General features: G+C 38.9%; 2 protein-coding genes and 1 pseudogene across 4 annotated transcripts in view; all 3 read right to left on the reverse strand.

Annotated features, from left to right (window-relative positions):
- Positions 1–601: 601 nt before the first annotated feature.
- Positions 602–27,523, reverse strand: FMO2 (flavin containing dimethylaniline monoxygenase 2). Of its 3 annotated transcripts, XM_010336136.3 has the most exons (9): positions 27,414–27,520; positions 26,925–27,062; positions 19,108–19,296; positions 15,843–16,005; positions 13,228–13,370; positions 7,822–8,021; positions 6,253–6,608; positions 4,142–4,214; positions 809–3,144 (listed from the first exon to the last, which is right to left on the reverse strand). In XM_010336136.3, the coding sequence occupies exons 2-9, from the start codon at positions 27,054–27,056 to the stop codon at positions 2,793–2,795; spliced, it is 1,608 nt and encodes a 535-aa protein (XP_010334438.3). In that variant the 5' UTR covers positions 27,057–27,062; positions 27,414–27,520; the 3' UTR covers positions 809–2,792. The 3 variants fall into 3 exon arrangements, with proteins under 3 accessions (XP_074246346.1, XP_010334438.3, XP_010334439.3); XM_010336137.3 differs by lacking the exon at positions 19,108–19,296 and having other exon boundaries at positions 27,414–27,523; XM_074390245.1 differs by lacking the exons at positions 13,228–13,370; positions 19,108–19,296; positions 26,925–27,062; positions 27,414–27,520 and having other exon boundaries at positions 602–3,144; positions 15,843–15,930.
- A 2,256-nt stretch (positions 27,524–29,779) lies between these two features.
- LOC104650972 (alpha-internexin pseudogene) lies at positions 29,780–34,773 on the reverse strand (annotated as a pseudogene).
- Positions 34,774–57,755: 22,982 nt separating this feature from the next.
- The window catches only part of LOC101028797 (putative dimethylaniline monooxygenase [N-oxide-forming] 6), a 20,335-nt gene continuing 6,001 nt past the window's right edge, over positions 57,756–72,089 (reverse strand). Inside the window, 6 exon segments of the mRNA XM_074389994.1 lie at positions 57,756–58,098; positions 62,217–62,289; positions 64,326–64,681; positions 66,936–67,009; positions 68,803–68,945; positions 70,016–70,178. Of these exon segments, the coding sequence (XP_074246095.1) occupies positions 57,756–58,098; positions 62,217–62,289; positions 64,326–64,681; positions 66,936–67,009; positions 68,803–68,945; positions 70,016–70,178 (1,152 nt within the window).

The following is a 72,089-nucleotide window of genomic DNA, read 5'->3' on the forward strand; positions in this document are numbered from 1 at the left end:
TAATCTCCAGGTGTAAACAAGTCACAGGAAGCCTGAACAGCAGCCAGACTGCATCCATGACAGCCCAGCAGTGCCTCTACAGGCAGGCAGATGGTCCTCTCGGGGGAGGTTGACTAGGGATATTATCCACTAATGATGTTTGCTTTGGGCTTTGGAACCTGCCCTTTAATCTTTCTCTACAAATGTGTTGACTTAAAGCTCCTGTTATTAAATCTATACTGAATAAATGGGGAGAGGGTGAACTAGTGAGCGTCGTGTAGCTGTGATCTCTTTCTGTGAGTGGCTCACGACACCTCAGCCCACTTGTTCACTGTATTCTGTGTATAAGTGCATTTATTTATCTGTCAGGCAGCTGAAGTCTATGGGACAGACCCCAGCAGGTGGCGGTCGCAATGTGATGCCCAATGTGGGGTGACCCCACCAGCAGGGTTCTCTAGAAATAAACTATTTACATTTTTCAAAGATAGCAGAATATTTGAAAAGATTTCAAGGGATTTCTAAATGTTTTAGGGATATACATTTAATCATATTTTCCTAGTGGAGCTATATTTCTGCATCAATTTAGCATCAACCTAACAAATGCTTTTCAATCTCTTCCACTGTAGAAGTAGGATAACAGTCATAACTACTAAATGAGTAGTGATAATGATGAAATAAGGCAAGTTATGCCAAAAAGGACAATGCCTTGCACATTATAAAGCAGGAATTGCTGAAATTTTTCAGTAATGGGTGGGAATGTAAATAGTTTAGCTTTGGGGGACACACGGGTTCTGTTGTGACTACCCAGTTCTACAAATGTAGCTTGAAAGCAACCACAGAAAATAAATGAATGAGTGTGGCTCTGTGCCATTATAAAATTTTATTTACAAAAACAGGTGGTAAGCTGGATTTGACCCATAGCAGTAGTAATTCACTGACCCTTGCTATAAAGACATGATAAATTTTATTAGTTATTATTAATACAATGGCTTACAAATAATGTTTAATAATTACCAAAGCAATACTTTTTTTTTAAACTAAAAACTAAGTGTATACCTCATTTACATTTATTTTAAATTAAATTTGCTCATGGGAACAATGGAAAAAAAAAATCTTGCCTGTAAATCCTGGTGTAACTTAATTGGATTTTAAAGAAAAGTTTCAACTACAGAGACTGACATTCCATTGTTCTACATCCCTGAGGGATAGATTCAGGCCAAAATGAAGAACAATGTTTACAAAGGCTTGGTAGAAATAAGAAGAGAATTTGCTGAAATCTTCAACATCTCTGACCTTTGTTCTCTCTTTGAAGGGCTTGGTTTGGGCTCATAACAGAGCTTCTCTTCCAAAGCGCAGTTCATGGAAGGAGCAGCTGTAACAAATGTTGCCTAAGCAGATGTTTGTCTATTCTGTTGCCCAATGTCTATTGACATTGAATTGCTTGTTTTTGTTTTAGACTTCAATTCTTAAAAAATGTTCATCTCTCCTGACAGAGTAGTGTACTTCCTTTTACCAAATGTGAGAGGTTACATATGGCTTAGCTTTTTGCCTTGGTCATCTGTAAGACTGGAGTCATATACAAGTGTCTATCATTATACTGCTGTGCATCTGCTTCGGAGATAACATTTTTTTCCCTCAATTCTTATTTTTCCAAAACATCAAAGATTATCTTAAATGTTATTGCATATGTATCTTTCATTGTTGCTTTTTAGATCTAGCTGAAATATAAACCAAAAATTATAAATAAAAGTAATTTGGTCATATTTGGCAAAAGAATGTGGATTCCTATGTAAACGGCCTCCCAAAGTAACAGATACGTGAGTATAAATAAAATTAACTGTTAGTAAATTCTTTATAAATGATGAAGTGTTTTGTAAATGTTTTACAAGACAAGGTTATAATCTTTAGGTCTATAGTCCAACAAACCTGGGTTCCAATTCCAGCTGCCTTGAAAGATCAGCTGCTCAGAATCTTAGTTTCTTTATCTGTGAAATGACTATAATAGCTGTACCCACCTCACAGAATTGTTGTGAGAATTAAATGAAATATTACATATGATGTGTCCGCAGCACAATGTCTGGTCTATGATAAGCATTAAATATATACATATTTGTTAGGTAGCTATTATGGCATTTTAATTTTATTTTTTCCAGCAGTATTTCTGTCAAAATATAGGAAATAGCTCTCATAAGAGCTAAGCAAACAGCCCCATCTTAATATGAGGTCCTAAAAGTTCATCTGAGCATTACTGATGTTTCCTAAGTCTATCCTCTCACTTTTTTCTCTAGTAGTTTTGAGTGATCCCCACTAAGCAAATGAAACATGGTGGTCTTCTATCCCCTCTACCTGGTAACAACGTTCTCACATCTTCAGAACATTGTTACTAGGTAGAGGGGATAGACGATCATCAAAAACATTGTTCAGGAATTTTAAATATTTACCCATAATTTAAATTGTCCAATAATTTAAACCATAGGCTGCTTTTCATGCTGTGTAATTCTACTATTTTTCCATACAACTCCCCTATATCAGGGTTGGCAGCACTATTTACATGAGACGGTATTATTTTGTTTTACTTTTTGGTAACTTTGATGAACTGAGGGAAATGTGGAATGGCAAAGAAATTTCATGACATAATTTTGGTTTTATACATAGACCTAATTATGCTAATTATCTGCAATTCCCCCTCTCACTTGTTCTACCTAACTCTAAAATGTATAATTAGAAGATAAATTTAATATTTTTTTCTTTTAGTCTTTTTTTTTTAAGAGGTAGTGACTGACAAGATAATAAATCCCAAAGTGTTATGCTGACTAGGACCACTGAAGTTGGCAAAAAAAGGCCACCACAACAGCAAGAAGGCCCAGGATTTTCAAAAGAATGGAAACTGGGAAATTAGATGAATTCTTGAGGGACCGAGTCTTTAGCGGCTTCAGTATCCTTTGTTTCTGGGTGAAAATAGCACTCCTGGCTCCTTCCCATTGCCCAGGCCCAACCAGGCGATACTGATAGGAGTTGCAGGGTCCAAAATAGAGTCTCACAGCCAGTTTAGGATCTTTGAACAAGAGAGAGCAGAAATCTGGCTTCGCACCTATCTCTAAGGCGAGCTCGTCCAAGTAGTCAACGTAATTAGTCTGCAACGTCTGGCTCTGGCTTTTTCCAAACCTTAGTGAAGAAAGTAAAAAGGGAAAATTCACAAAATGTTCTAAGTTATCTAGAATATTAGGTATTCAAAAGTGCTAAAGGAATGAGTGAATACATGAATGAGTTTTGAATGTATCTCTGGTGGGAAGTATGAATTTATTGCACCAGGAGGTGCATATCTCAGATTGAGAATAGGCCCTCAAATAAAGAGCCATGGATTCTTGGATGCTCTAGAAATGTGACAAGATTGATAACCATTATTTGGCATTTTTTAAGCAGTGGCAAATCTCTAGGCAAGGACGTAGGAGTCAGGATGGCTGCAGGGATTCATGAGATAATGCATATGAAAGCATAGATTGGTGTCTTGCTCAGAGGAGAGGCTTAATATTTGCTTGATAAAATACTAAAGTACCTGGCAGTCTGGATGGCATATAGTAGATACTCAATAAATGTTAGATAAATTTGAATTTGAACATGAGATAATATCTTACCCTGATGTAAGCCCCAAATTAACTTTCCAAGGGTGCTCAATCACTGTTGAACTGCATTGCACCTCATCACAAAGTACAAATTCTTGAACCTTCACAGCAACCCCTTCCTAATTTATTTTGATGGGGATTCTCAGGCTAACTTTTCATAGATACTCAGGCTACTATCACCACCACCGTCTCATCCCATTCCCTCTCTAACCACAGAGTGTAGGTGGCTTGATAAGTTACGGAATCTGACATGGCCATCATATAAAACTGAAATGAAATTAAGCCAAGGAGAAATGCTCTTATTTGGTACAATTTTTATCTTTAAGTATTTGGTTCTTAACCTAGTATGTATAAGAATCGCCTAGGAATAAGCTAAAAATGCAAATTTTTAGCCTCCATGTAGAATTTCTGATTTAATCATCTGGGCTATAGCTCAGAAATGTGCATTTTATCAGGCAGCTAGGTGGTTCTTGTAAGTAGTTAGATCACTATACTTCGAGAAACACCGCTCCATGTAAAGAATTAAAAAAAATTCTTACAGATCAATTCTTTTTTCATTCCTTTTGATCATGTCCATCATCATAGTTCTCTCTGAGGGCAGGCTACACAAGCCTAAGGAATAAAAGGTTGGTTTGAATAGTAAGTTTGAGTCAATATCATTACTTTATCTGGTTGTTGATTCTTAAGATTAAACTCTGGCCATTGAACCCTGTCATGCCAGTCAGAGCTTCTGTGCTATTGACCTTCAGGGGGTGCCACTCCCATAGCACTCTATGTGACACTGTCTAGGGAGCACAGTCTACGGCAGGACTATGAGATGGAGAGGGCCAAGAGAAGAGGCTGGAAAAGGGAAGTATGTCTGGGAGCCTGGCAGCCATGTCTAGTGGTTTGGACTCTATCCTCAAGGTGACAGGAGGCTGTGGAGTTTTCTGCATGAGATGAGAAGACCAGACTTATGTTTTGGAATGATTTATCTGGCCGCTGAATTTAGGAAAATGGACTCCAGGGATGCAAGACCAAACTTGGGGAGACCAGTCAAGAGGCTGTTGACATAAACCCGCTGAGAGATGAGAGTAGGGCAGTAGAGATAAAGAAAGATTGATGCAAGAGTTATTATTGTGTGCTCATGACTGTTACCTGCCCACAAGTGTCCCCTGAGCTTTGGATGTGTTGAAATGTGGTCGAGTCCCCTTACTTAGAGAGTCATCAGACATCTCATATTTAAGTAGTCTAAACCTGAGCTCCTCACTGAAGCCCTCTTGTCCAGACTTGCATCATCTTCTGCACAGTCCCTCTTTATTCACAGCACCATTGTCCACCCAGTTTCCAGCGCCAGAGATCTGTAAGTCCTCCTTGCTTCCTCTTGATTTCTCTGACTTTCCCAGATTAAACCAATCATGATGTCCTGCTGATTTTTCCTTAATGGTTTCTTGTATTTATGGCTTCCTTTCTCTGCCCTGGCCCAATATGCATCATATTTTAGCATAGGTAAATGTAGCCTTCTCTTTCATCCTCGAGGCTATAGTCTTTCCTCACTTTCAGCTCTGTATTCCACACTACTGCTGAAACAATCTATCTAAAGTGTAAATCTGCTAATGCCTATTTCTTGCTTCATTGGTGCTCCTGGTTGAGGAGTTTTCTAAAATCAGATTCCAGGTTCTCCAGCCAGTTTTACTTAATCAGGGTCCCTAAGGATTTATCAGATGATTTTCATGTATAGCCATATTTGGGAAGAATTGATCTATATTTTATAACATAAGCTCCATAGCATGTCTTAAGAATTCCTGTGTCCCGTCGTCTTCTCCAAGAGTAATCTCTCATCAATCTCTGTCTCATAGGTCATGCTCTAGGAATGTAAAATAGCATGTGCCTTTCCATATGCATCATTGTGTCTATGCTTTTGTTCAGGCAATCCCCTTTTCTGCCCCTGAGAAAATGCCGTTATCCAGAAAGTTTTCCTTTATCATGTGCCCTCCCCTTGTTCTACTGTGATAAGTGCCCTTTCTCTCCTTCCCTGAACACTCCGTATATTAATCAAAGCATCTGTCATATTATGTTGAAACGATCTGTTTAAATTTCTCTCTGTCCCACCAGTTCCCAGTACAGGGCTAGGTATTGAGTAAACTTTTGCTGAACAGAATTGAACCCTGGAGGCAGGGAAACAACACCCTTCTGAGGAGTATGAAGTGCTACACAGACACTCAGAAAGAAACTTTTCAATAATTTTATAACTTGTAGGGATTTGTGAGGTTGAGCTTCTCAGGTATTAGGAGTTAAATTACTTTGCACATATGCTGAGGCATTTTTAAACACCACATAGGTAAAACCAGGAGACATAGATGTTTTTCTTAAACTTATCTCTCATGATTCAAAGAAAAGCTAATATGTACTTAGCTTTATGCTAGTTGAAATGCTCTTGACTGTCTTAATATTTTAAAGGGATAATTGCAGATATTTATTATTACTAAATTCCTGTATTTGTTATTCTTTGAATTCTCTACTAACTTTTTAGAATGTTAATCTTGTGGGAGCAGCAAGGTTGTCAAGTGTTTTCTTGGCAACCTTCTTATCCCAGGTAACCTTCTTATCATTATTGAGCAAACTTCACCAGATCTGAAACCCTTAGCCACTCACCTGCCCACACACTTACCTTTGAAAACTCGTGTCACCCAACGAGCTTGAAGCTCAGCAGTTGGGAAAATGGAACCTAGGGGCTGGATGAGACCAATGCATGCAAAGGTTGACTTCTCCAGGTGAGCGGGAAATATGTATTTATACAGTGAGACCATATTATTTTCTACTTTAACAAGTGAATCTTCAAGGAAGGGAAAAGAGAAAGTATATCCCGTTGCAAAAACAATGACATCAATGTTCTCCTCCACTGTTCCATCCTCAAAGATGGCAGAAGTTTCCGTGAGCTCTTTCACTGTAGATTTCACCTTGATGGCTCCATAGAGTACACGACTTGGGAGATCATCATTTAGTACAGGTTCCTTCATAACATATCTGAGGCATACAGAGGAAAAACATTCAGAAGGATCATTTGCTGAGAAATCTTGAACCCTCTTGACATTTTTGTGTTATGGCTCTGAACATAAAAGGGCTTTTAAAATATCTGTAAAACTCTAACTTAATTGGTTGTCTGTGCCAATTCTTATTTTCTGACTTAAATGTCACAAATATCTCCCTTCAACAAATAAGGGAAAACATGGAGGCAATGTGAGTGAAAGAGATTTTAAAGATGGAAGCATCCCCAAGGGCTGAGTCAAAATGCCTGTGCCAATGGTCAATCCCAGAGTATTATGGTGGTTATTATTACCATTTCTCTTTCTAACCTTTTTCATGCTATCTAGCCTTTATTATTTTGCTGTTTTATTTAACCCTTATTTGATCATAAGAAAAAAATTTGCTAAATTTCCACTAGTTCTGAAACCTTTAAAGGGATCAATGTGAAAATTAATGTACAAAATTAGGTTTGGTGATATTTGTCAATCCCAAATATCCATGGAGTCCCTGTTAGGAAGAGCATGGATGTTGATGCAAAGTCCACTTACATATATATATATATTTAGATTTGAGAACATTTTCTTTTTCTTTTTTTAATAGACAACACATGGCACTTATGTCAGATCTTAGAATAAGGTAGTTACATGGCAGGCATTTGTTAAAAGATTCTAAAGCTCTTGTTTTTTAAGGGAAGAAGCCTGTAACAACTAAAGCAAAAGAAGCATTCATAACATTTGCTTGTGCTTAAATCACTGACATATAATTTTGACGTCAACAGAGATTTGTCTTTTAGCAAAGAAAAAGGAATGTGTTTTCAAGGTTGTGCAAGGGAAGAACCTTCATGGTATAGGGTTAGCAAGACATAAATTATTAGATGGAGAATTACATGTTTCCCTCTGCACCCCTCTGAAAGGCAGGTCATAGTCTCTTGAAGCAGTTTTCTCCAATGTTAGATAACTCTGGGCATTAGAAAGTTTTTCCCTAGTTTTGCTTTCTGGAGCAGCTTATAACAGTTCTGCTTCATCTTCTTAAGTAATTTTTAAAGGTATACAGAACAAATTTGGAATCCAAACTCCGGGACCCATAAGGTACTCATACTGTTGGGTTGTAGTTTGAACTACTGTATTAGCAATTTGGATCTTTGTTAAGGGAGGCACTTTCAGACAACCTTGCTCACCAAGTATGCCATTAAAAAAAAGCAAAACAACTCTACTTGTTTTGAGGCTCAAGGCCATAATTTTCATGGTTGAACCACCGATTCATCTGTTGTTCTATCATCCATTTTACAACTGTTTGTGGCAGTACATTGCGGAGCATTGAACGAAACCGGGTGTGGAACACCGAGTCCCAAGGATAGCCATCTTCAGAGATACGGCTCATGACCCAGGTGCCATGTCTGGTGCTGATAAAAACCTGGAAAGCAAAAAGAAATGCAGTTTAAATTAGGGCATTGTCCCATTTAGGAGGAATCTACTATGAAGGTAATGTATCACATATGTAGCCCCAGAATTTACAGAGGTTCTCTTTTAAAGGTGATTGACCTCAAACGTAAAGAAGCTCCTGAATAGGGGTACCCAGTGGCATTTACACTGATAGAGGAAGACTGCAACAAAATCTTGAGAACTTCGTGGAGACATGAGAAGGTCTTTGGGCTCATTCTGACGATAAAATCCACAAGTCTTTCTCATGTTTACAGTTGTGATTTGCTCCTTAAGAGAATGTTCCTTTCTCCCTCCTCTCATGTTTTCCACCCACCTGTTTCTTCTATAATGCAGGTAGAATGATAATCCTTAGCAATGTATGATTATAGCCTAGCGACTACACAAGTATAAATGTTTGCATCTGAATATACCTGGATGGAAAATAACAAGGGAAACAATCCTCCTTCCATACTTAGAAGACCTTTATTTTGTGTGTGTGTGTGTGTGTGTGTGTGTGTGTGTGTGTGTGTCAGGGTCTTCCTCTGTCACTCATGCTGGACTGCAGTTGTGTAGTCATGGCTCATTGTGGTCTTGACCTCCAAGGTTCAAATGATCCTCCCACCTCAGCCTCAGACAGGTACCACCACGTCTGGCTAATTTATTTATGTATTTATTATTATTTTTTTTTTGAGACGGAGTTTCGCTCTTGTTACCCAGGCTGGAGTGCAATGGCACAATCTTGGCTCACCGCAACCTCCGCCTCCTGGGTTCAGGCAATTCTCCTGCCTCAGCCTCCTGAGTAGCTGGGATTATAGGCACGCACCACCATGCCCAGCTAATTTTTTTTTTTGTATTTTTTAGTAGAGACGGGATTTCACCATGTTGACCAGGGTGGTCTGGATCTCTTGACCTTGTGATCCACCTGCCTCGGCCTCCCAAAGTGCTGGGATTACAGGTTTGAGCCACCGCGCCCGGCGGGTCTGGCTAATTTAAACAATGTTTTTGTAGAGACAAGGGTCTCACAATGTTGCCCAGGTCAGTCTCGAATTTCTGGGCTTAAGCAATCCTCCCGCTTCAGCCTTCCAAAGTGCTGGGATTACAGGCATGAGCCACAGAGCCTGTTATGTATTTTAAAAGTTGAAAACTCTGAACTTATACTGTGATTCTCTTTCTCTTAAAGCACACATCTGAATCCCCTTTCAGAGATATTGTTTACCTTGTTTACTAAGATTTCCCTTGTTTCCAAAATGTACATTTAATCTCTTTTCAAATATGTATTTTGCTGTGCTTACTGTTACTCCCTCATTGTCCAAATGCATATTTGAACTGCTTCTTAAATTTTTACATACCATCCAGTGAGTTTTTGTTTAAGGCAGTACTTGATAAGCACATAAGATTCACCTGTAAGGAAGCCAATTCACTTAAGAGATTTGAATACAGACTGATTTTGTTTGAATACCAATCCCACTACTGTGGGGGGAATTATTTCAAGCTATGTTGCCATGGGTGAATTATTTCAATTGCTCTGTGCCTCAGTTTCTCTTTCCGTAATATGGGGGTATTAATAGTACCTATCTCATGGCATTCTTGTCTAGATTAAATGAGGTGGTACATATAAAGTACTTTATTGCCTGGCAAGTGATAAGTACTTCTAGCTGTTATTTTGTAAACTTAGGCTGGAAGAGAGGGGTTTCACACAGTGCCTCATATCTGGAGGGAACCAGAATTTGGAGACAAATTTTGTGGGGATGGCCTTAAATTTTTAGCTTGTGAAGTAGCACCTGCATCAAGCATTCCTGTATTGCTGGTCTGTGTGTGGTATATACCTATGTTTTGAATTTCTCTTGCTGTTGCTTTTAGGCTGACTTGGCAACATTTTGATTAAATATTAGATACTAAAATATTTCCATTAGTGTCTCTTTCCATTACTTACTGTCCCCGCCTCTTCCTCAGGATGAAACCATGTTTCAAATGAAATGCTCTGCCTGTTTAACTTTCTTTCTGTTGTGACCGTCCCTATTGCAGGGCTGTGTAACCTGCCTGTTCACATTAGGTACCAACGGTGAGAGAAACATGAGGATTTAGGTTCAGGCTGCTTTCTCTGAGACATATGCTTTAGGTCAAAGGCCAGAGATTTGTTTTTTGGTCAGAAGCATGTAAATGACTGATATGGTTTGGTTCTGTGTCCCCACCCACATCTCACCCTGAATTGTAATAATCCCCCCACGTGTCAAGAGCGGGACCAGGTGGAGACAATTCAATCACAGGTGAGTTTCCACCATGCTGTTCTCGTAATAGTGAGTAAGTTCTCACGAGATCTGATGGATTTATAAGGGATTTCCTCTTCGCTCTCATTCTCTCTCCTGCCACCCTCGTAAGGAGGTGTCTTCCTCTACGATTGTTAGTTTCCTGCGGCTTCCCCCAGCCATGACAAACTGTGAGTCAATTAAACCTCTTTTCTTTATAAATTACCCAGTCCTGGGTATTTCTTCATAGCAGCGTGATAATGGACTAATACAATACCCAGCACCATCCAATATGATCTCAAGTGGTGCTTCTGGACTGTGGTAGAGGGTGCTGTCTCCTTATGAAGGTGAATTTCTTTTGACAGTGCAGTGCACACTCCGAATTTTGGTGAGTTCAGGTTGTAATTTCAAGTTTTACAGATGCACCTAGTTCAATTTCTAGCATATATATCTTCTGTAAAGTCTTTGGTAAGTCTTTCCACAGAAGGCTTGATAGTACATTACTCTGTGTAAAATGTTTTTATCATAGTTACAGATTTATGTTGTTTAATAAATATTGAAAAGATTAGTGCAGGTGAATGATTATAATCCTTGAAAATGTATGATTATAACATTAAATTTAGGAGGAATCTACTATGTAGGTGATGTATCACATACATACCCCCAGAATTTACTAAGGCTCTGTTTTAGAGATGATTGACCTCAAAGTGAAGTACCTCCTCAAAACGGGGCACCTGGTGGCATTTACACTTGGTGCAAAAGATTGTTTAAGGAGCTATAAGGCATGCAAATAGAGCCAAGGTAGTTTCTTAATATTGAATCTGACACTGTAAGGCAGGCGTTCCCAAATTTTTTACAGAGGGGGCCAGTTCACTGTCCCTCAGACCGTTGGTGGGCCGCCACATACTGTGCTTCTCTCATTGACCACCAATGAAAGAGGCGCCCCTTCCTGAAGTGCGGCTGGGGGCCGGATAAATGGCCTCAGGGGGCCGCATGCGGCCTGCGGGCCGTAGTTTGGGGATGCCTGCCATAAGGCTTTCTGTAGGACAAGACCTATACAGGTAACTGGTTCTTGCAAATCTAAGATTTGATATCTTTGGAATGAAGAGATCTAAGTTCTAAGTCAATATCACTGGTCTGACAACATGTAGGAGGCTAGGCTGGATCGTCACTTGGCTGACTGCTACATCAGCTCCTCACATATTGCCCCACTACACACTGTTCCTAAGGCTTTGCAGGAGTTCCCAGCATGAACACCTGGTGCTGAGACAGAGTCTCGCTGGAGCTAGTACTCTCACTTTCCGGCTCTGCTCTGCTCCAAGCTGTCACAGTTTCTGCCTCCTCACTTGTTCTTCACATTGAGGTGATAAATGAAAAGGGGTTTATTTTCACAAAAAGTGAAGACTTATTGGGTCTAGTAAATCTTTCTGTTCTTCTCTGTTCTTAGGCTGGCACTAACACTGACTGATAGATGACTCTGACGGGGCCCAATATAACCCCTTCATTAACCTGCTGGGCAGGAGTCATGTTTGCTTATCACTTTTGCTACTGGGTATTTAGAGTCCTGAAAGTGTAAGACTTGGGATGGAAAAGATTTGCTGGTTGTGCACATGGCCATGGTAAGCCCTGGGTGGCCAGAGATAACAGGCTGAAAGAGCTAGTGTAAGAGTGATTGGGTATCTGTTTCAGACCTTGTTGTTGGGGGGATGTTTTGGGAGAGGACCTTTAGCCATTTTCCCTTCTTAGCCTAGGTCTGTCCTTGCAGAAGGAGTTTATTTTTTGCTATTCCTGACTGCCACTGTCAGCAGCAGCATTGTGTAATGTTTAACTCTTTGGCAGCTCAGCTTGTGTCATTCCTGAGCAGGTGCAAGATAACCGTGGTTAGAAGGCCTCGGGAAGCACCTAAATATCTGTGATTTTAGTTGGGAGACCTGCTATCTATTTAATCTTTCTTTCATAATATATGGGTAACTGCAGATTCTCAATATTTCAAATACAATTCAAATATGCACTACATTTCTAAAAGCCACCCTCCAGAATATGAACAGATTAACTTCTCATTAAGCACTCAGGTAGAAACCAGGCCTCTTAGCTGGGTGTAGTGGTGGTGGTGCATGCCTGTAATCCTAGCACTTTGGGAGGCTGAGGCAGGGAGATTGCTTGAGTTTAAGAGTTTGAGACCCGCCTGGGCAACATGGTGAGACCCCACTGCTACAAAAAACCACAAAAATTAGCTGGGTGTGGTGTGGCATGTGCCTATAGTTCCAGCTACTCAGGAGGCTGAGATGAGAGGATCGCTGGAACCCAGGAGGTCGAGGCTGCAGTAAGCCGTGTTCACGTCAATGTATTCAGTAACAAAGGCCTCTTGTATGGAAAATCATCTGATCAAAACTTCCCACTTTAAAAATGAGGGAACCGCCGGGCGCGGTGGCTCAAGCCTGTAATCCCAGCACTTTGGGAGGCCGAGGCGGGTGGATCACGAGGTCGAGAGATCGAGACCATCCTGGTCAACATGGTGAAACCCCGTCTCTACTAAAAATACAAAAATTAGCTGGGCATGGTGGCGTGTGCCTGTAATCCCAGCTACTCAGGAGGCTGAGGCAGGAGAATTGCCTGAACCCAGGAGGCGGAGGTTGCAGTGAGCCGAGATCGCGCCATTGCACTCCAGCCTGGGTAACAAGAGCAAAACTCTATCTCAAAAAAAAAAAAAAAAAAAATGAGGGAACCATCACCCAGAGAAGTGAAATGAATTACTCTAGGATACATGGCTGGTTAGTGACAGAGCTAGGAGGTAAACTGGTTTCTTGACTTTGGGATTTTTCATAATGCCACAGTGGGTCACCAACCAATTAGTTAATGAGGATTGGAGCCGTGATTATGTGGCTGGGGTTCTCCAGTATGGCACTCCCATGGTCTCCCCTCCAGGTCCGTGGTAAGCAGAGAGCATCGCACCTGAGCAGCCTTCTTACTCAGCTCAGCAGCAATATCTGAGCCCGAGTTTCCCGTTCCAATCACCAGGATGCGTTTCCCCTCAAATCCGTCTGGATGTTTGTATTGGCGGCTATGGAAGTATTGGCCTTTGAATCTCTCAATACCTTCATGGGGAAGAAGAGAGATCTGTGAACTCCAGAGCAACTATGTCAAGCTAATTTCACTAAAATTTCATTGCCAGCTTTTCCTTTCTGGAGTCGATTTGTTTTGCCTCTTCTCTATAGGAGTAAAGCACATGTAGGGGCCTGTGATCCAAGCACTTTGGGAGGCCTAGGTGGGTTGATGGAGCCCAGAAGTTTGAGACCAGCCTGAGCAGCAGAGAGAAACCCTGTCTCTACAAAAAATACAAAAATTACCTGGGCACGGTGGCACAGGCCTATGGTCTCAGCTACTTACGTGGCTGAGGTGGGAAGACTGCTTGAGCTTGGCAGTTAAAGAATGCAGTGAGCCCTATGTCACTACATTCTAGTCTGGGTGACAGAGTAAGACTCTTGTCTCCACACCAAAAAAAAAAAAAAAAAAAAAAAAAAAAAAAAAAAAAGAATAAATAGTACCAAATGGGTTGATTTTAATTTCAGAGGCTGCAACATGTAGCTTTTATCTATCAGAGACAAACAAATGGTGATGAATACAGCAGGACAAAATACTGGCTTCTGGCTACCCATTATACTATATTGGACTATATAATGACACTGTAACATACATATTAGGCTGGGCATGGTGGCTCATGCCTGTAATTCCAGCACTTTGGTAGGCCGAGGCAGGCAGGTCAACTGAGGTCAGGAGTTTGAAACCAGCCTGGCCAACATGATGAAACTCTGTATCTACTAAAAGTACAAAAATTAGCCAGGGCTGGTGGTGCACTTGTAATCCCAGCTACTCGGGAGACTGAGGCACGAGAATCGCTTGAACCTGGGAGACAGAAGTTGTGGAGGCTGCAGTGAGCTGAGATTGTGTCATTGCACTCCAGCCTGGGTGACAGATTCTATTTAAAAAAAAAAATCACTTATCAGATACTCTTAAATATTTCTTAAGCACATTATGAAGTGCTATTATTGTAATTGTGTATTAGAATACTATTAAGCAATCTTATTTTCCAAAAGTAAACAAAAACTAGGACTAAAAACCAGGCACATAGGAGTTGGTTTCCATGTTGTAGTAAGTCAGTGATTTGCTGGTGGTTAATCACAGACGGGCTTCTCTGTGTCCTTTCCTAGTTACTACTTTTACACTTCCCGAAAACACATGACTTTATAAAGTATTTGCCATTGATGGTGGGGTTGCTTGAAAAAATCTTTAGATTATTGGTTCTCAAAGTGCGGTCACATGGCCGGCAGCATCTGCATCGCCTGGTGTTAGAAATGCACATTTTCAGCCTTATGCCAGACCTGCTGTCTTAGTTTGTCTTCTATTGCTTTTAACAAAATATCTGAAATGGAATATTTTTTAGGGGAAGGAAGTTATTTTGGTGCACAGTTGTGGTGGCTGAGAAATCAAGGTTGAGGGGCTGTATCTGCTGAGACCCTTCTTGCTGGTGTGGACTCTGAAGAGTCCCAGGTCAGCACAGCGTATGGCATGGTGAGGGAGGCAATCATGCTAACATGTTAACTCAGGTCTCTATCCTTTTCTTATAAAGTCACCAATTCCACTCCTGTGATAACTCAGTAATCCAACTCATTAATCCACAAATAGGTTAAACCATTCATGGGGGCAAAGCCCTTATGACTCAATTACCTCTTAAAGGTCCCACCTCTTCATACTGCCCCATTGGAGATTAATCTCAGTATGAGTTTTGGACAGGACATTCAAGCCATAGCACCTACTGAATCAGAAATAAGGAGGGTGGGGCCTAGCAATCTGTGCTTGGAAGAGCCCTCCAGATGATTCTATTTGGGAACAGTTGCTTTAGATGAGCTGATCTCAATCCTGACTATATATTAAAATCACTTGAGCAAACTTTCATTGACCTAACCCTGCTCCCTAGTGTTTCAATCTTTGGAGGTAGGTCCCCAGGCATCAGGGTTTTAGAAGCTCCCAGGTGATCCTAATGTGAGGCTTGGACTATGAACCACTACATTAGATGTTTTCCTGAGGGCTTTGGAAGGAAGCCTGTTCTCTGAGGAAATACTTAGGCAGACCAGAACAGGTGGATGCAGGGTTCTATTCCTGCACTTCTATCACTAACTTGCAGAAACATTTCTTTCTAGGAGCTCTCTCCTTGTCTGTGAGCATGGACATTTGGAAAAGGCTCAGTGTTTGGCAGGATAGAAAAAGGCCAACGTAGGCACATGGCTAAAAGGGCCTCTCCAACAGAGAACCAGTTTGATGTGAATTCTCTAAAATTCTGCCGAGCACTTCATGACTTCCAGGGAAATGAGCTCTGAGAGCTATGTGTGATGAAACTCGGGTCAATAGAAACAAAGATGGTGTTTGGTGTTTGGTGTCTGTCATCTTTCTAGCTCTATCTCAATCTTCTTGAGTCCAGTTGTAGCAATGAATCCTGTCTGTCAATTAAAACTACATATAAAATACCTGGAAACCTACTCCAAAAAGCTGGGAATCCCAGTGGGTCTCACCTGGAAATGACTTCAGTGGGATATGAGGTAGAACGTGGTGGCCACTGCAAACCATAACTGCATCAAAGACAGCACTCTGCTCCTTGCCATTGCTCTGAGTGACAACCTTCCACTGGCCAGAGGATGAGAAATCTGGACATTTTCTCACACTAAGGACAGTTGTCTTGAAGAAACACAGAGAAGACATCATTGAGAATTACTCCAGGATAACATGGGCCAAGTGTGTCCTTCTCATTGGTGCTTTGTGCAAGAGGCCCAACTCAGCATAGGGACCAGTCTGTTAAGGGTGTTGAATAATGAGTAAGGACTTGAGAGAGAAAAGAAAAACAAGTTCTTGTGAAAGCTGTCAGAATCCAGATGGAGTCACTAATGTTAAGAAACCCGAAAAACAGAAGTGGGAAAGGCCAGAAAGAGAGGGTTCTCATGGTATGTGGCTGATAACAAAAAAGGCTACAAAAACCACCACCTTGCACAAAGACCATCATAATCTTACATAAAAACAACTTCTACAGGAACATCTGCCCAGTAACTGTCCAGTCTCGAAATGGCATCATCTTTGTTACTGCTTTTTATATTTATATAATTATTTCAAAACAATTATGTAATTGTATTTTTTCCCCTTTAAAAACCTTTGTCTTCCTTTAACTCCTTGAATACACACATAGTTTACCATGGCATGCACATTCTCATTACAATGTTCTATTACCAAATATCTTGTAAAGAGCCTCTCTCTGTTTGTTATTTAGGTTGATAGTATGAACAAGGAAATGAACCAATAATTCAATTGATCATGAAATTAGCATATGTCAGGAACCTTTTGTGTAGCCACCTCTGTTTGGACTTTGTATGAGAGAGGATATTTCACATAAAGCACTTTGCAGAGTGCCTGACACATGGTTGACATGCCACCGAATGTTAGTTTTTAATGTTTATTCTTTTTAAAACAGTACATCATGTGAGCAGGGCAGTTTATGATCTCATTTGAATGAAATAATTTATTGGCTTATTGATTTTTTTTAAATTAAATGTAGCTCAGTAGAGGTCTGTTAATTTCTAAAATTGTACATGAATGCTGGATTAAGAAACAATGTCAAGTGAAAGCAAAGTTTATAATGTAGAAGAATGGCATGCTTCTCCTTTTCCAGTATTTTAGTCTTTTATATATTTCAAATTTTCAGATATTTTTCAAAATGCTGGGTTGGTAATTTTTAAAGCCGTCTTATTTTAAAAATCTATATGGAGTAAGTAGAAATCTTGTGGGAGAGCTTTAAATATCTGGGCAATATTCAGCTGAGAGAAAAGATTTCAGATTGTAGTTCACAGTAGTATTTTAACTGAATTGCTGTAGATTCCTGCTATTCAAAATGTGATTTGAGGACCTGGATCTTCAGTATCACCTGGAAGCTTGTCAGAAATGTAGAATTTCAGATCTTACCCTGTACCCATTAAATCAACCTACATTTTTAACAAGATCTCCAGGTGATTCATGTGCATATTAAAGTTTGAGAAGACTGATGTAGATTACATTGACAATCATAAATAACAGGGCTTGTTAAAGTTTGCCTACTTCTTGAGTTGAACCCTAATACCTATGACTTACATGAACTCAGAGACCAATAAACAGAAATGAGTCTTCCCAACCCCTCTTCTCTCTCCAAGAAACAAGAGTAGCAGTAATACAATAACCGAGAGAAATGACTCCGTTGCAACTCTAACATGATCTTTAAAATAGTGGAATGTAAGTTATATATCATAAGAGGGCAATATCTTTGTTAAATAGATTGATAGCTAAGTGCACAAAGCTACAAAATCTTCCGGTATAAAGAATCTGTTATTCACAAGTTAGATATACTAGGAATTGGGGAAAAACTACATTAGGTGGAACTGCACATATTAATGGCATTTATAAATACAAATTTTCATCAAAATTTACCATTATAAGTTAGTATTATATAAGCCTAGTATTAGAATTACTAAGAAAATGAGATATATTAAAAATAAGCCTCACTAACATTTACTTATCCAGAAGCGTTATTTATTTATTCTGAGACAGGGCTAGGCTGGAGTGCAGTGGCACAATCACCAGTTACAGCAGTCTTGACCTCCCGGGCTCAAGTGATCCTCCCTCCTCAGCCTCTTGAGTAGCTGGGACTACAGGTGTGTGTCAACATGCCTGGTTAATCTTTTATAAATTTTTTGTAGAGACAGATTTTCACTGTATTGCCCAGGTTGGTCTGAAACTCCTGGGTTCAAGTGATCCTCCTGCCTCAGCCTCCCAAAGTGCTGGGATTACAAACATGAATGACCACAACTGGCCTAGAAATGTGATTTATATGTTATTTTCTAAGCACAGTAACTATTTCTCAAAGTATAGACTATTGATGAAAATTGAACATGCTTCACGAAAATATTATTTTTTGTTGTTTGTTTGTTTTTGAGGAAGCACAGGAAAAGGTAATTCCAAGTGTATTTCAGAATGATCTGGCCATCTTGAGGTTGCTACAGATTGCATTCAGAAAAAAATTATAAGCAAAAATACTTTCCATAGCCTTCTGGTATGAACAGAGAGCAGGGAGTTTATTTAGTCATGTCTAAGAAATCCCATTTCAATGGAGAAGTTAAGAAAACAAAACAGCTATTTAATTTTGATATATGCCTTTTCAAGGACAGGCATATTTAATGGTAACAGCTGTTAGTTTAAATGAAGCTTTGGGGCTGAGTGCAGTGGCTCATGCCTGTAATCCCAGCACTTTGAGAGGCCGAGGTGGGTGGATCACTTGAGGTCAGGAGTTCTAGACCAGCCTGGTCAAAATGGTGAAACCCTGTCTCTACCAAAAGTACAAAAATGAACCAGACATGATACTAAGGGCCTGTAGTACCAGCTACTCAGGAGGCTGGAGAGGGAGGAGAACTGCTTGAGCCAAGGAGGCAGAGGTTGCAGTGAGCCAAGATCATGCCACCACACTCCAGCCTTGGCAACAGAGTGAGACTGTCTTGGAAAAGAAAAAAAAAAGTTTTGGCATCAGTATCATTATTGAAACCTTTAATTTAAACAGATGATTTTCCTCTTCATTTAATGTATATAATCTATAATATCAAGGGTAATAATACTACTTTTTGGGTTTTATATCAGGCTTTTTATATTTCAACAAACACTTAGAATGGGATACTTTATTCATAATTGCTTTCATTATCAGAGCAACTTTTCTATCTAAATATGAGCTAAACTAATGTAGAGGAACCCATTTCCCCAAAAATACAATACCTGGAACTGAATGTATTTTAACAGATCAAATTTTTTGGCAAACATCCTGAAATATTCCAGAAGTTTAGAATTATGCAGGAAGTTGGGAAAATCTTCAGGCATTGGAAAGTCACTGAAACAGGACATTTCTTTGCTGGTGTTGGTAATGACAGATTGATAGATACTTGCTCGGCCATCTTCCACATTCTCCTAAAGTATCACATAAAATAATTAGTGATAATTACTCATTCAAAAGATTGTTTTGGTTTTCTATTCTTCCGACATCTAACCCCTGGGTGATGCGATTGTCTTTTGTTGTGTGGTGTGACAACAACATTTAGGTGATGAGTGTAGTCTACGTGTTCCATCATTCTGTGGTGATAACTATTTGTTGCCTGTTTGTGATGCTCACTGCAAGGGTTGAGGGTGATATTGGCAATGGTGAGGTTGGGGGCAGGGGCAATTATTTTGGCACATTGCAAAATATTAGCATCTAGGTCTCTACCTATTTAATGCCAGAATTTGTGATAACTGGCTTACTTCCTTAATTCCCTTTGGGGAGGCTGCACACACCCTCTGCCTCTTTAGAAACCAATAAACCTTGGGACACTGGGCAGAGAACACAATAGAGAATTTCAGTATTATAAAATGAGTACTTTTGGAGGAAGGGAGTTTGTACATTTTGATTTGAATCCCTTTACACAAATCAACCTTTGTCAAGTGATACAGGTGAGTAACACTGATACAATCAAATCTTAAACTTGCCTGGGTCTCCTGAGTAGCTGGAACTACAGGCATACACCACCCTGCCTGGTTCCTTTTTGTATTTTTGTTAGAGATGGGGTTTCACCATTTTGGCCAGGCTGGTCTCTAACTCTTGACCTCAAGTGATCCCCCTCCCTTGGCCTCCCAAAGTGCTGGGATCATAGGCATGAGGCACTGTGCCCGGCCCCTCTATTTTTCCATTTATTCATTTATTGTTTTGTTTACCCATGCCTACTATAGTACATTTTCCATGAGTAGTGTGTTTATGCTGGTCTAGAATCAAGATTTTTTTTTTTTTTTTTTTGAGACGGGGTCCCACTCCCGTTGCCCAAGCTGGAGTGCAAGGGCACAATCTCAGCTCACTGCAGTCTCAACCTCCTGGGCTTAGGTATATACCACCACACTCTACTTTTTTTTAATGTTTTTAGTAGAGATGGGGTTTTGCCATGTTGCCCAGGCTGTTCTTGAACTTCGGGACTCAAGCAATTGGTTCACCTCGGCCTCCCAAAGTGCTGAGATTATAGACATGAGTCACTGCGCCTAGTCAGAATTAAGGTTTAAATGGTAACTTTGTTATAATTTCAAGTGGCTTGGTAAAAGCTAATCAGGTTAAGGTATGCTAGCTTTCTAGGTAGAATTTAGTATGGTGTTATTGTTAACTATACATATTAAGATCCAAAGAAAGGGTTGCACTTTTGTATTCACAAAAGGGTTTCTGTCTCATATACAAGGATATAATGATCTGAATTCCGGATAAACAAATCATGGTACAATATTTTTATTTTCAAACACAGGCTTCAAATTGCATAATACTAAAGTCAAACTGATGTGTAAGCTATTTCTGGATGTTTTAGCATAATTGAATGTAATGTCATTGGCAAGACAATGAGTTTCTTTTTTTTTTTTTTTTTTTGAGATAGAGTTTCGCTCTTGTTACCCAGGCTGGAGTGCAATGGCACTATCTCGGCTCACTGCAACCTCCGCCTCCTGGGTTCAGGCAATTCTCCTGCCTCAGCCTCCTGAGTAGCTGGGATTACAGGCACACGCCACCATGCCCAGCTAATTTTTGTATTTTTAGTAGAGACGGGGTTTCACCATGTTAACCAGGATGGTCTTGATCTCTTGACCTCGTGATCCTCCCGCCTCGGCCTCCCAAAGTGCTGGGATTACAGGCTTGAGCCACCGTGCCCAGCCTGACAATGAGTTTCTTAATCAATTTTTCAAAATGGGAAATATTTTATGAAGCAAAAAAATATTTTTTTCTCAAGACCAGATAGTTTTTTGTTTGTTTGTTTGTTTTTTGAGGTAGGGTCTCACTCTGTGGCCCAGGCCCATGCAGTGGCATGATTATGTCTCATGGCAGGTTCAACTTCCTGAGCTCAAGTGATCTTCCCACCTCAGCCTCCTAAATAGCTGGGACTACAGCTGTGTGCCACTAGACCTAGCTAATTTTTTTGTATTTTTTTGTAGAGATGAGGTCTCACCATGTTGCCCAGGCAGGTCTAAAACTTCTGAGCTCAAGGATCTACCCACCTTGACCCCGACAAAGTGCTGGGATTACTGGCATGAACCACTGCACCTGGCCCCAAGACCAAATAATTTTATGAGTAGTGTAGAGTAGAAATAAATAGGAGGGTTCTGGAGTCAGACTGACTGGGTCGATGTCCTAATTCTGCTACCTTTAATTGCTTTGTAACCGTAAGCAAATTACATAGATCAGTCTCCTCATTTTCATCTGTAAAATGGGGCTCGTTAATAAACATGAACCAATTGTTTCAAGGCTTTAATGAGCATGAATAAAGTACTTAGCAGAATGCCTGGCTCAAAATACATGCTTAAGAATATTTATCTCTTTTCTATTACTATCAGCCACTAGAGTTAAATTTAGTAAGCCAGCTGTAGTTTTGAATCAGTTAAACTAAGACTGTTATACTACAGTCAAAAATGTTTGTTTTTAAGAGAGCCAACAATTTGGCTTTAAAATGTGGTTGGCTCCTTTGTCAGGTCAATTTTAAGCGAATTTTGACTGATGAGAAGAACTGGTTCTGATGTCTGAGGCCCTACAGTAATCTTAGGGCCAGGGCAAAACTTGCCTTTGGGAGTTTTGTTGTTGTTGTTTTTGTTCAGAATAATTATTATTATACTTTAAGTTCTGGGGTACATGTGCAGATTGTGCAGGTTTGTTAAATAGGTATACATGTGCCATGGTGGTGGTTTGCTGCATCCATAGCCCCGTCATCCACATTAGGTATTTCTCCTAATGCCATCCCTCCCCAATTCCCCACCCCCTGCTATTCCTCCCCTAACCCCCCAACCCCAGGCCCGAATATGTGATGTTCCCCTCCCTGTGTTTGTGTGTTCTCACTGTTGAACGGCCATTGGGAGGTTTTACTTCTGTAGTTTGTCGGCAAACAATAGTGGCCTCACAGTTCTTTTTCTGAAGATCAAATGATAATCTTTTATCACTGGCTTAATTGGTAAGCAGCAGCTAAAAAAAAATCCTTGTCTTTATATGTGCTTCTTTCTACATTTAGTTTGCTGAAGTAGATGTCTGTATTTATGATCTTTTGATCATGGGCTGAATTAAAGTTTATGTTTGACTTCATGACAATAAAAGGATTGAAAAAATAAACTAAGTTTAAAGAAGAGTAAAACGGTAATATTTAATCTACTCAAGGAAGCAAATTTATAAAGAAGAAACAGATTCACTTATAAATGTAAATTACAAACACTTATAGATTAAATTTTCCTTTGTGAAACATCATTATATTGACCCCTACCAATCAAATATTTTGCTTTCATTGGTAGTTACTGTAAGCAGTTGGAAATAATAAAATTGCCTTGCTTTAAAAATATTTTGTGATTTTGTAATTTCAGTCTTTCAGATGGACCTTACATCTATCTGCTCCATTACTTGAACTGAATATGATTGGAACTCTTCTTACTTCCTTGCCCTACAATTAGAGGCAAAATTGCAATTCCCAAATGCCAGTCAGTGGGCCAGCTGTGTTAGGAGAAGGGCCCAGATGTGTGGTGGTACAAGTCTGTAATCCCAACTACTCAGGAGACTGAGGTAGGAGAATCACTTGAACCTTGGGGTGGAGGTTGCAGTGAGTCAAGATTGCACCACTGCCCTCCAGCCTGGGTGACAGAGCGATACTCCATCTAAAAAAAAAGAAGAAGGACCCAGATTTCTATTTTAAAAGTGTTTCCTAGCTGCTTCTGCACAATGAACTTTGCGAACCACATCTCTTTTAGAATATTGCTATCTTCTGTCATCTTTCCATTAGGCTGGTGTCTCCTTTAATCACTGGCCTTGATCAGTGATAGAGCCCCCTAATTAAGCTCTCTGGCTCAGGTATTTTCCACTTTTTCTGCTGCTTTCAGGGTACAGGATATATACTTATTGACAATATGTTTGGAATATTGGATCTTGGGGGGAAGCCGCATTTTAAGAGAGAAAGAGATATTTCAGATTGAACTTAAAGGAAGAAAACCAAGATAAAAATATGTCTAGTGAGTATTATATGAAAATTAAAATAACTAAACATATACACCTGGAAAAGGAGGAGATCCAGATATTAAAAGAAAACAAAAACAAAAAAATGGTAACTCCCTTGTGAATACAAGGTGTTAGGAACAATAAAGGAAGCAGAGAAGTTTAGTGGCTGAAAGAAGATCATGCTTTCCTCTCTCAATACTTCAGCAAGGTTATGAAGTGTGAGAGCTCTGAAATTGTAAACCCTCATTTTTTTCCCCCCCTACCACTTATGTTACCCTGGCAAATTATCTGAAACCCATTTCTTCTTAATATGTAAATAAAGATAATAATAATATGTACTTTCTAGCGGTTTTTTGAAGAAAAGTGAGTTGATGGTTGCCAAGTGCTTCCCATTGCTGGAAACAGAGCCAAACATGTATGCTAATTACCTAGCTGGCCCATGGTCCATATGTGCCACTAGGCGGTGCTGGAGAGTTTGGAAGAATTCTGTATTGTCTAGGTTGGGCACAGGATAAGAATTCTTTATTTATTAACTCGTCACCACCAAATGTGTTACATAATCGCAGGAGGGTTTGTGTAAATATAACAATTAATAAATAACCCATTATAAAAATTGCTTCTGGATGGTAGAGTCGTGAAGAGACGAAGTTTCCCAGGGAAGAGCAGGGACTCACAGCATCCTTCTTGGAAACTCCTAGCCACCTGGAAATCAAGACCCTCACATAGCCCTAGTGCAGGCAACCTGTGAAAATTTTCTGCTTTTATGTTTCACTCTGCAGGGAGATTCTTTGGACTCTTTGACTCCGCTGAGTGGAGACAATAGTTTACATTCTTCTATTGAATATATTTTTAAGAAAAATTTGAAATGTGATAGATACTGTTACAAGTTCCACAGTTATATAGTTAACATTTAATATTCAATAAAGCCTAATTAATCAGGTTTTAATCTAGGTTTTCTAGCGAATAGGGAGGTATTTCTAATCTGAAATTTTAGATACTAGCAATAGGATAGTTGGAGAAATATTTTGCTGCAGAAAATATCTTCCTAGAATTAATCAAATCGTATTGTTGACAGACTAGTCAAACTGACTCTCATCTCTTTTGCTATCTGTGGGATGTTGAGTATGCAAGGATTTTGGGATACTGGTGGAGGGAGGTTGTGGAGCCAATCTCCTGCATATACCAGGGAACAACTGTAATTTCTACATTTCGTCTTAGGTTAAGAATCCATCTGGGAGCTAAACAAAACAAAACAAAAAACAAACACAAAAACCCCAAATGAAATCTACATGTGAACCTAGAGTGGATGAAATATCTTTGGTTAAGACAGGAATGACCACCATATTATATGGCCATCCCAGGAAAAGCTAAAATGATGTTAATCACCAAATTTTAATAAGAAATGGATGTGATTTAAGCTGTCTTCCTTTTTGCAAAGCTACCTGTCTTACAGAAAGACCAATTTCTTCCTTCTCTATTATTAACTCTGAGTGTATTTAGATAGTTGAATGATCAGATTTTTAAATTAGGTGTTTGTGTAAAAATTACCAAGCTTGTCTTAGTATTCATTTGAGATGTTTATTAAAAACCCCCAGAAGATTGAGTCAGTTGGTGTGGGTTGGGGCCCATGAATCAGCATTGTGTGTGTGTGTGGAGGTGTGGGGGCAGGTTTGTTTAACCAAAGGAATCAATATCTTTAAAAAACTCTCCATGGCTGGGCATGGTAGCCTGGGTGACAGAGCAGGACCCTGCCTCAAAAAAATAAAATTAAAAAGGAAGAAAGTAAAACCCTCCAGGTGTGGTTTATGGTGATATGTACTTGAGAAACTTAATGTTAAATGATAGAAAAGATCCCTGTTGGCATGAAATTGAATTTGAACTGCCGAAGCACAGGTCCTGGATCACCTTGCCATCCTCCTAAGTAGTCAGCCTGCAGTGAGAGCCCTTTGCATGGCCTCTGCTGTTATGAGTTTTCTTTTCTTTTCTTTTTTGTTTTTTGAGACAGAGTTTCACTCTCGTTACCCAGGCTGGAGTGCAATGGCACGATCTCAGCTCACCGCAACCTCCACCTCCTGGGTTCAAGCACCTTGAAACGCCTGAGTTTGCTTTTCATGTATTCAAACCTTTCGCTCCCACCTGGAATATTCTCATGTGTTTTAGTATCTCAGTTAGAGATACCTGATAAATAATTCCAAAGTCATTGCTTTTGGGTTCTAAACTTAAACTTTTGTAAGTTAGGGCATGGTTATAAATCAGGGCTCCTCTGTTTAGAAGTCATAGAGGCCCCAGTTTGAATGCCAATTCCTCCAGTTGTGTGGCCCTGGCCATCTCACTTAACTCCCTTTCAGTTAGCACATCTATAAAATATATGGTTATTGTTAGCAGCTAACATTTATTGAACTGTTTTGAGTCTGGAACTTATCTATGTTCTTTATGTAAATTGTCTTCCTTAATCTTCAAAATAGCATTATGAGATAATCATACTTTTCTGTTACTATATCCATTTATAACAGTAAACTGAAACACAGGATGTAAATAACTTGCTCAAGATCTCACAGTTAGAAGGGGTAAGCTGCTACCTATTCAGAGATTGTGGGAAGGAATAATTATAAATCCTTATAGCTATCTATCTATGCAACCTTCTAACTTTTATACAAATTGTGAAGGACAGTGATATGGTTTGGCTCTGTGTCCCCATCCAAATCTCATCTTGAACTGTAGTTCCCACAATCCTCACATCATGGGAAGGACCTGGTGGGAGGTAATTGAATCAAGGGTCGACTTACCCTCAAGCTGTTCTCCTGATAGTGAGTTCTCATGAGAGCTGATGGTTTTAAAAGGGGCTTTCCCCACTTTGCTCAGCACTGCTCTTTTCCCCCTTTGCTGAGTCTCTCTCCTGCTGCCATGATTCTAAGTTTCCTGAGTCCGCCCCAGCCATGTGGAACTGTGAGTCAATTAAACTTCTTTCCTTTGTAAATCACCTAGTCTCAGGTGTTTCTTCAAAGGAACATGAGGACGAACGAATACAGACAACTAGCATTATCAATATCTGATTTCATTAATAAAATGAATTAAATTTAATTAAATTCATTTTATTATCAAAGAGTTTTACAGCAGTTATACTAGAATGTCATTGATAAAGCTTAGTAAACAAACATGGTTCATTTGTCAGAGAAAAAATAGTAATGATAAGAGGAGGGTCTCTAAAGAAGCATTTGGTTCAATAGTTGAAACAGAAGTGATAACTTGAAAAGAATCCCTGTTCTATTTTGTAAAATATTTTCTAATATTAGTATATTAAAGAATGGCAAAAGTATGGGCTGTAAGACAATTGCTGAATCCAAAAGAAGAGATTTTTTACGTGCCTGAGTTGGCTACCTTAGTTGGGTTAGTATTTACCCGGGGAGAGAGGCCAGCCAATGACTTTAGTTCCCACATGGCCACATCAATAAATAGAAATAAAATTTCATCAAAATTGTTTAATAAATTTCACAATATGGCCAATCAGTAACTATGATTCACCCTGAAATAACAACACAACCTGTTCAAGACCCAAGAAAACCTCACTTACTTTGAACCTCCACACTCCTCCAATATCTTCAGTTCTCTCAAAGCAAGTGGGCTCAAGTCCCTCATCCACACAGCACTTCAGAGAAATCAGGCCACTGACCCCAGCTCCAATCACAGCTACCTTCTTTGCCATCAGCTCCTGTCAAGGAGTTGATCAAGAGACATTACTTAACTGGGACAACTGGTAAGAGAATCCTTATGATATGGTTAGGTAATTGGCTTTTAACATTGTCACAGTGGTAATTTAATAAGCAGCACTGTTGAATAAAGTACCAGTCAAAAATCCTGCTATTTTCTTGCCTTTGTAAAAAAGCTGAGTTGTCTTACGGACTTTGTTGCAAACCTTGCTTACATCTTGCTTTAACATTTAAAAGCGACCCATTCAATAAAGCCAAACTATGCAGTAACATACTAGGGATGTGAGCCAAATTTCCAGTTAAGAGTTCTGAGCTATTCCTTTTCAGTTTCTTTCTCCAACCATCATCCTTACCTTTGTTTTTGCCTTTTGGCACCGTCTCTTTGACAGAATAGTTTTCTCCCTTGGTTGTGTGCTGGGAGGTAGTTGGAAGTGTTTTTAAGAGTTAGAGGTGGCTGTGAGAAATGGGAGGAGCTCCCTACTCCTTCAGCATTCTTCCAGCTGAAACTCTTTCTTAACTAGGAGTTCTAGAATTAGGCAAGAGGCATATGCTCTGAGGTCAACAGTAGTGATGCAATGTCTTTATAGTAACAGCATATACTCTTACACGCATAGCAACATATACTCTCACAAATACAGATCATTTAAAAATCCTTTTAATAATGATGTATAAATATTCATTCACAAATGAACAAATAGGGATAAATAGCAAGAAGGTTAAGATTACTCCCAATCTCACCACCCAGAGATAACTGCTGTTGACATTTTGGTATATCCTTCTACCTATTTATAGATACCCACAAAAGTGGAATAGCAGTCTAATTTCCAATTTAATTTAACTTTGTAGTATATCAATATTGTGCACCTACAGCAGTATTTTTCGTGGTTGCATAAATCTCTTTCAGTTGATGGATTAGTTATCTATCTAACAAATATTCAGTTCTTAGAGTTAAGCACTATTTCTGGCAGATTACCATGCCTGAATGAACAAAACAGATTATGTCCCTGATCTGATGGAATTCACGTTTCTGTTCTGGCTTAGTTCTCATAGACCTGATGATTTCTGGGTCCTAGCATACTGTGTTCATCTTTTCCTGGATTGCTCACCCTGTCCAGACTCATACCTTATTTTTTCTGTCTATGTGTATGGTGGCTTGGATGAACCTAGCAGGACTTCTAAGATCTTTCTATCCATTGCTCTCTTTTTGGCTTGATGTAGAACTGGATAATTACCTTTGTTAACTACTTCAGTTGTTAGTGTTAACATTTATTAGTAGACTAAGGAGACTAGAACACCCTTATGTACCTTAGGTAGAGTCTAAATGATGAGGTAAAAGACTTTATTTTCTAACTCCAAAAGACCAGCTTCTCTTAGGACTCTGAGATGTTTTACATAAATTCATTCAATAAATATTTACTGAACACTTCCTAGGTGCCAGACCCTTTCTAAGTGCTGCAGGCATGGCAATGAATGAGAGACAAAACTCTCTGTCCTCATGGAGTTTACTTTGTAGAGGAGGGAGCCAAATAGTCGATCAATAAAATAAAACAAGTGGTAATAACCATGATGGAGAAAAAGAAAGCTGGAAAGGGAGATCTGAAGTGCAAGAGTGAAGAGCTGTTTTATAGTGTCAAACAAGGTGTTCTAGAAAAACATTTTCTCTGAAATTTCCCAAAATAAGTTTGATCATGATAAAAGGCATTCTCTGTGTAGTAAGCAGAGCAACTCTAAGACAAAAGGAACAGACACAACAAAAGTAATGAGCAATGTAAGGAACAAAAGAGCTGATCACAGTTCTCAGTTAAAATGAAAAAAAGGGCAGGTATGGTGGCTCATGCCTGTAATCCCAGCAGTTTGGGAGGCTGAGGTAGGAGTATTGCTTGAGTGTAGGAGTTCAAGATCAGCCTGGGCAACATAGTGTGGCCTAATTTCTACACAAAACGAAACAAAACAAAAAAACAAAATCAGCTAGGCATTGCAGCATGTACTTGTAGTCTCAGCTACTTGGGAGGCTGAGGTGGGAGGATTGCTTGAGGCCCTGGAGGTAGAGACTGCAGTGAGCCATGATTGTGCCATTGTGCTCCAGCCTGGGTAACAGTGAGACCCTGTCTCTAAAAAACAAGTAAAATAAAAGGATACAAAAGAAAAATTTTTTTAAAGGAAAAAAAAAATCAAGTGACTTGATTGACAATTGGGTACACATTTTTGTAAACAGCCTGTAACAATTTTCCAACATTATCTTTGCAGCATCTTATCTAGTTATGATATTGATGGGAACTCTGTTAAAAATAATTGTACCTGACCGGGCGCGGTGGCTCAAGCCTGTAATCCCAGCACTTTGGGAGGCCGAGGCGGGTGGATCACGAGGTCGAGAGATCGAGACCATCCTGGTCAACATGGTGAAACCCCGTCTCTACTAAAAATACAAAAAATTAGCTGGGCATGGTGGCGCGTGCCTGTAATCCCAGCTACTCAGGAGGCTGAGGCAGGAGAATTGCCTGAACCCAGGAGGCGGAGGTTGCGGTGAGCCGAGATCGCGCCATTGCACTCCAGCCTGGGTAACAAGAGCGAAACTCCGTCTCAAAAAAAAAAAAAAAAAAAAAATTGTACCTGACCATCATACATGGAAAAGAAAATACCTAGGTATAGAAGCAAACTTTTTTTTTTGACATTTCATAGTGGTGTGGCAGGTGTTATGTTTCAGGAGCAGGCTGTTTAACAAGTCAAATGCATATCATTCCCTCTTAAGCATTAACTCTTTCAAAGCAATGGAATTATATTTTTTTGTCTTGAAATGGTGGTTTCTTCTATATATGATTTCTCGGTTTTCTTAGTAGATATTACTGTCTCCTGTAATATTTCTTCAAAACTTTCCCCTATCTGGGAGGTCTTCTTAGAGGCTACCTTCGATGCCTCCTCCTCCTCCTCCTCTTTCTTAAGTGATAGCCCAGTGGATGAGATTTTGAAGGCTGTTAGAACTGAGGATTCTAGATGGGAGCAGACAACTTGGTCTTGAACTCCTGACCTCAGGTGATCCACCCACCTTGGCCTCCCAAAGTGTTAGGATTACAGGCGTGAGCCACCACGCCAGGCTGGAGCAGATAACTTGGATTGGGAAGTGGATTTAGCCCCGAAATGCTTAACTCACTGGTGCTAAAACGTGTCTCTTCACCTCCCAGCAGTTTCCTGTAAGTTGCTATCTCAATGTCGAGCCATTTTGACCTTGAGCAAGTCCTAGTATTCCCAAAGACGGCGTGCCATCTCACTCTTGGTGTTCCTCAGATCATTCTCTAGCTGTCCAATGCTATCCTGGTAGCCAGCCACCTCGGCATTGTGCTGCTCCTCCAGCTCCAGGATGTGCCTCTCCAAGGACTCGTTGGCCCCGCGCAGGCCCTCGATCTCGATGGTGCACGCCTGCAGCTGGCGCTGGTACTCGTGGAACTCCTCGCGGCTGGCTTCGATGGCCTCCGTGCTGCGTGCCGCCTGCTCGTTCAGGTTGGCGAACTTGGACTTGTACTATTCCTCTGCGGACTGCAGGTTCTTAGCAGCCAGGGACTCATACTGGGTGTAGATCTCCCTCAGCGCCGAGCTCAGGTCTGGTTTAGCCACAGCCACGTCCGCCTCGGCCGCGGCCTGTGCTGATGTCTGCAGCGTGGCCAGCAGCTCGGCTACCTCCTGGTCGTGCACCTGGCGTACGAAGGCCAGCTCGTCCAGCAGCGACTCCACCTTCTTCTCCAGGTCCAGGAGGGCCAGCGTGACGCCGTCCATGTTGCGATGCTGCGCCTTCAGGGCGCGCTGTGCACTTTCGCGTTCCCGGCTCTCCTCCTCACAGCGCGCCCGCAGCCGCTGCACCTCCTAGGCCAGCCAGTCGCACTCCAGCAGGGACTGCGCGCGCGCCGAGCCCGCCTCCTCCAGCTGCGCGCGCAGGTCGCACAGGTCGCGACGGCTCGACGTGGCGCTGCCTCCAGCGCGCGGTTCTGCGTCTCCAGCTGCTGCACCTTCTCGATGAAGACCACGAATTGGTCATTGAGTCCCTGCAGCTGCTCCTTCTCGTTGGTGCGCGCCGCTGCCTGGCTCAGGTCGAGCCCGACAGACGCCGGCGGCCGGCGATAGGCCAGGCTGAGGCCGAGTGACGAGGCCTAGGAGCAGGTGGGAGCCGTCCCCGAACACCTTGCGGTAGGAGAAGGAGGAGGAGGAGGAGGAGGAGGAGGAGCACAGGTAGTGCTCCAAGCCAGGCATGCAGCTTTGCCTGGATATATAGAAGAAAGGAGAGGTGCGGCAGGCAGGGCCAGAAGCAAACTTTTAAACTGGCTGAGCCCTTGAAAGATGACAGAGGCAGATGTCCTAGTTCTCCTCCGGGGATAACTGACGTGGGGATATTAATGCCCTTTTGTGTCAACTAAACACATCTATGTTCACAGTAGCATGCATTAGCTGAGGAGCAGGCATCTTCCAGGCACCAGCGCCAGCTAAGAACCAGCTTGCTTTGTAGAGTTAGCTCTGGCTGGCAAGTGGTGTATCCATAGATGAACCATAAAGCACTTTGGTCAGTTTTCTATTAGTGGACCTTTCTGTTCATTGTAAACTTTTGTTATAAAAATGCTGTGTACTTAGCCTAATCATTTTCTCAGGATAAATACCTAAAACAAGAATTGCTTAGTGAAAGCGTTTTCCCATTTTTAGGTTTACAGAGCTCTTCAGACTTTAATGTGCATATGAAACACTTGGAGATGTTGTTAAAATGCTAAAATGCAGGTGGGATTTAATGGCTATAAGGTGGGCCTGAAATTGTTTCTCGCAAGCTTCCAGGTGATGCCAGCTGTACCCTTAGACCATATTTTGAGTTGCAAGTTTCTAGTATGCTGTGTCAAGTTGCCTTCTATGAAGTAGATAGGTTTTAATAGTATCTTACGCTTAGAAAGTGTTTTCAGTTGTAAAAATACGTACACATATGTTAATTCATTTACCAGTTCAGGACCATAGGTCTTACCACCCATTCATCTTTTATGCATGTGGAAATAAGCTTGGCTTACCTACCAGAGAATTTAAGAATAATCAAGATGTCAATGAACTTCTTAAAGCCATGTCACATAAAGGGCCACTGAAGAAACTTCTGATGTTTAGCCTAGAAGATATATGGAAAACCCCATGATAATTGCCTTCAAGAAGGTTGCTATATGGAAAAGGTCATACAAGCCTATTTTGGGTAGAAACGAAAGTCCCTCTAGGACTACATATGTCAACGGTACAGAAAAACTGAGTTTGTCTCAATGTGAGGAGGAACTTTCTAGCCAACCAAGCTGTACAAATATAGAGTGAGGTGTTTTGTAAGGTATGAACTCCTTATCACTGTAAATATTCAAACAGGTTAGATGACCACTTGTTAGTGGATAGAGAGGAATTCAGGCAGCACTAGAAAGTGGAGTAATGTCATTAGCTGCAAGAGTCTAGGGTCTGAGATCTAAAATTTTACTATCAGTTAAAGTTTTAAGATAAACACAAAAATGCTGAGAAGAATTAAATGCTGTTGGTATTTTGTGCATAATTAATTTTTATGTGCATGCTTGTGCCTTTTAATTTTTTAATCAAAAATGAAGTCATCTACCTACTACTTGTAACCAGCTTGTTTCATAACATGTTATTTTCCTGTGTCATTAAGTAATTACCTCAAAAAGATGCTGAGAAGACTGGATTTGAAAGTACTCAGGTTACTGTAGGGGAATGACAGGATGTTGGCCCCCTTCACTTCCCTACATGGTTAGGGGTCCCATAGTCACCCCGTTGACCTATTACTGGGCAAGTCCAAGCTCTCTTATTGTGTATACTATCATGAGAACAATATACGTATTAGCCCTGGTATCTCTTCATTTTTAACTTTCTGCTACATATTTCAACAGAAAATGCCTTTTTTTTTTTTTTTTGGTATGAACTCATCTGTATTTCCTGTGTGATGTATATAGTTCCATCACTTCTATGTGTCCTCTGTATTTCTGGGGGCAGTTCTTTTTAGAAATAATCCCTACAAAGCTTCTGAATCAAGAGTGAACTGAGCAGGCACATTTGCTACCCCTTTCAAAAATCTCATTAAAGTGGTAACAAAGTTATACGAAAGGACTAAATCCATGAGAGCCTTGAGAGAGGAAAGTGTTCTGTGCACCAGATTTTTAAAAAACAGTTTTATTGTGATATAATTCATATACTGTAAACTACATCAATTTGAAATGTAAAATTCAGTGGTTTGGAGTTGTACAAAGATTCACAGAGTTGTACAATCACCACAATCAACATTAGAACATTTTCATCACCGCCCCCCGCACCCCCAAAGAAAAACTCCTGTATCTGTCAGCAGTCTCTCTCCATTTTGCTTCACTACCCCACTCCCAGCCCTTGGAAACCACTAACTTACTTTCCATCTCTATAGATTTGCCTATTCTGAAATTGTATATAAATGAAATTATACAATATTTTTAAACTGGATTCTCCCAGTTAATGTTTCCAAGATTCACACATAGTGCAGCATGTATTAGTGCTTCATTCCTTTTTTATTGTTCAATAGTATTTTATTGTATGAATACCATATTTTATTTATCCAGTCATCGGTTGATAGACATTTGAATTGTTTCTACTTTTTGGCTATCAAGAAGAATAATGCTTCTGTCTAAATTCATATGCAAGTTTTTGTGTGGACATATGTTTTCGTTTATCTTGGGTATATACTTAGGAGTGGGATTCCTGGGTCATATGGTAATTCTATCTTTGGCATTTTGATTAACTGCCAAACTGTTTATAAAGCACATTTAACGTGTTTTATTCTCACCGGCGATGTAGGAGAGATCCAATTTCTTTACATTCTTTCTAACTCTTTCTGGTTATACCCCTTCTAGTGGATTTGAAGTGGTGTCTCATTGTGGTTTTGTTTACATTTTTCCTATTGACCATCTGGCTAATGATACTGACCATCTTTTAACATACCTGTTGGCCATTTGTATATCTTCTTTGGGGAAATGTCTGTTTAGATCCTTTGCCCACTTTGTCTTTCTGCTGAGCTGTGAGAATTCTTTAAATATTCTAGATACAATTCTCTTATCAGAGAAATGATTTGCAAATATTTTCTGTCTTTCTAAGCATTGTCTTTTAACTGTCTTGATGGTGTCCTCTGAAGTACAAAAGTTTTAATTTTGATAAAGTACATTTTATTGTTTTTATTTTGTTTGTGCTTTTGGAAGCATATCTAAGAAGTCTTCACTTACTTGTGGGCTAGATTTCAATGAAATTTCTGAAACATGGAATTTGCCTGGGAGCATCTTGACAAACCAGAGTAGAAACCATGCCCCAGAACAGATGAGAAGCCTGGAGCAGAGATGGGAGGTATTCTTTTTTTTTTTTGAGACGGAGTTTCGCTCCTGTTACCCAGGCTGGAGTGCAATGGCGCAATCTCGGCTCACCGCAACCTCCACCTCCTGGGTTCGGGCAATTCTCCTGCCTCAGCCTCCTGAGTAGCTGGGATTACAGGCACGTGCCACCATGCCCACCTAATGTTTTATATTTTTAGTAGAGACGGGGTTTCACCATGTTGACCAGGATGGTCTCGATCTCTTGACCTTGTGATCCACCCGCCTCGACCTCCCAAAGTGCTGGGATTACAGGCTTGAGCCACCGCGCCCGGCCTTCATGGGAGGTATTCTTACCAGTAGAAGCTGTGAGAGTCTCCATAATCCCTACCATTTATGTAGTACTTATTATTTACCAGGCACTAAGTTTTACCTGGATTAAGTTACTTGTTTCCACAATCTTATGAAAAGTAAATCCTGTTAGCTGCATTTTTTGAGTGAGAAAGTTGATACCCAGAAGAATTAAGTAAAATGCTGAAAATCAACCCAAGAAGGAGGGTTTTAAATCTAGGTCATCTATGTATGACATGCTGTTAATCACTGCATAAAACAAACTCAGAGGGAGTATGCAGGAAGAGGAGTAGGTTGTGGGATGTTAATCCCAGTAATTAATTAAATAGGAGCTTATGTAACAGCTGGGATGATTTTTCTTCCTTCTTCTACCCATCACCTCCCAGTGTGGGGATTGGGAGCAGGAGTATTTGCCTCCAGAATTAGTTCCAATTAATAGGAAAATTCAAGGTGGTATGTGTGAATCAAGACATTATATTATTACAAAAATTTATTGAAGCATATGCATTCTTGTTCAGCTTGCTTTTTTGCTCATTGTTTTGGTGAGATCTATTTTCTAATTTAAGCAACTTTATTTTTTTCTTATGTGAAAAACTCCTTTGCATAAATATAATTTACTTAGCTCTTTCTCATTGATGTTTATATTTCCATTTTTTTCTAATACAATAGTGCCAAAAACATTCTTGTACTTGTTTACTTGGGCACCCATTCAAGAGTTTCTCCAGAGTACATGCCCAGCTGTGGAATAGCTAGGTTGTAGAATATGCATATTTTCAACATTGCTAGACGGTGATACATGGTTTTATAACATGTTAGTACCAATTTATGCTCCCTGCAACAGCGAAGGATTCTTTCTGCTTCTCATTCTATCTGATACATGATATTGTCAGGATTTTATAATTTATTTGCTGATTAAGATGTGAAAATATGTTTTATTATGGATTTAAATTGCATTTCCTTGATTACTAGTCAATGTTATGAATTAAGAAAAACTTGGAAATAGTAATACAATATAGAGAATAACTTACACTTGATACAAGAATTGGTAGAATTGGCTTCTCTCTCTCTCTCTCTCTCTCTCTCTCTCTGTTTTTTGGAGACAAGACTCACTCTGTTGCCTCAGGTGGAGTGCAGTGGCGTGATCACAGCTTATTGCAGCCTTGACCTCCCAGGCTCAAGTGATCCTCTGTCTTCAACTTTCTGAGTAGCTAGGACCATAGGCACATGCACATGCCTGGCTATTTTAAAAAAATTATTTATAGATACAGGTTCTGCCCATGTTGCCCAGGCTGGTCTTGAACTCCTGGTCTCAAGCGACCCTCCTGCCTTAGATTCCCAGTGTTGAGATTACAGGCATGAGCCACTGTGCCTGGCCAGAATTGGCTTCTCTTATAGGCCATACACTTAAATTAGACCTTAGAGTCTCTCACTAGGTCAACTTTTTGCTTAGCTTCTAGGAGTCACTAACCTTGAAGTGAAGGCCAAATTGACTGCAAAATCCAGAGACCAAGTTCACCAATGTCCACTTCATGTGCAGCCTAAGGATTATCCCATTCTCCATTCAGCTGATGATGGCAATTTAATATTCTTCAGGGAAAATCCATGCTCATAAAAAAGAATGTCTTTAGTCTTTACAGTCAGGACAGAACATAAAAATAGGTAATAGGATGTGAATATAATAGAATACAGTACACAAGGTGCAGTGGCTCATTCCTGTAATTCTAGCACTTTGGGAGGCTCAAGCAGGAGGATTGCTTGAGTTCAGGAATTTGAGACCACCCTGAGCAACATAGGGAGATCCCCATCTCTACAAAACAGATGAAGTGAAGCAAAACCAAAAAACAAAAAACAGAAATGGTAGATTGTTAGAATGACAGTAGAGATATCCCAAAGTTGGAGTTAGAAAGCCTCAACACCATGTAGGTGACTCCAATAGCTGGGGTATATTGTGCTGCCAAGGTCAGTATCATTCTACTCCATTCTTTTCTCTGAGAAGGACTTTCTTCATATTCCTTTAACTGTGTTTTCTTTTCTACTTTAGTATCCCGGAAGTTAAATTATAAGTAAACACAAACTCACAGAAGTTACTCAGAAACTGGTTTTAAGCATACATTGGTTTAGCTCCAGATTTACAAAAAATCAAAACCAGACAGAAAATCAAGGCTAAACATTTTACTGGGTCTGCATGATCTTAGTTTTGCTAAAAACACTCAATTTTTATTTCAAAACAAAAAGATTTGCTTTTACAAATAGAGTTGAATGTGTGTGAACTGATTCATGTGTAAGGTTATTCATTGAAGCAAAATAATAAGATTGAAAACGCTGGGACTTAGAAACTAATACCCAAATATATGGCACTTTAACAAGCTGAACTGAGGAAGATGACTGGATCTTTCTGACCTTCCCTCTCTTCCCATAACTCAATCCTCTGACCTTCCCTCTCTTACTGTATCTCAATCCTCTGTATCCCCCCTCTGCAGTTCCCTTACCTGCCTAAAGTCTAGACTTGGCAAAGAATAAATCAATTACCTTTGGTCCCTTCCTCGAGTTTTCATTAGCTGAACTCATATTGCAGGAAGAATGACTGAAGTCTGTCAACACACCTGGACAGACTTGTTTGTGCTGCAGGTCCAACATACTTTATTCTAGGCCATTGTATGTTCTTAAAGCCCATTGAGTTCCCCTAAAAATCATTTCATAGTCCCCCTAAAATCATCCACACTTTCTCATCTCCCTGTCACCTAAGAAAAGGGTATGTAAGTGTCTATACCCCATTTCATGCTGGGATAACCATTCTGTGATTTTCACCCTTACTCTTGTGGAAGTCAATGCATTTGTATACATTTTCTTCTATTAATATGTCTTTTGACAGTAGATTTTTAGCAAATTTTCAGATTGCAAAGGGGAATTTTCCCTCAACCCTCCAAAAACTAACAAAATGTCTATCAATAGAATATTGAGTTTATATCTTACAGTACATCTCTACATCTGAATTGAAACATGCAACTTTGAAAAAAAGACACAGTTCTCTATATGTTAGTTGCCAAGGTATTTTATTAAATAGGCAAGATACAGCATATACATAACAGTATACTTTGTGTAAAAAAAAGGGAAATACATTTTAATTTTCTCATATCTGCATAATGAAAAATATTCAAGAAATTAGTAAGAATGGACACTTGATAGGATCGGGGGTGGGAACTGAAGAGGGCAGTGTCTAGGCAGATAGAAGCTGGGAGTGAAAGTAAGATTTTTCACTGGAAAAAATTTTTTTGAATCATAAGAAACATGTAACCGTTAAAACAATAGCACAAACATAACACTTATTCTTAGCCCATGATCAATAAAGCATTGACATTTGGGTTGATCCTCTAATTTCAGGCTTGCCTAAGTAAAGTATCTGAGCACTTGTCTTACATGTCGTTACTGAAATGATAGAGGAATGAACAAAGTGACAAAGGGAAGATCTGCCCCATAGGCAAATCACAGTTGCCCACTCAGACACTGATTGTGCTTGTCAAAACAACAGTTTTTCAAGTCAGAGTATTCCAAGTTCTATTCTTTTTTTTTTTTTTTTTTTTTTTTGAGATGGAGTTTCGCTCTTGTTACCCAGGCTACAGTGCAATGGTGCAATCTCGGCTCACCGCAACCTCCGCCTCCTGGGCTCAGGCAATTCTCCTGCCTCAGCCTCCTGAGTAGCTGGGATTACAGGCATGTGCCACCATGCCCAGCTAATTTTTTTTTTGTATTTTTAGTAGAGACGGGGTTTCACCATATTGACCAGGATGGTCTTGATCTCTTGACCTCGTGATCCACCCGCCTCGGCCTCCCAAAGTGCTGGGATTACAGGCTTGAGCCACCACGCCCGGCACTAAGTTCTATTCTTTACAAAATGCTTGGTGTGAATAAGTGCTCATGATTAACCATCAAACTTAGAATGCCCTGCCTCCATTTCCATCTATCAAATTTCACTCATTTTTTTCTGATTATCCCAGCCAGGAGTTAAAACACACTGTTGCTACCAGTGAAATGTAACCTGCACAAATTCCGCTTATGTGCTGTACATCTTGGACTTCGTTAGGACACTTACTGACTCCCGTTGTTTTTATCAATTTAGTTTATTTCAAGCTTGTCCTCTTATCTCTATTATTCCTGCTGCTATTATGATTCAGGCACTTATCACTTCTTACTGAAATTCTTGATTGTCTCCTCACTCTCTGTCTTGACCCACCACAACTTTCCTCTCCAACCACTTCTATCCCTCACCCTACCAATTCATTCTTTACACTACAGCTGAAATGGAGAGAATTTCAGATTAAACATGCTGGACTGAACACACATTTTCCTCTGCTTCCTGTTGAAATCTCACTAAAATAAGGGTTTTTTTAAAAAAAGGCATAAGCTTATAGGATAAATGAAGTAAAAGATTGAGATTATAGTGGAAAAGAAATGTCAACACATTATCTGAAGATAAGAAGTGAGTTGATGACTTATCAGAAAAGAGAAAACTAACACCAAAGACTTAAAAATGGGATGCTAACATGAAAAACGTGAATGCATGCGGATGATTTTAAGATAGCTTAGTGAGTGATTGGAAGCAAAGATGTTAGTAATGGGACATAACAGAGGAATTGATTGAAAGTCTAAGAAATAGATATTTCTCATCCCTATTCTGCAAACAGCTATGAGACCTTCTTTCATCCTGGATGGAGACTGGAGGTTTGATCTCTGTGACAATTGAACAGGTAAAATTTCAGATCTCATGATATAAAAAGGACTCAAAATGAAGGCACTTCATCATGAAATTTCAGAACCCCCGAGATAAAGAGATCTCATAACCTTTCAGAAAAGGAAATACAAGTCACATATAAAGGACAAAAAATAGAATGAACAATGGGCTTTTAACAATACTAAAGCTCAAAGACAATGACTTTAAAAGTCTAAGGTAGTATCATTTTCAGCTTATACATTTACATTTAGCTGAATTACTCATCAAATGTGAGGATGAAAGTAATATATTTCAGGTATAGAAGAGATATGACACATACTTTTTATTGGCTACCCAAAAGTTTCCAAGTTCACTTTCCTCTTTTTACCTTCCACTATAGGCTAGGAAAAATTATTTATCATTATTTCAGATGCGCTTGTACTTAGAAGTCACCATGTAGTCTCCATTCTGGCCAATGAGGTATAAACAGAATTCTCCCAGTGGATCTCTAGAAAACCTTTTGATCCCTCCCTCCCTCCCTCCCTCCCTCCCTTCTTCTCCTCATTTTCTTGTTTTTATCTACCTACCTACCTACCTACCTACCTACCTACCTACCTATTACCTATCTCTCTGGACATAGCTTATCTTTACCTTACTTGTTTTCATTAAATTAGGAAATTTTACAATATTCCTTATTTAGTGGTGCCCTCTCCTGAAAAAGTAGAAAAGTTTAGATATTTAAGTTTTATTTTTGTTTATTTGTTTTAATGATGATGATTGGGGAAGGGTTGTGGATCCTCGAATTTTATCGTTCTTTTTTCTTTCTCCCGTTACTGCCAAATTGCCAAAGGGCTTGTCTTCCTTCCTTTTGCCTTTTCTTTTCTCACTGAGAGCTATGTATTTCAAAGACCGACTTAAGATGTAGTCTATCCTTTTAAATCTCATCTGTCCCTTTATATTACATCATTTCTTTTCAGTGGTGCCTGGTCCTTTAAACAGCTAGTATTTGAAGTTACTATCTAGTTGCCTATACTCTGACTTGCTTAAATGCTTTTTAATGTAAACTAAAAAGTTTACATTAAACTTTCTAATGTAAACTAGTTTTAATTTATGATATTTAAAAAATTTAATGTAGAGACTCCACTCTGGTCAATATGGCAAAAACTCATCTCTACTAAAAATACAAAAATTATCCAGGTGTGGTAGCTCATGCCTATAATCCTGGAAGGCCGAGACTGGAGGATCAGTTGAGGCCAGGTATTCAAGACCAGCCTGGTCCATATGCTGAAACCCCGTCTCTACTAAAAATATAAGGATTAGTCCATTGTGGTGGTATGTGCCTGTAGTCTCCGCTATTTGTGAGGCTGAAGCAAGAGAATTGCTTGAACCTGGGAGGTGAGGGTTGCGGTGAGCTGAGATCGCACCACTGCACTCCAGCCTGGGTGACAGAGCAAGACTCCATCTCAAACAAACAAAATGTACAAAATGTAAAGAGACTGACAATATTTACCTTTTAAGATGTCGCTGAAAAATTAGTGAAAGCTTTGAATAACGATTTATTTACAAATAAATTCAGTATGATTACTTTCAGGTGTGGTGAGGACCTTGGGGAATACTTCCTTTGCAAAGAAATAATTATCATATTTCTTTTTTTTTTTTTTTTGAGATGGAGTTTCGCTCTTGTTACCCAGGCTGCAGTGCAATGGCGCAATCTCAGCTCACCGCAACGCCCGCCTCCTGGGTTCAGGCAATTCTCCTGCCTCAGCCTCCTGAGTAGCTGGGATTACAGGCATGCGCCACCATGCCCAGCTAATTTTTTGTATTTTTATTAGAGATGGGGTTTCACCATGTTGACCAGGCTGGTGTCCATCTCTTGACCTCGTGATCCACCCGCCTCGGCCTCCCAAAGTTGGTGGATTACAGGCTTGAGCCACCGCACCTGGCTGGAATTAATCATATTTCTTAATCTCACGGATTTTGTATTACAGTAGTACCTGGTTGTAGTTTGTGTTCTTCGGTAGTCTGTTTTCCCCAATGAAATATTGTTCACTTAATTTATTTGCTTAGCAAACTTAAAAACAGAAGTCATAGTTAGCAGAAGTAAATTTTAGCCCAAACTAGACCCATGACATTGTGAATTTTACGTAGATATTTACTGAGACTTATAAGGAGTTATTGTCTTTATAAAGCTTCCTATGAAAAGAGATACTGAATCTGTCTTCATCACTCATTCTTCTTTTAGCTGTCCTCACCACCTGGAAGTTCTTTACTGTGTTTAATCAAATCCTTTAAATCACATGAACAACTGTAAAACAAACTAAAATTGGCCCAAGGAGGCCTGTGTGAGTTCCTAACTGCAGCCCTAACTCAGCACTTAAATAAACTGAAAACCAAACTTAGGAACAGATAGCTGCAACCCAGCCAATCACAGAGAGCCAACTGTTCAAACCATGTTCAAATAAGACAGATGTGAGCTATAACCAGTTGGGCTATCTCTGTATCTCACTGCTGTTTTCTTTATGTTACTTCCTTTTCTCTGGTTACAAATATAACCTACACATTTGGTGGGGTGGAACATTCTGAGCCATTTTTGGTCTGAACTGTTGCTCAATTCTAAAATCACAAAAGCCAATTAACATCTGTAAAACTAAGTTTGTTGTAATTTTATCCTTTAACAGAACACACTTCCAATATGACTAATATTTAGGAAAACAACTTGAATTTTTGCTGTCTTTCTTCTCTGCAGACACATTTATAACTTTAAATTTTATGATATTTTGTGTGGTTTAAAATTATATTTTTAAATTTTATAAGTCAAGGAAAATTTCTGGTCTATTTTAAAATATATGCTAGGATTGTAGCTCATATTTATTCTATGAGAATATGTTATGGATAAAAGACTTTGTTTTCATAGTAACTGGAAGCAGGGTGGTAGGTGGAGATGGTAAAGCCAGTAAATTGGTGTGATATCTAAATGGGATGCTATTTTTAAAGAAATAATGAATGTATGTATGTATTTATTAAATATTTGTTGAGTACATATTGTGTGCCAGGTATTGCACATACTTGAACTACCAAACAAGTTCTTGCCCAGTGAAAGTCTTTCAAGAACATACTTTCAAAAGCACATAGTGGTTTATAACTAGTACATTAATTGTGGAAATGTGATTGCTTCCACAATATTTAAAATATTTTGTGTTGTATAATTTACACTTTCTCTTACATTTTGTTTATAGTACTAAGTGTTCATGAACTACCCCTTTTATAGATAAAGGAACACTTCAGCCATATTCTTATGAAAATAAGAATAACTTATGAAAATAAAATAACTTCTGAATTATTGAAATAAGGCCTAGATTGTTGCTGTGGCTTTTCAACAGGTGTTCTTGTTTCTAGTCTTTACCATTTGCAATAAATTCTCTGCTTTGAAGTAAAATTATTTTCCTATGTTGTTAAATTTGTTAAATCAGTTTATGCTACTTCCCTGTTTAAACACACCATTGGTGTCCTATTTAAACATTGTTTTGAGTCATTTAATGAGCTGTAGGTGAAGAAACATGATTTTCTCTCTACACTGCATGAGTTCTTAGTTATGACAGACCTTTGTAATAAAAGACAGATTAATAGGGGGCCGGGCGCGGTGGCTCAAGCCTGTAATCCCAGCACTTTGGGAGGCTGAGGCGGGTGGATCATGAGGTCATGAGATCAAGACCATCCTGGTCAACATGGTGAAACCCCGTCTCTACTCAAAATACAAAAATTAGCTGGGCGTGGTGGCGCGTGCCTGTAATCCCAGCTACTCAGGAGGCTGAGGCAGGAGAATTGCTTGAACTCAGGAGGCAGAGGTTGCGGTGAGCCGAGATTGCGCCATTGCACTCCAGCCTGGGTAACAAGAGTGAAACTCTGTCTAAAAAAAAAAAAAAAAAAAAAAAATACAAATTAATAAGAGAAAAACAGAAGTTTAATCAATAATGTATATCTCATCTAGACATGTGAGACACTCAGGGAAAAATGAGGAGTTCTCTGGAGTAGATCTGATATAGGTGGCTTTGACTTTGAGCTTAAATACCATGGTTCCCTGAAACAAAGAAAGAAGTATGGGGGAGAGACTCAGTTATGACAAGAAAAAAAATTATGCCAGGAAAATCCTGATAAAAAGAACAAGGTTTATTATGAAGATTTTTGCTGATGACTTCTCCACTCATAAGAATTTCTAATGATTAAGTCATCCTTCTCTTCCTGGTACAGAGAGGGAGACACCCTTAGAAATGAAGATTTCATTTATAGATGTAAATTTTTCTTACAAAAGAATAACTTTGTTTTCAACTTCTCTTGTGTCTGCTGTTTCTCAAAATAATCAACTTTAGTCTTTGTGACAAAAAGGCGTTCTTAAGGTAGTATATTCTGGTCTCCTATAGTTACATTAAGGTGGTATGTCCTGAACTTCATCAGTATGTTATAAATATTTTGAAGCCATCACATTTTGTTGTGTGTAGCATATTTATAAAACAAAACCATTACAATATATATGAATGAACAGGGAGTCTGATCAAGCTTTGTCACAACCAGTTTTTTAAAAAGAATGCAAATACCTGTTATTCTGCATTTATTAGAAGTGTTGAGATAGAGGTATAGAATTATAATCTATCCAGAGAAGAGATGTGGGGAAAATCCTGAAATTATAGAATAAAATAGAATTTTCTAACTACAGTTTTCTTGGCTCTAACTTTAGAGAAAACAAAATGAATGACTCTTTCTTCTTTTCTACAACCTCTCTCTGCGGATGCTTCTTTATGGTTTCATTTTAATCCTCCACTGGATATATTTGTCACAGGACAAGCAATGAAGACACATGAGGAAAAGTAGAAAAGTAGTTGTGTGGACCATTCCCAGATGTTTTCAAAGGATAATCCTTTGTTATCTAGGGTAATAGATATGAGGGTGTTGACTTGGAGAAGCCAGAGAGAACTGAATCATTCTAAAGAGAAAGGAGTGGAAGCTTGGTAGTGATGCAGTTGAGGACACATTGCTTCAAAATATGATAGCTTGGCATTTGATAAAACAGCAGAAGCAGAAAGTACTCCTTGACTTTATCACTGTCTTTCTTCCCTGAACCAGGCCATAAAATAATTCTTTGACCTTCCACAGAATAAATCCCTCATTCTGAGGTACCCTTCCTGTATCCAGAAGAAAAAGAGTGTCTTTATCTCTGAAGACACAGGGACACAGAGAAGAGTCTAAACAAACCAGCCTTGCTAAGTTGCCCACAATCTGTTTTCATTATGTTACCAGCAGAGAGTCTGGCCAGGGTTCACAGTCCTGGGTTCTTGCCTTCCTTGAAGAAAGAATTCAGCCAAGAGACAGAAATAGATTTAAAGCAGAAGTGAAGGTTTATTGAAGCACAGTATATGTGGAAGGGATCAAGTGGGCAACTTCAAAGACTGACTGCCCCGCCTGATTGTTGGCTCAGGTATCTTACAGAGTTGTAATTTCCTGTCTCTACTTAGTCTCCTCCCCTCATCCTTCGCCTTGGGCAGGCTATTGGCTAATCACAGCATAAGCAGTGACTTGCCAGCATCTGGGAGGGGCCACATGTGCTATTTGGCAGTTGAAGTTATGTGTATGCTCTCTTAGGGTAATTTTCCTTTACCAGTCTAGCACCCACAGATAAAGGTTATATACCAGCCATACTCTACTGTTTTGCCCCACATTGTCTATGTCTGGACATGTACCCAGAGGAAGGTCAAATGTTGCCATTTTGCTGCTTACTATACACGCCTGGACACATTTGCCATTTTTAAGTTCTTATCAGGAAGTTGTTTCCTTCTGGTTTGATAGGAAATTTTCCCCTCCTTGGTACCAGTCAAGACAATTTATCATTCCTGAGGAGACTGCCTGGTAGTTGACTGACATTTGGGGCCATATCCTGCCCTACTCATATCTGCCTATCTACCTACTCTGACAATTACAGCATGTCCCTTTTGTCTAATTATACTTTTCCTCAACTATCCACTTCATTAAACTTAGACTAAAAGGACATATTTCCCTGTTTCTTTGGATCTTTACTTCTGAAGGCCCTCGTGTCATGTAAAACTTACATTAAATAGATGTGTGTGCTTTCCTCTTTTTTTAAATTTTTTAATTTTTTATTTTTATTTTTATTTTTTTGAGTTTCTTTGGAGACATGGTCTTACTCTGTCACCCAGGCTGGAGTGCAGTGGTGTAATCATGGCTCACTGCAGCCTTGACCTCTTAGGCTCAATCAGTCCTCCCACCACAACCTCTTAAGTAGCTAGGATTACAGGCACACATCACCATGCTTGGTTAATTGTAGATGGGGTCTTGCTACTTTGACTAGGCTTGTCTTGAACTCCTGGCCTTAAGCAAGCCTCTTGCCTTGGCCTCCCGAAATGCTGAGATTATAGGCATGAGACAGCATGCCTGGCCTTTTTTCTTGTTAATCTGTCTTTTGTTATGGGGGCCTCAGCTATGAACCTTGCAAAGTGTGAACAATCCTTTCTCTCCCACAGTGCATAGATGGTAGGGGAGGCAGGTAGTTTGGAACCAAGGATGGAGAGTCTCTGGGGAGGAAGAGTTGATAAAAGGGTAAGGGTGACAAGTCATCTGAGAATAACTTTGAAGAGGAAACAGTGACCTAATGAGGCTTTTTAAATTAATGTTTGCCTTTTGGTGTCAGATGTATTCCTTTGTCTTCCTATAGAAAAATCAGAATTATTTGCCAACATTTCATAGACTTGGATGTACGTTTAGGAAATAGCTGAGTCTTACTTTAAAGTGGGAATGAGAACAGATTGTCAACAGGGTTAACTTATTTACTTTAAGCCCAATGTATTTCATGTTCAAATCTGAGTGTGTTGTGTATGTGCATGCGTGCATGCACTTGCATGTGCACTAGCACATGTGCCCACATGCTCGCACAGGGAAGAGTTCAAGAAGAATATAGATATCTTGTGGTTTGACCTTGCCTCTTCTATTCCCATAGATGTGTGTATTTTCAGTTCTTGGTGACTTAATAACTGTAAATAGCCATGGAGACAGAGACAATAAAGGTTATCTGTAAGCTTTTAAGCTTGGTGGATCATGATATACTAGTGTCAGTTGAAGAATGATAAGGTTCATAAATTTGTAAAGGAGAGTTTTATTTCCCATAAACAGTTATAGCCTAAAGGGTGGCCATTCTGATCAGCTGGGTAGCATGGCCTCTGGCCAGAAGCTAGAAGCAGACACTTTTGCAGGGCAGGCAAAGGGAACATGAATTTATGCTGAGCAGCATGGCTAAATATGCAAATTCAATAAGCTATAGAAGGAATCATGAACATTTATGAAATGAGAAACACTTATATACATAATTGAGCTTCATCTTCCTTCATGGGACCCATGTTCAAAAAATGGCAGGATTAGCATGACCGAAGGGTAGAGTTTCTGACCCTCTGACGTCAAAAGGTGAAGCAGAGGACACAAAACCCTTATTGTGCATTCTCTAAAGACTTGCAATCTTACTCAGCTTTAGAAAGGAAGGAGATCCTGCCATGTGCAACATGATGATCCTAGAGGACTAAGTGAACTAAGCCCCAGAAAAGTACTCCATAATCTTACATGCAGCATCTTAAAAAAGGCTGAATACACAAAAACAGAGTAGAAAGGTAATTACCAGAGGCAGGGGGAGATCAGGAGTTGTAGATAAAAAGAAAGTTATGTTTTGTCAGATGAATAAATCTAGAGGTCTGATGTACAGCATATGGGTTATAGTTAATAGTATCCCTGACACAGGATGTTTCTCAGTCACTTTTGCCAGCTGGAATTGTCTGGCTGGTAACACCCCAATTCGGACCTCGCTCAGCCCCAGGCCTGCTGCAGGAGACACGCTGCCCATTTGGGCAGCCAGGCCATACCTGGCTTGCACACTGGCTCAGCCCATGACTGGCCCAGGACTGCCCCAGCCTACCTGTGTTATAGCTCGTACCCATGTTCAGCAGTTCTCATGTTCTTGTCCTGCATCCAAGAGGAATGAGGTTACATTGACAAGTGAAGGGTAAGAAGGGCAGGGAAGAGCTTTGTTAAGTGACAGAACAGCTCTCAGCACAGAAGGAATGTGAGGGTGGTCTCCCCCATGAAGTCGGGTGGTCTCCCCTTCAGTGTGGTTGGGTCCGGGACTTTTATGGACTCACAATGAGGGAGTGGTGATTGGTTTGTTAGTGTGCAAAAAAGGTTAAAACAAAGGCACAACTCAAAGGTGGGCACAGCAGTATAAAAAACCAATTAGGCAAGGGTAGGTATATGTAAAATAGGTGACGGGTAGGGATCATTCAGAAGAAAGTGCACCAAATGGATAGAGAGGTTCTCAATCCAGTCTGTGGATTTGACTTGTGGCTTGGCTTTCAGGCTTTAAACTGTCTTTGGCTTGAAGGTGTGGTTTCCCTGGGGACCTGTCCCTGTCTGCCTAGGAATATGTCTACCTCTTGCTGCTGTCATGATTGTATTGTATACTAGAAATTTGCTAAGAGAGGAGATTTTTGGTGCTCTTACACTCCCCCCACCCCCACCACACACACATTCCAATTAGGGAAGGGTGAGATGATGGATATGTTAATTGGCTTGACTGTAGTCATCATTTCAGCATGTGTATGTAAGGTTAGATACGGGCAAAGAGGAATGAAGACAATGGTCCCCAGGGAAGGCCACTGTGCAGAAAGAATAAAGATAAATAACGAAGAGCAGGAGTTGTCCAAGGCTGTGGTGGTGGAGATGTGTGTGGGCTAATGAAAGGTATCTGTGACCAGGGGAACAGCATGAATTGGAGCAAAGAGGTAAAGATGGTTATGGTATGAGTTTAGGAAATATCACCGGTCCAATGCCACCAGAGTATTAAGAGGGAGCAAGGAAGAGGTAAAAATGAGAAAGACTATAGCCAGATCATAGAGGGCCTCATTTGCTATTGAGCTTGGGCATTATCGAAAAGGTGATGAGAAGACTTTGAAGGGTTTTGAGCAGGGCACGCTATGGCCAGACTTGGAGCAGAGTGGAGGATAGATGGGGAGGTGGCAGGGCATTATCACAACCTATGGTTATCTCTTTCCAGATCTCAGCACTGATCTGGGTGACTCATTATGAAAAAATTACGTACATTATCTGGGGACTTTTGTGATTCCATTATTCTCTTTCTCATGTATAGGGCAAAGAGGCTGAGATCCACAGGCTGCAATCTTTAAACTCCCTTTGAACTTTGAGAATGGTGACTGGAAGACGACAATTCTTATTGTTCTCAGGAAAGGTAAGGAGAAGCTCACAACTTTGACTCAACCTTTGTTAGCTTATCCACAACTATGTATTCTGATAAAGTACATTCCAATGAGTGTATAAGTCACTAATCACAGCCCTCTCTGGCAGTAACGCAATTAATATTATTATATAATACACAAACACAATCACATGAGCACAAGGAGTGGTAATATGAGACACAGGACAAAGTAGTGTTATTGAGAAAGCAGAAAAATAATTCGCCCTTGAGACTAGAATTCATACACAAAATCTCGTTTTTCTCTTGCCTTCGCAAGGTTCACCAATCAGGCATCTTGTAGGTGCTTTCTGGACTAAATGGTACCTATTTAAAAAAATTTATTTTCTTAAAAGTGAAACAAGTCATGCATGAAAATGTCTTCATTGAAAAAACTCAGTGTAAAATCATGTAGAAACAAAAGTACAGTTCTTACTCCTTCCTCATTTCCAGCCCCAGTCGTATCTTCAGAGAAAACTACTGATGACAGTTGGCTTTCAGACGTTTCCTACTGTGTGTAAATAATATTTATATACACATAGACACATGGACTTTACATAATGAATACATACCGTATTATTTTGTTATTTACTTTTTTTCATTAAACGATGTATTTTGAGAAGAGTTCCATGTCAGTATATATAGGTTGATCTCATATATTTTACTGTATATTATTTTATACTATCATAGATATTTCAATTGTTTCTAGTTTTTCATGATTACAAATGAGCCTGCAATGATTGTCCTTGTTTGTCCATCTTTGTGCGTTTATGCAAAAATATCTGTATAACAGATTCCTAGAAGTAATTGTTTCTTTTTTCAGTATTAAGTTATGAAGACTCTAGTTTGGAATCAGTGAAGTGTTTTGCTTTTAGTTATTGAGCAGGTAGCTGTGACTCCCACATTTGAACCTCTATCTCACAGGGCTGGTGTCTACCACTGTGAATGAATGGTGGCTGTACTGGGTAAATGCCAGAGGCAGTCAGTTATCTGAAAGCTGCTCCAGAGAGTAATGAATGAATTTAGTGTCCAAGGAGGTATTAAAGGGGAGGCTGGATATTGTAAAGAGAACACAAATATCAACCAAGGGTTAAATTAGATCTTCATACTCCCTCTGAACCTTGAGAACGGTGGCTGGAAGATGGCAATACATACTGTTTTCAGAGAAGGTAAAGAGAAGGTCTTGAATTGGAGGTTCTTCGGCTGAAATGTGCCCTCACTGAGTTTTCTTCAGCCCATCTAAGACTTACAAATCTGTTTTTTTAAAGCTGTTGCTAAACATTAAAAATCCAAAAATAATCCAAAAATGTCAATACAAGAGTTCTCTAAAAAGTTTAGAAAATCTGGCTGGCCTGGGCCTGCAGATATCTTTGTGGAAGTAAACAATGATTTCTTTATGTTTTATGTGCCAACAGAATGATTAATATGCAATCTGTCTGCTTTACTCACTTGTTTTCAGTCTAGTCTCCAAAAGCATCTGGGTTTGGATTTCTTGTATGTGGCCAAAGCCTAACGGAGCTTAAGGATTTTCTTTTTCTTTTTTTTTTTTTTGAGACGGAGTTTTGCTCTTGTTACCCAGGCTGGAGTGCAATGGCGCGATCTCGGCTCACCGCAACCTTCGCCTCCTGGGTTCAGGCAATTCTCCTGCCTCAGCCTCCTGAGTAGCTGGGATTACAGGCACGCACCACCATGCCCAGTTGATTTTTTTGTATTTTGAGTAGAGACGGGGTTTCACCACGTTGACCAGGATGGTCTCTATCTCTTGACCTCGTGATCCGCCCGCCTCGGCCTCCCAAAGTGCTGGGATTACAGGCTTGAGCCACCGCGCCCGGCCAAGGATTTTCTTAATACATTAAGAAGGCAGATATATGACATGAGTCAGTTCTTAGCTATGAAACTCATTTGATGATTAGTTGAGTAGGATGGTGATGAATCTGCAACATATTAGTAAACCAAATACCTGATATGACATTGTCTTATTTCAGAGAGGGGAAATTAACAAATGTAGTCCTCAGGGCTCTGGTTATACTTCTTTTATTATAACGTAAGAAAAGGTAATCAGTGAAGCTATCTGCATGTTATTCTAAGGAGAAGGCAGTTGAAGGCACCTAGGTCACTACAGTTCAATCAGTGTAAGATGTAAATTTTAAATATATGCATAGCAATTTCAGCTATCATTTCCTTGTGGCTTAATTTAATATTCATTTTGCCTTCAAGTACTTTTTACTGAATAGCCATATTATGACACTGCATCCAGATATACCTTTGTTAATTATCAAAGTATTACAATCATCAAAGTAATATATAAACCAGATTGTGGTTTTATGTCCTTACAGAGATTGGTAGATACAGAACAAGGTGCCATGTTCAAGGGTCTGGTTTTTGATTGGTGTAGCTGCCCAGTAAGACCCAGATCCCTGTTGAGTCTTTAGTATGAGAATCTCCCTCACCACTAGAGGCATTGTTTTGCTCTCCAGCCTCATTTATAGCCTTTTCCCTTACAATTCTATTTGAAACCACAAAGGATTTTCCCATTTCTTCCAATGCGCCATGCTTTTTCTTATCTCCAGAACTTTGTGGATAGGGGCCTCTCAGTAGGGAGCACTCTTCCCGCCCCTTCCCCTACCATTTGGCTCTTTTTATTCATTACCACTTGAGAAAGACTATTTTTTATCATACCCTGCCAACTTTGTTAATTTTCTATTAAATGTTTTCCTAATCTTATGGTTTGAAATGACATTTTATTGAATGTGCATTTTTAATTTTAATTGATATTTAAATTTCAAAAATAAGTTTATGTTTCATGTTTTTTTCTCCTCTGACAATTTTTTGTTTAAATCCTTTGGCATTTTCCTCCTATCTCTTCTTCCTCATAATACTTTCACATAAATTTTGGAGTTGTCCTATTGATGGGCATTTGCTGGGTTTACTAACTCCTTGCAACTCCTTTTTCTATACCCCTGCACATTACTCACTCCTAATTTCCTCTTCTACATTTCTAATGATTCCTTCTTAATTCTCTTTTTTCCCCTTTCCCAACTAGGGCTCTTTTCCTATTTTCTTTTGGTTCTACACCCTCTCCCTGGCTGGTTTCATCCATGTCTATGGCTCCAATGGCTATTTTAAACCATACTAATCTGAAATCTCTCTCTTCTGCCTTCCAGATTCAGATTTCCAGTTTCTTTGGGGGCATCTTCACAAGCATCTCAAGTTCATCTCATCCTAACTTTTCATCTCTGTTTTGTACTCAAGACCTAGTCCTTTGAGATTACTTAGTTCAATCGAAAGAGTTATGGTCTACTCAGTTTCCCAATGGAAACAGTAATGTTTTCCTTGATTTTACCATTCCATTTACCCTGCACATTCAGGTAGACACTTGTCCATCATCCACACTGCTGCCAGAGTTCTCTTCCTACAAAATTCAAGATCTCCGTGGTAGACATCATAAGTTAAAAACAGCATGACACGTAAGGCTCTTTATGGTCTGACCTAGCTTCCTGTTCATCCTTATTTTCTACCACTTGCCGTTTATATCCTTTACTCTTAGCACTGAACTTGTTTTATCACGTCTTTGAAGAATGTGTTCCTTCTGCTTAGAATACTCTTTTCCATCTTCTCCTGCATATTCTTCATAGTCCAGATCAAATGGCACCTCCTCTGGGAAGCCTTTCTTGAGATGCCAGGACAAATTTCTCTGCTCTCTACATTAGTCCCTTCACATCTCCTTTATGATTTTGGTTAAATTTTTACACAAACACACACACACACACACACACACACACACGTAATATTACTCTTTATGAACATTATGAAGTGGGTAATACTCTTTGTAGATATGATTACATGCATTGTGCCCATTTTATATATATATGCCTGTATAGTATACAAATAAACATATATCATGCCAATTTTATATACATGCATGTTTGTGTATATTAGATACACATATAAATCAATGGGCACAATGCATTTAATTACATTTATGAAGAATATTGCCTACTTCACATATGAAAAATATTGCATAAGTAGTAATATAAGTATGTCCTTTGGCTCTCAATTCTCTCGTGCTGTTTAGAGAATATAATAGCCAAATAGTTCTTGGAAAGAACCTTGTATTGCAGAGTAAGAGGTTTAGCTTTGCCTCTGTATTAACTCAAAGTTTCAATTTTCTCATTATAAAATAAGGCAGAGTGACATTAACAGAAGAAATGCCATATAAATTAGTAGGCAAATATTTGTAAAAGATTCAAATGTGACACTATACAAATAAAGAGAAGAGAATCAACACTAATGAGTTCCTATGACTACAATGCTGTATCTATTACTTTTATCAGTTTAGTTTTTTATTTTTTAGATACAGGGTCTTGCTGTTACCTAGGCTGTAGTGTACACTGGCATGATTATAGCTCACTGTAATCCTGAACTCCTCCTGGGCTCAAGCAGTCCTCCCTTTTCAGCCTCCCAAGTAGCTAGGACTACAGGTGCATGCCACCACACCTAGTGTATCAGTTCATTTGTAACCAAGTAGCTTTGGTTCAAATGGCATTTTAATACTTTGTTTTCTTTCCTCCTTTCTCCCCAATTTGAAGATACACCTTGGAGAAATCCAGCCTCAGAATGTGTTGTGAACCTCCACTCCCTTTCTTTTTCCATTCTATGCTCCCATGCCTTACGTACATTTATTAACTCAGATGCTTGTTAAGTATTCACCATGCTCACTTACCCAGTCATATATTTTCTTTGAAGCTTCGGGAGCCAGATCCTGACATGGACCAGATACTTCTGGAATTCTCAGTCAAGGACAAAACTCACCCCTAGCTAGAAATTAACTGCAAGATTGACAGCAATTAATTTGTAACCTGGTTGATCCCAGGATGGCACCGGTCCCTTCACCAAATGGAATAGTAATTCAAGATAAGCCATTGGAGCACATCATACTATTTAATACCACTAAGGCTCTTCCTCTACTGCATTCCAAACCCCTCTCTCTCTCTCTCAAGAAAACCCCCAAAACAAAACAAAACCCTGCATTGCTTCCACAGATTGAAGAGTGGAAATTTTAGGGAAAATTCTGCCCACTCTTCTCCTTGCTCATGGATAATAAAACTCACCCTTTCTCTGTCACACCTCGTTCTTGTTATGTTGGCTTCTTTATACAAGCGGTAAACAGTAGGATCCTTTTGCCAGTTACACATTTTGTGTTGCTATAAAGAAATACCTGAAACTGGGTAATTTATAAAGAAAAGAGGTTTATTTTGGTCTATAGTTCTGCAGGCAGTACAAGAAACATGGTGTCCACATCTGCTTCTGGTGAGGTCTCAAGATGCTGACAATCATGGCAGAAGGTAAAGGGGAAGCAGGCATGTCACACAGTGAGAGAGGGAGCATGAGAATTGGAGCAAGAGAGAGGAGAGGAGGTGCTAGCCTCTTTTAAACAACTATACAGCTCACGTGTGAACTAATAGAATGAGAACCCACTCATTACTTTGGGGAGGGCACCAAACCATTTATGAGAGAATCGCTTCCCACAAGTCCCCACTTCCAACATTGGGGATCACATTTCAACATGAGACTAGGAAGGGACACACATCTGAATCATATCACCTGGCTAATTTTTAATTTTTTGTAGGATGAGGTTTTTCTTAGGCTGGTCTGAAACTCCTGTGCTTAAGCAATCCTTGTGCCTGGGCCTCCTAAAATGCTGGGATTACAGGCATAAGCACCACTCTTAACCCTATTTTTAAAATATATTAACATATGATAGTATTCTAGAGGCAAAGTAAAACATTAAAAATAAAGTTTCTTCTCTGTCTGATGATGCAGAACAGAGTAGTTTCTTAACTGTGAGATTTGCTACCAATCTGATTGAAAAGCTGTGATTGTCTCTGGGAATCTACTGGTAAAAGGGTTTTATTTAGTTAGTTTATTAATGGGTTTGTCTGGTATAGTCCTTACACTAGATTTGACCAACATAGCTTTCACAGATGAACAGGCTAAGTACCCAATCAGAAAATGAGGTGCATGAGTTAGCTCTGAGTTAGCATGCTCCTTGCCTTTTGTCACTCCTTAATGGTTCTTTATTCTCACCTTACTTTGTACAGTTGGTAAAGATGATGGGAATGACCATATTTATGTCTGCTTACTACACAGGACCAAATACAGAGGTTATAAGCTGGATTCCATCAAATTTAATTTAATGCAAATTAATATTACCCATATGATTGAATAAGATACCAAGAAGTCCAAATTACAAGAAAAGTTTCTAGTTGGCCCAAATATGCTAAGTCTGAAGGGCTCAGCCATCCACTTAGCCACACTTTCACAACAGTCTTGGTTGAGGAGAATACTCATCTAGTATTAGGTCTGAGAAGGGAACGAGACTCTCACACCCTGAAACATGTTCCAGAAAGAGACCCCCACTCAAAATATTATTTTCCTTGTTCTTTCCAAGTGTCTCCCTCCAAGTTTCCAGATTAGTCCTCACTGATAGTCCCCAGATTGAACAGAGGACTCAGAAATATGTACATATATGATTCTTACAGACTCTGCTATACAATCTAGCATCATACTAAACAAAAACAACACTAGCATGTGTGTACACATACACACGTACATGAGAATACTTTGGAAGAACATCTGGTTTTAACCAGTTTTTACTAGAATAAATTATATACTGAAACAATCCAAGATGGATTGGTATAGATTTTTCTTTTCAAGTCTGAACTTTCTCTATGATATCCTATCTATCTCTCCAATTAGGCTAATTGAGTTAGAATATTCACTTTGCTTTTATTAGAGACAAACATTTTAAAAAATGAATATTGTGCATTTAGTATTGTATCTAAGACATTTTTGCCTAACCCAAAGATTTTCTTTTTCATTTTCTTCTAGAAGTTTTAGGGTTTTTAGTTCTATGATCCTCTTTCAGTTACTTTTTATATATGGTGCAAGAATGAATTTTTTTTTCATATTACATGACTATCCAATGATTCTGGCACGATTTGTTGAAAAGACCTCTCCTGTCTTTACTGAACTTTCACCTTTGTCCATATTGTGTGGTTTTATTTCCAGACATTCTATTCTTTTTTATTGATCTATTGTTTACCTTCACACCAATAACATACTGACTTGATTATTGTACCTTCATAAAATAAGACATTTTGAAATCAGCAGTCAGGTAGTGTTAGTGCTCCAATTATTTTTTTCCAAAGTTACTTTTAACAATTCTAGGTCCTTAAAATACCTTATAAATTTTAGAATCAACTTTCAATATCTATAAACTAGTATGTTGGGGGATGATGGGTATTGCATTGAAATTATGGCTCAACTTGGGGAAAATGGACATCACCAAAATATTGAGTGGTCCAGGCTAGGACATAGTGTATCTCTCCTTTTATTTAGACCTTTAATTTCTCTCAGCTATGTTTTATAGCTTTCAGTGTATAGTTTTTACCTTTCTTGTGCCAGGTTTACACTAAATATTTCATATTTTTGGATGTTATTTTAAATAATAGTTTATAATTTTCTAATTTCCTATAGTTTACTGTGAGTATATAGAAATATTTGTTCTAGTAATTTTTTTTTATAGATTTCAAAATAATTTCTGCATGGACAATCATGTGGTCTAAGAATAAAGAAAGTTCTACTTCTCTCATTCCAATTTTGATACATTTTATTCCTCTTTTTTTCCTTATTGCACTGGCTGGAAACCCCAGTTGGATGTTGACTAGTAGTGGTGAGAACCAAGACCTTCACATTGTTCCTGATCTTAGAACAGCATTCAGTTTTTCATCATTGAGTATGATGCTGTAGGTTTTTCATAGATGCCCTTTTTAATGTCGAAGTTTCCTTCTATCACATTGTTGAGAGTTTTCTTCAGGAATGGATGTTGGCTTTTGTTAAATGCTTTTTATGCGTCTATTGAGATGATCATTTCGGTTTTTCATTTTTAGTTTACAAATGTGGTGAATTACATTGACTATTAAACCAACATTGCTTTCCCTGAATAATTTTTATTTGGCTATTCTATTTATTTTATATACTGATGGATTATATTAACATTTGTTAAAAATTTTTGCATACATCTTTGTGAAGAATATTGACCTATGTTTTATTTTAGAATATGTTTGTCTTATTTAGGTATCAGGGCTTTGATGGCCTCATTTGATGAGCTAAGCTGAGGATTATTCTGTCCTCTCTAATTTTCTGGAAAATTTTGCATATAATTTGCATACTATTTTCTTTTCTTTTTTTTTTTTTTTTTTTTTTTTTGAGACAGAGTTTCGCTCTTGTTGCCCAGGCTGGAGTGCAATGGCGCGATCTCGGCTCACCGCAACCTCCGCCTCCTGGGTTCAGGCAATTCTCCTGCCTCAGCCTCCTGATACTATTTTCTTAAACGTTTGACAGAATTAACCAGTGAAGCCATCTTGGCCTGGTGTTCTTTGTGGGAAAGTTTTTAAACTGCAAATTTAATAGATTAAGAGCTATTCAGTTTATATATTTCTTCTTGGGAGAGCTTTGGCAGTATGTATCTTTCAGGCAATGTGTTCATTTTATCTTTGTTGTTGGTATAAACTTATCTCTCTGTTGATTTAATTTTAAGAACTTCAGTTAATATTGTGAAAATACGTTGGTTGATATACTATAATGAACAAAATAAAACACCTTTACATCTTATTGAACTTTTTTTAGCCTGAAAAATCTGTGCTTATGCTTATTTAGCTTCCTGTCTTATCTCAAGCATCCCCAAATTTGCCAATTCAGCATGTGAAAAGCCTTTTAGAGAACAGATTCCCAACAGAGAGAGAGAGGCTGAGTATTTTCCGTTTTATTTTTACTTTGATTCAAATGGGCCAAGGCTGATTTTCATATCTTCAGGAAGGCAGAGAGAAACTATGTTGTGATTGTGTATGTGTGTGTGTGTGTGTGTGTGTGTGTATGTGTGTATGTGTGTGTTGTATTGTGTGATTACACTGCTAGGCTGACTTTTGAGAGCCCAAAGACTTTCTCATTAATAAAATGTAAGTGTAACAGCCAGAAGGAGTAATGGGAATGAAAACATTTTAAGCAAATTGTAAAAGGGATGTGGTCTCTGAGCTTCACTGACAACCCTTTCCCTGGTTGGCTTGACTGTCTGGTTCCATTGGGTCAGGATAGCATTTCTAGCCCCATCCCACTTCCCCGGTCCCATAAGTCAAAACTGGTATGGGCTGCAAGGGCCAAAGTACACCTTCAGGGCCAGGTGGGGATCTGTTAGGAAGAGCCATGGTATGTTAAGCTTGGCCCCTATGAAAGAGCCCAGCTCATCCATATATGTGATGTAATCTGCCTGCAAAGTCTGGCTCTGGCCAAACCTGAGGAAGGAAGATAACATACTGGAATGAGTGTTACAGCTGCAAATAGGAGCATTAACTTCTTATTTTTTCTTTCAGAAAAATAATGTTTTAGATTTTTTGAATCTAAAAAAAAGAAACAATTTATTGTGTTTTCTTTGGCTAAGTGAGCTGCTTTTCCCTTCCTTCCTAGTCTCTATCTGAGTTTGATGTAATGTTGGACTTTTGCCTTTGGCTATGTGGCTTGGAGTAAACTGACCCTCTGGTTTAAGGAGACCAATTAACTTAGTTTACTCATTAACACATAATTATTCTTTATAAGACATTGCTTAGAAAAGAGATCACCCCTTTTTGCCTTTATAGTTCTTTTAGTTGGAGTGTGGCCTAATTTGCTTTTTGAAACTCTGAAGAGCAGCTTATCCTTTAGATAATAAGATGAACATTTTAACTTCTCTATTTCCTCATCTTTATTCCTACTGGGCTCTAAAGGAAAGGGTATCAAGCTGTATGAATTGTTAGCACGTAAAAGTTCCCACCTCTGAGAGTTGTTCTATGAATTGGATGAAGTTGTGCAGAGGAGGTTTTGTTGAATCTGAGGATTCCATTTCTTTTCTTCTCTAGGCCCTGAATGGGTGACTACATTGTGGCATTCAATGTGAGAGAAGAAAACTAGCTCAGAGTAGTCTGCGCTATGTGAGATATACAAAATTTATCAAGCTCAGAGAGCCAGGCATATGGGATTTGTCATGCTGCCCTCTACCAGTGTTTGGAGGCAATTTTTAAAAGGCATTTTGGTTCCTGATTAGCTGTCTCACCCATCATCTTCATGTTCCTAGAATCTGTGATACAAAGAACAGTGTATAGCCAATCAATAGCTTATATTATTTTGATATAAATTCTTGATAAACAACTTAGAAATTCACTTTTTTTTCTTTAAAAACCTACTTATAATTGCTGCTAATGGAGTGTATGTTCAGGGCAAGTTGACTTTGCTCCCTGGGTGGCAGTCCTCAAACTTGGCTTAAATCAATTCTCTTCTTATGTTACATTTCCCTCAGTTTTTTTCCTTTAGGTTGACCTACCAATGCCATGTTAAATATTTGAAAAAGTAAAGAAACTTCCTGTATACAGTTGACTTTGGAAGAACTCAGGGGCGTTGACCTCTCTTGCAGTCAACAATCCATGTGTAACTTTTGAATCCCCAAATACTTAACTCTTAATAACCTGCCATTAACTGGAAGCCTTACCAATAACACAAACAGGTGATTAACACATATTTTGTATGTTTTGTGTATTAAATGCTATTCTTACAATAAAGTAAGTTGGAGAAAGGAAAATGTTATTACAAATCATGAGAAAAAATATATTTACTATTCATTAAGTGGAAGTGGTTTATCATAAAGGTCTTCATCCGCATCATCTTTATGTTGAGTAGGCTGAGGAGGAGGAGAAACAGAAGGGGTTGTTCTGCTGTTTCCAGGATGGCAGAAGTGGAAGAGATGGAGGAGGTAGTATTGGATTGGGGGCAGGAGAGGCAGGCGCATTGGTGTAATTATGGAAATACTTTGTAATTTCTGTCTGACTTTTGCTTTTTTATTCCTCTATAAATGTTTCTATATAGTATTAATCCTTTATCATTTGCTGTAGTTTCAGTGCTTGTATCATAGAAGGTTCCATGTTATAAAAGAATTTAAAAGCAGCCTTGGATAATAAAAACCCTTCTGCTGGAACAGCTTTTTCTGTGTCTTCTTTTCCATCATATGGCACTGCTTTGGAAGCACTCATCTCCATCAAATTATTTTTTAATTCCTCTGCTTTGTAATTAAAAGTGTCTGTTAGTGGTGCCTATTAGCTCTTGAATTTCTCCATGATCCGTACCCTGAAACCCTTCACGCCCACCTTTTTATTTTGCCATATCCATAATCTTTTTCATGATTTCTGTGATTGGATCTGTTGTAAATCTTGGGAAGTCCTATATAACATCTGGACCCAGTTTTCTCCAGGAAAAATATATTGTTTTAGGATTGATGGCTTTCATGGCTTTTTCTGTAACAACTAGGGCATCATCAATGGTATAATCCTTCCAGGCTTTCATGATGTTCTCTCTGTTGCGGTTATCTTCCACAGCATTGACAATCTTTTCTACAGAGTATGGTATGTGATGAGCCTTAAAGGTCCTTCTGACCTCCTGATATAAAGACTGAATTGGAATGTTGTGTTCGGGGGAAATTAGACCACTTTGATGCCTTTGATGTTGAACTCATGGGGTTCTGGGTGGTCAGGGGCATTGTCCGATATCAAAAAACTTTAAAGGCAGTGTCTTATTGGCAAGGTACTTTCTGACTTCAGGGACAAAGTATTGATGGAGCTAATCCAGAAAAAGGGTCTTGTTCAGGATTCCTTGCACAACCAAAAGATAGGAAGCTGATACTCATCCTTTCCCTTCAAGGTTTGTAGGGATAGCTTTATAGATAGGGGCAGTCCTGATTATCAATCTGACTGCATTTGCACAAAACAGTAGAGTTAGCTTTTTCTTTCCTGCCTAATCCTGGTGCTCACTTCTCCTCCTTATTAATAAATGACCTTTGTGGCTTTTTTTTTTTTTTTTCCAGAATAGGGTGCTTTATTGAAAATCTGTTTAGGCAGATATCCTTCCTCCTCAAAGATTTTTGTAATAGCATCTGGGAATTCATCTCCTCATTCTTGGTTGGCCACAGGCACGTCTCCTGTTATCTTGACATTTTTTTAAGCCAAAGCTCTTTGTAATATAATCAAATTATCCTTTGCTGGCATTAAATTTTCCAGCTTTAGATCCTTCACCTTCCTTTTGCTTTAAGTTGTCATATCATGACTTCACTTTTTCTCAAATTATATTAGAGTCTATGTGTATACTTTCTTATAGCAATCCTGCACCCACATAAAAACTGCATTTTCAATACAAAATAAAAAAATTTTTTTACAAGAAGTGCAAGGTTTTTATGCCTGTTGGCATAGCTGCACTAGATTCATTTATCTTGAGATGGTGGGCAACTGTAGCTGCAGACCTCAATGCATAGTACATATTAAGCAACTCAATTTTTTTTTCTTAGAATGTCATAACTTTTCTCTGCTTCTTGGGAGCACTTCCAACATCATTAATGGCAATTTATATGGATCCCGTGGTGTTATTAAAGGCTGAAGGCATTGTACTAAACATGATAAAAACATGTGAGAACCTTGAGAGATCACTTTTTACTTTGGTGCAGAATTTACTGGAGCTATGAGCTGCTCAGGTGAAAGTGATTAGTGTCATACAGCATTTTAAGTAGATACTCAAAATAGCTCACTGCAATACCAACAGGTGGCTATGCAATTATTACACTAGTACATTATATACTAGAGTTAATTTTATGCAGTTATGACAATATTGCATCTTTATGTTTAGATTTCTCTTGACTGAATGGCACCGTGTGTAGGCTGTAAGAGTTTGTATGCAGTAAGTTTTGATAAATTTTGATTTTTTAAGAATAGATTTATGTATATTTTATGGTAGTAAAGGATAAAATAGACTAGTATCTGCATATATTTTATACATGGCATCTTTTTCTTATTTTTTTTCAATATTTCTAGGCTACACAATTAATCTTTGAGTTTTTTTAATTGCTGCAAATCTTAAGAAAATTGAGGTATATTAATTGAAAAAAATCCATGTATAGGTGGACCCATATAATTTAAACCTGTGTTGTTCAAAGGTCAGCTGTGTCACTTACAGAGCATTTCTCAATCTGAGTACTATTGACATTTTGAGCCTGATAATTATTTGTGTTAGTGGACTGTGCTCTGCAATGTTGGGTGGTTAGCAGAATTCCTGTTCTCTACCCATAAGACGCTGGTAGCATGCCCTCTCCACTCATGATGACCAAAAGTGTTACAGATTTTGCCATTTGTCCCCTGGAGGGCAAAATTATCACTAATGATAAACCTCTGTTCTTGAGTTACACAGGAGAAGTATGATGACTGTTTACTATCTAAATATTATTTGATTATTACAAGTGTTTAAAAAATGTAAACTCTAATGACAATATTTAGAGTGTATTAATATTTTTCTACATATAAGGCATATTTTGAGACTTGCTCCATTAGCGAGTACAGTTGCTTACCATTTGAGTTTTTTCCCCATTTTCTCATCAATGTCAGCCGTTATTTCATTAGTAGTTGGCAGGGTATATGAGTCTAGAAAAGAAACGAAGAGAAACATATTGAAAAATACGAAGAAATCAGAACTATATAATGACATATGGTGGAAATCATTTGGTATTTATAAACTACATTCCTAAAAATGTTTATATCAAGAGGAGCTGTCTTTAATATCTTTAGCAAAATACCAGTTCACAGAAACAAAGGCCTGAAAAGATAAAGGACCTTCTTTGGGAATGGCACAGCTGGCCTGTAGTGAGATAGTGACAGCAGAGACATTTGTAGCTTCAAATCACTCAATCTCATATTTCTGTAACATTATGGAGGACCTAATCCTCAACATATGTGCTTGGTACACTTTAAGCATATAATAACAATTTCTATTTTCCTCTGCATCCTCTTCCTAAAACTTCTCTGAAGAAATAATTTGATAAAATAGTTCCATTTAAGGTTCATGGCATTTTAAATGAGATAATGAAAGGAAGAATGGGATTTTAAACATCTTCCCTGCAGATATGTAAGGCGTTTTAAGGGGGAGCAGAAAAGTTTTAGCTTTTGGCGAATTTCACAACATTAAAGCAACTTTCTTTTCTTTTCTTTTTTTTTTTTTTTGAGACAGAGCCTCGTTCTGTCACCAGGTGTCAGGTGCCTGGCTGGAGTGCAGTGGCACGATCTCGGCTCACTGCAACCTCTGCCTCCTGAGTTCAACCAGTTCCCCTGCCTCAGCCTCCTGAGTAGCTGGGACTATAGGCAGGCATTACCATGCCCAGCTAATTTTTTGTATTTTAGTACAGGCAGGGTTTTACCATGTTGGCCAGGATGGTCTCGATCTCTTGACCACATGATCCACCTGCCTTGGCCTCCCAAAGTGCTGGGATTACAGGTGTGAACCACCGCACCCGGCCCTAATGTAACTTATTTTAACTAGTAATGGTAGCTTCTTTGCCTTTGTAACAATGGAAGAAAGTTGCTCTCACATTTGCAGTGCATGATTAGGTGTTCAATAAGTATTTCCCGAATAAATAAATGTTACCATTTGCTTCATGTAAATTTTCTAGGTTTATGAACTATATCCAGTCTTCTCATAATACCTGAGGCTCTTGGCACTATTGTGTCTTTCAAAGGAAAAAACAACAGAAGTATTTTGCAGGGGAGCATCTACAAAAGATTTCATGATGGTGTTTATTTAAACAATGTTCCTTCATGGTGTATTTGAAATAGAAATTTATTTATCTACAAAAATTTTAGACAACGTATATATACATTCCATATTGTAATATTTTCTTAATTACTAATAGTATAAGTTTTTATGGATTAGTTATGTTGGGTAAGTTATACCTATATTGGTCAACATTTTGGAGAATACTTCAATAAAAGAACACTTTCAATAATAATGATTATCAGTATGACTGGAGTAAATTAAATCAATATATTTGGGACATTGCCTTTCTCCATGTAATCCTCATATTCTTGATTTCCTCACACAAGCATACTTGTAGCCCCTGGAGACCATAAGGTCTTATGTAGAAGGAGGGAAGAAGAAGATTGTCACTGACTTTGTTATTCTAACAGAAGTTGACACCAATGAGGTTTCTAGCACACCTCCAACACTTACAAGGGCCCTTCCAACCTTCATAATGTATCCTGACATTGCAATTATCCTCTGCTATTTTTTTCTTGCTTAAAATCTTGCAAAGTCCTTCCAAATCCCTATGAGAAGTTTAAGTTCTTTAACGCGGCTTATAAAGCTATATTTCTTGCAACTCCCTGCCTCTCCTTTACCTTCCTTTCCACCAAAATGTTTCTGGGTCCTTACACATTCCATACTATTCCTCAACTTTATGACTTTCTGCATGTTGTTTGCTCTATGCAAAATAACTCACTGTCCAAATCCTCTCACTAGAACCCCCCCCCCCCAAATTTCCCTTATGGCATCCCCCACATCCCATTTTAAGCTTTGAGAGGTCAAGGAACATGTTTGTCTTGCTTCCTTTGCACAGTGCTTTGCATATACTAGGTGTTCAAAAAATGTTCATTGAGAAAATGAATAAAAGACACAGTGGCCCACCTACTTGCAAATACTTTAGCAGCCCAGTGGGCTTGCAGGTCTGCTGTGGGGATGGCAGCTCCAAGGGACTGAACAAAGCCAATCACAGCCAAAGTTGGCATCTCCATTAGTGGGGGGAAGATGCCCTTAAACAAGGTGACCTCATTGTTTCTGCTTTTGATGATGGTCTCATCAAGAAAGGGGTAGGAATAATCATAGCCTGTTGCAAAGATGATAGAGTCGATAGCCTCAAACATGGTCCCATCCTCAAACACAGCTGAGGTTTCTTTGAATGCCTTCACACTGGGCTTGATGGACACAGTGCCACACAGGATACAGGATTGGAGCTCATCATTGAATATAGGCTCTTTTCTCAGGAAACTACAGAAATGAGAGGCAAACACCCTTGCTGTAAATACCTCATTTCCAAGAAATACCTGCGACAGCCAAAATGACATCGAGCAGTTAAATATCAGCATGAGTGCCGTTGAACTCTCTTCTCTTATGGCATTTCCTTTCCTAAATGAGAATAAAACTAATTTACAGGTGTAATAAAGTGATTGAGAATGCCAACTCTGGAAGCAGATGGCTCAGGCTAATAACCTAGCTTTATCTTTTACTAGCTGTTACTTTACTGTATTTTTTTATGTGTAAAATGGGGATGATGATGGAATCTTCCTCATAGGTTGTTGTGAAAATTAAATGACCAATTATCCTTAAAGTATTTAAGACAGTGCCAGGCTCGTGCAAGCACTGTTGTTATAGGTACCCTACTATCATAACTTTAAAGTCTTGTCTTACGTGGGGAAATCAGACTTGCAGTGGTGGGAAGTTTTATTGCCATGTTTGGTTTTCTTTCATCAGCTCTGGCCACAAAAAGACATAACAACTTTGATATTGCATTTTGGTTGCCAAAATTCTAGGAATAATATTTTTCGGGATGATATATTTCATTTCGATTAAGTTTCCTTTGAGATTCTGGAATTTCCTGAAAGTACCTCCGACACAAAGACACTTCGTAAGTCCTGAAATTTGTCTCTGTGCATCTTCATCATTTTGTGTCTCTCTAATCCAGTAACCTCTTCTTTTACCTTACAAGATAGTAAAGTGCAGGCCGCAATGAAACCTGTTTTTTCCTCCCACTTTCTCTCTCCAAAAACTTAGGGTAACTGGAATCCTTTCCAAAAGGAAGCTTAGTTTTTGGAATGAATGAATTTCTTAAACTCTGTTTTGTCTAAATGGCAAGGCCAAAATATAATTTACAGTTACTCTTACAAGATAAAAAATCTTAACCAGGTCAAGCTATGGGACTTATATTAAACACAATTAAAAAATTTTTTTATTTTAGGTTTGGGGGTCCATGGTTTGTTATATAAGTAAACTGTATATCACAGGGGTTTGGTGTACAGACAGTTTTGTCACTTAGGTAATAAGCATAGTACCTGATAGATATTTTTGCTGATTCTCTCCCTCCTCCCACCTTCCACCCTCAAGTAGGTCCCAGTGTTAAACATAATTTTAAATGCATAAAATAAACATTTTTTTTCTTCAGGGTTATAGCAGTCTGCAAGACTGGGTAGGATAAGTGCTTTGGAATGAGAGTTTAGCTCCTAAATCTGGCATTTGTTCTTTTGATTTACAGTTCCTCCTTACTTTTTCTTCACCTCTTTCTCTAAACACAGTGAAACTTTTCGGCTAGCATGGTCCAGGAGATAAAATTGTTTCTTTTCTTACTAGCTTAAATATTCTTTTTTTCCCTATTGATATGCTGATTCTTCTACCTAGAATGCCTTCCTAATTAGTAAGTGTTGGGTCCTATCTCTATAAAGAAGTAAATAAATGAATCTGACTAATCTTACTGGCCACCTTTGTTCTGTGACTCTCTATGGCTTTTTGTGTTCTATGCCTCCTGATAGTTCTGCAAAAATGTCAAAATTTAAGGGTGGAGGAAGTGTGCACCTTTGTTTTGAGACTTCCTACAAGCTGACGCATGTTGATTAACACTATTTTGTTATTTGCTCCTTTGAAGCACATTAGAAAACTTGACACTTAAGAACCATTTTTTTAAAAGCTTTATCATTTACAAAGCAATTTTTATATTTCTATATTATTGAATACCACAACCATCTTGAGAAGCAGGTATTATTATTGATATCCTTGTTTACCCATAAGCACAGACAAGATGTTCTTCCAAAAAACCAATTTGAGTTTGTTCAGCCCTCAAAGTTCTATGCTGTAGCTTGTAGCTACAGCAAATGAATCATCCATGTCAGGATGATTTATTTGTCTGCTTCATTCCCCTTTCAGATATTTCCATACTCTTTCTACTGGACTAATTTCAATGAGGTTTCCAAGCCATTCATGGTCTCTGGGTATGTCCTGTCACCTGTGAAACCTTTAGTTTAATCTTACAAGGCCCAATAAGACAACAAAAGTAAGTTCTAGAGAGAATAAATTCACTTAAATGAGTGACCCCCTTTTTGAAAAAAAAATTTCTATTTTTAAGTACCCATTTAAAGGCATCAGGCCATAGTTCTCATGCTTAAACTACATGTTCATCTTTTGGACATATAACCAGTCAGAGACAAAGGAAGGAAGGACATTGCAGAGAAAGGATGCAAAGTGGGTAACATACACCATATCCCAAGGATAGTCATCATCCCAGACCGAACTCATGACCCAGGAACCACTTCTGGTACTGATAATGACCTGGTGGGGAAAGACAATACAGATTTCAGTATCACTCTATAAGAAATAAGCAAACACAACACAATTATTTGGATACTTCCATGTATTTCTCTCAATATCCAGGAAGGAACACTTTTAAAAGGCAGGCCTAAGTAGTCTAGCAGCCATATAAAAGAATGAGTTCATGTCCTTTGCAGGGACATAGATGAAGCTGGAAACCATCATCCTCAGCAAACAATCACAGGAACAGAAAACCAAATACCACATGTTTTCACTCATAAGTGGAAGTTCAACAATGAGAACACATGGACACAGGGAGGGAAATATCATACACCGGGGCCTGTTGGTGGGTGGGGGGCGAGGGGAGGGAGAACATTAAGACAAATACCTAATTCGTGCAGGGCTTAAAACCTAGATGATGGGTTGATAGGTGTAGCAGTCCACCATGGCACATGCATACCTATGTAATAAACCTGCATATTCTGTATGTGTATCCTAGAACTTAAAGTAAAATTTTATAAACAGTCTAAAATTTAAACTAGTAGACACAGGACTCTCTCACTACCCCTGAGAGCTGGTGTATAGTGGTTGAAAGGATTAGAACCATACCTCTAGGAACAACAGGGCTCTCTGTTCAACTATGATGGTTTAATCTTCACATTCTCATGGACTAAGATGGCAAGTCTGGAAGGGACCAGATGATCCAGTGAGCCCCACTGGTGGTGGCTGATGGTAGTCAGTGGGCTAGGTGGGGGAAAAATGTAGCTAAATATCTAGCTAAAATTAAGCTGAGGATGTCAAGGGTTTAATTATGTTCCCTGTTCCTCCTCCTTTCAGTTCTCCCTACATGCATACTCCAAGGACTTTTCCATGGCAACTGCCTTAGCCCTGAGATGAGTCTGGCTGCTCATCTATTTTACTGTCTTTGCAAAACAGACTTTAACTTTGTGATAACTGAAGGGAATTTTTAGTTTAAAAAATTTAGGTTTATTTACATCAATTTAGGAATTTATTTATTGAGAATCTGTTTTCTTAAAAATGTGTTGTTTCTTTAGTATCGATTGGTGATAGATGATTCAGCTTGGAGTCCTCTGGGAAGTCTTCCTTGACCTCATCCAGGATATTAGATTCTCTTTTCCCTGTGCTGCTATTGCCACACCTAATTCTACTGGAAGACTCACTGCCTCCTTTGGTGATAGTTTATGTGTACCTGTCAACCCCATCTCCATCTTTTCCTTGAAGTCAGGAATTAGTCTAAGTTATTTATGCATTTATTTTTAGTTTAGCATAGTTCTGACACATAGTAAGCATAGTAAGTGCCCAATATTTGTTGAGCACCTGCTGTTGAGTGAATTAATGTTAGTAAATATGAAATCATGCATATCTTTCAGACCTTCAGAGTGGTAAACACAGTGCTTTTTGCATGATAGGTTATAATAAATACTGTTAAATAAATACAGGTTAAGCCTAACTAGGAAGAACTAGTCTATTTGGAGGTGATAAGAATACAAAATTAAAACAAGAAATACACACATACATACTCACCTATATGTACACATACACACTCACCTATACATACACACACTCATGCACTTACCTCTGGATTCGGTGGAATATACTTCCTTGCTAGCATGGGCCACATTACTTGGCTTCACATGGAGAATTTCTCAAGTCTTCCTTGATTTAAAGGGCACATACAACAGGTGGATCTCTTGTGGTGTGACATGCAAGTACCATCCTCAGTACCTTGACTGCTGATTTAGTAGCACAGCCCTGTCTTAGGTTTATTTCCCAAAACCTTTTATGTCATGTACCTGTGTAGCCAGATGGCTGAGCTCAACAGCAGTGTCAGATCCCGAATTCCCTAGACCAATCATGAGGACCCTCTTCCCCTTGAAGGCTTCTGGATCCTTATAATCTCGGTTATGGAGGTAGTTGCCTTGAAACTGGTTCAGGCCTAAATGGAACATGGCAAGTGGTTTGAATGATTTTCAGAAGTTATAAAGATGTTTTCAATGTGTTTTTTTAACCTCCTATATCAGTTTTAATTAAAAAATTTGCTCGTTGAAGTACATTTATCCATTGAGCATTTTTTGACATTAAGCTCCCTAAAAATTGTGCCTTAAAAAAATCTTAAGGCATAAGAATTTATGTTTTGATAATAGTTAATATTTATTGGGTTAACCCTGGGGGCTAGATCTTGTGCTAAATGCTTTACATGGTTTAACTGTTTAATCTTGATAACATCCCTGCATGGTAGGCTATTGTCCCTATTTTAAAAGGTGACAGAGACAAAGAAGGTAAGTGGTAAGGAACTAGTGGCATAATAAGTTGAGGCCAGGTGTTCTGATCCCATGCTCATAAACATTAAATATACTGGCTGTTAACATTAGCATTCCTCCTGAAACCTTTCCTCTTTAATTTGCCTGGCCTGTGAACATCATATCTAGATATGGGAACTCTAATGAGTAGACTGTGTTCCTGTGGCAAGGAAGGAAGGAAAAATGGAAGTAAGGCTTCATCCATATTTTATTTATTTGAGGTTTGCCACTTTTGAATGGTAACAAAGTGTGCTGCTATAAACACTCATGTGTGTGCACACAGACAAATCACTGAAATTTCTGAAATTTATTTGCAAACTTCTAATATCTAATGAAATTAGAAACTTAGGAGTCTCTAATAAATAAGTAAATGTGTTTTTCTTTAAACTGTTTGGCAGTTGGACTCTACTTTTTCTGAATGTAACTCTGCTTGGAGACCCCATTTGCTGTCAGGACCTATAGTTGAGTTACTGTCTGTAAAATAGGAACTTGGGTTTGTCTGATATCTGGCTTGCAGGTCCTTTATTATTTTAATATAAGGGCTTATGAGGCTATTTATTACTATATCTTGTTAAACTTAAATTTTTTTCTTTTGAAATCTTTGGGACTTTAAGAATAATCATTATGTAATATCTATAGAAAGATGTTTCTAACCCTGGATGTTTGCGTATAAGTCCCCAGATTATTATATATTTTCAAAACTTACCAGGAAAGGAATCAGTTGGCAGATTGGGGTATACATAATGTCCTAAACAAATCATTACAACATCAAAAATAGTAGATTCCTGTTTCCCATTGTTTTCAGTAACAACAACCCATTGGCCTGTGACTAAGAAGCTGGGACATTTCTTTATACTGGAAACCAGGGTCTTAACCAGAAAATTAACTTTTCTATTTATAATTCTGTGTTTGCAAGTTTTTTTCCTTCTTGAATTGTTTCTGTGGAGGGAATAATTTTGAGCTCTCTTGGTCATTCAGAAATATGTAGAAAGATATTAAAATTGGAGTCACAGTGAATCTTCATTGAGTCTTTGAATCTCACAAGAAAAATTACTCACTGGAGTACATTTACTTTTTGACGTCAAGTTAGTTGATTTACAGGTAAATCACACTGAATATTTTTGTGAACGATGTCATATAACAAATCTTTATTATTATGGCTCTCCCCTACTGACATGGCTTCCTCCTTTTTTGACCTCATCTTCCATGTACTCAAGAATATGGTTACATCTCAAGGTTTGATTGTTGGCTTCTCTTTTGCTTTGCATAAATACTCTCCCTCAGAACTATTAGCAACTTTCATGTTATGAATATACAAATACATCTATTTTTGGTCTCTCTTCTATCTAGTTTAGCTTGATCTTTCCATCTGGAGAGCCACTTCATTCTCATATGTAACAGGTTTTGATTGACCTACTTAAATTTCCTTCAACACTCTTATGCTTCAAATCCACAACTATTTTTTACTTGTTATTTCTCCATCCTTGCCTCATGTTTAAGCAATAATTTCTCTCCCAATCTCACTCTTTCTGTGATTGCTAACACTGCCTTCATTGAAGTCCTTATCACTCCCTTGCGGGGACTATGGCAAGAACCTGTAACTAACCTGTCTTCAGCCTCCCATTGCCTGCAAGTCATCCTTCATCCTGCTTGTCAGATTAGTCTTCCTAAAGGACCATATTCATTTTACGTTTCCTGCTCAAAGTGATTTCTGTTACTTCACAGCCTCTAAAACTTATTCTACATCTCTAATGCTATCACTATTAAGTCCATACAATTTTGTTCCAATTTACTCTTTTGATCTTATTTTCTGTTATTCCCACAGACTTTTCAATGACAGATTCTGCAAACTGCTCCCCTAATGTCCATTCTCTCCTCATCTTTGCTAACAGAACCCTGATTATGTTTGGAGTGACAACATGCCCAGCAAAGGGACGCATTTTCCAGGTTCCTGTGCAACTAGAGTGGCCTATGAGATATAAGCAGACAATGTTGGACAGGCTTTTCAGGAGAATTTGTAAAAGGAGAGCTGATTCAACTGGGAGGACATCCCTTTGCCCTCTTTCTTTCTTTTTCTTTCTTTATTTTTTTGCCTAGAAGACAGATGTGATTGCTCAGCAACTGTTTTGGACCATGAGGCAAACTTCATGATGTAAGCCTCATGCAAAGAAGGGTGAAGCTGAATCTTTGATGACTGTGGTGCCATCACATAAGCTCTGGATGTCCCTCTCTGAATTTCTTTTACATGGTTGCTTAATAATCCTCTATTTTTCAAAGTACAGTACATACTAGCTTACTGATGTATGTGGCTGTATCTCATCCTAGCAGATATATCTCCCTCCTACCCAACTTGATTTGCCCACTGTTCTCCAAATGAGCAGGGTATTTTCCCACCTCTCTAATTTTACTCATGTCACTCACTCACCTAAAATGCCTAACAAATACAACCAAATTTTGCTTTCTCTAGAAAATACCTTCTCCCAAAATGTTGCCTCTTGCTTCATGATCTCTGTAGCATTGATCTATTTATAAACCATAGATGGCTTTAAAAATTTTTCTCTTTGATTGAAATTGTTACTGGAATCTTATTACTTACTCTTTATGTATTTATTTTGATGCACAGCTAGATTATAAACTTGAGAGCTGAGTCTTAGACCTCCTTTTGTTTTACATATAGCACATAGCACAATGCAAGCACATAGTAGAAACTTCATTAATCTTTGTTGATATTAATACCATAAAAGGAAGCGAATACATGGAATAAAATGACTATTGGAAAA

This window comes from Saimiri boliviensis, chromosome 19 (assembly GCF_048565385.1).
Source record: "Saimiri boliviensis isolate mSaiBol1 chromosome 19, mSaiBol1.pri, whole genome shotgun sequence".
Classification (NCBI taxonomy): Eukaryota; Metazoa; Chordata; class Mammalia; order Primates; family Cebidae; genus Saimiri; species Saimiri boliviensis.

Bases quoted from the DNA above. Each gene is read 5' to 3' on its own strand.
- FMO2 (XM_010336136.3), bottom strand. From the start codon at position 27,056: ATGGCAAAGAAGGTAGCTGTGATTGGAGCTGGGGTCAGTGGCCTGATT. The intron at 4,215-6,252 runs GTAAGTGTGTGG...TTTATTCCTTAG, and splicing joins GGTGACACGAGTTTTCAAAG to GCTTGTGTAGCCTGCCCTCA. The intron at 3,145-4,141 runs GTAAGAATTTTT...TTCTTCACTAAG, and splicing joins AATGAAAAAAGAATTGATCT to GTTTGGAAAAAGCCAGAGCC.